Consider the following 72,089-nt stretch of genomic DNA (forward strand, 5'->3'; position numbering starts at 1 on the left):
TTGACAATGCAGGTCAAATTTCCAGTTGTGTAAGCATGCATTTTGATGCTGCAGGAGTTTTTGGAACAAATGGCTTACATAACTCAGATGCAGGATGATTCAAGGATGCCTTGCCAGGATAAATTTTAGAATTAAAACGAAGTGACAGAAAACAGAGCAGAAACAGACGCTTAACACCTTGGACTGCTTGCAGATATACACTGAACTTCTATTATTGTATCTAGTGGATTTTTGTGCAACATGCTAAATGAAATACTATCTGTATTCTGCTTAGTTAAAATATACTACTTGTTAAACAACAAATTGCAAAGCACAGAATGACAGCTACCATTTATGCATCCCCACTTATTACAGGCAGGGCTGCTACTGCCTCTGACAAAGCCTTCCCAATGCCACCCACTACGACACTGTGCTTCCCTTTACTTGCAGCAGGCTCATTTGGACAGTTGGAGCTGAATTTCCTGCACCAACCGTCATCTGTACCTCATGTACTGTTGTGTGCAAAGATTAATCCAGAACAAATCAATCATCCTGCAGATAAGACTAAGGAAAAGCGTATATTTTTGCCCATCTTAAAAAAGCAAATCCAGGAAGTCCCTTCCTGGAGAGGCACTAGAACCGACACAGCTTTGTAAAAGAGCGGCATGTTTGGCACAGATGGGCTGATGTGACTTCATTAGACTTTTTTAAACAGACTTTCTTCTGTGAAAAAAAAAAAAAGTGGTTGCCCAACTGAGACTTCAGTATTACAATACACTTACCTAAAGAAGAAAAAGTTAAGGTTGGAAACATTACATTTAACATTAAATCTAAGTATTTGGCCAAAAGAAGAAAAAAAAAAAAGAAAAAAAAGAAAAAAAGAAAAAAAGAAGTCATTATTACAACTCTGGAGTCAAGCAGTCAGGTTAGGAAATGCCAGAATTTGAGGCAAATACCTACCAATATAAGCAGAATAGTATGTCTATTGTTTCACAGGAGACTCACAACGATGAGTTAAAAACAACACAGCTTTAGAAACATAATTTTAAAATCTCCCACAGTATTTTTCAGCGCTAAAATACAAGCTTCTAAGAATCTTATGGAAAAAAAACTTTGGATATTCTGCACCAAGTTAGTCTCTAGAAATTTCAGGCTAGTCAGCCACTGTATACTAAATTAATAACAGCAAGAGCCAAAGTAAAAACAAAGCAAATACTCATGTCCAGAAAACAAAAATAAAACCCATATGAGATTGTTTTTATTTTTATTTAGAAGTAAAATAAAAGCATGGCACTTCTGTCTAGAAGCCACTGACATGCTGTGGTAAATTCAATTGTGGGAAGATGTTTTTAGCTTCCAGACTCCTTCCCATTTAAGCTTCTTCCTCTTGCTCTGGAGCTTAGTACAAGCTCTTGCACTTCCGAAGACATATCTGTTTAAGGCAGCCGCTGGACTTCAAGCTTATCAGCTGATGGTGCTTCAAAGACATCATCTTCAACGCTTTCTTCTATTGGCTTCATCTTTGCCGAAGTTCTCAGGTAGGGAGATGTCCGGCCTGGGCCTGCCATAGTTCCAAAGAAATTTTTGATTAATTTCACAATTTACACCTTCTATTTATACCCATTTGTGACAAAGAGTACAGAATCTGATGATCCAATACTAATTCCCTCCTAAGGGGATTTTATTTCTGAAAGTTTCTTTATTATTCAGCTACAGGCATCAGGAAATCCTGACATGCACCAGTAATACCTTCAGGGTTCAAATTCTACAGCCAGTTCAGTCACAGATCTCTCCCCAACTTCAGTGCAAATCCTGAGACTGCATGAGAAGCACACTACTGTGGCCTTGACATCTGTTTTCTCATTTGTTAGACTCACCCACGAATTATTCTCCAAAAGGACACTATGACTGGTTACCTTATGAACAGACGGTATGTACATCTGCATACTTGCCTTCACTGGGAAACAACTCTTACATTTACTGGGAAAACCTGAGGTGTGTATGTTATCATAGTCCCAACTGCCTTAAAAACATGATAATGTAAAACTTAAAGAATATACAATATCCCCATAAACAATCATAAAGAGAACAAGACAGATTAGGAGATGAAGGCCATACAACGTTTGACTGACAGAGATGTCATTGCTCTAAGACAATCTGCTAGGAAAGCAGCAACTCGTAAAGCCTGCCAGAGCAGAGCATGCACAAAAGCCATTGCTGGCAAGACATTAAATGGAGCTTTTGTGCAAGTTGCCACTGCAAACTACATCTGTTTTAGTTAACCTTTCAGCTTGAGCGTTTCACCATAGAACTCCTTTAACATTAGTCTAACAGGTTTATTTCCCATCGTTCAAAGAAATGATATCTGAAGCTGCACAGTTCTTTCTCTGTGAAGAGTTAACCACAAAGGTACAAGGTTGTAAACAGTTAGCATATGATGACCAAAAAGAGCAGGGAAATCTCTGAAACACCACTTCAGAAGAGAAGAGCAAGAGGTAGTGGTTCTGTCTGACAGGTCATCTGTATACAACCTGAAAGTTTTCTTGAAAAAAAAATACTGGTAGCCATCACATACTGCTTCAGGACTATTCTTACTACTTCTTTAAATAAAGTTTGTCAGACACACAGTAAGTGCTCTGCTAAGGAAGCCTTCTTATGAAGAAGGACTCCTTTCTGAGGAGATTGGATATTAGGAGGAAATTTTTTGCTAGAGGCTGGTGAGGTACTGGAACAGGTTGCCCAGAGAAGCTGTGGATTCCCCATCCCTGGAAGTGTTCAAGACCAGGCTGGATGGGGCCCTGGCAAACCTGATCTAGTGGGTGGCACCCCTGCCTATGGCAGGGGGGTTGGAACTAGATAATCTTTAAGGTCCCTTCCAACCCAGGCCATTCCATGATTCTATGATTCTGCTGCGTATTTTACACACAGAGAACAAAACACTTGCTACACGCAAGACCAGCAGGTGTTACATTACTGCACTTTTAAGTCACATTCACACAAACATGGTTTGGAATTAGCTGTTTAGAACTTTTTGTGTTAAAGATGTATTAGTATTTTATTCTAGCATTCAAAAAAAAATTAACTTGTGATAAAGGGACACTCACATGCATTTTTAAACACCGGAAATGTTAAGCACTTCTTTCCACACATGAGCTTTTACAACCTCTGTGAGTGATGACTGCTTTTAATCATCAAAATCCAAGGTTTAGATATAAAACAGACTTTGTTGGAAGACATTAACAAATTACACTCAAAGGTGTAATTTCTGAAATTATTTCTGAAAATGTTGGATTACAGTTTCATATTTTTTACATTTTTTTTAATTTCTATATTAGAATACTTTGGTTTTAGAATGTTTTTCTTTTGTTTAAACGTGCTTACTCTTCTGTCCAGAAATCTGAAATAAGAATCCATAACTCTGCTGAACAGGATCTAATATTAGGTCTAACACTGTTAAATTGTTCGGTTCAAAGCCATGCCCTTGTTTCCTCCAAATACAAAAAACTTTTCTATTCATGCCTCCACCCAGCATTGGACAGATGTTTGAGACTCAACCAGGTCTTGAACGTAGGCCTTCCATACACTGCTCTTATATTTTCTTTAGGTCCTAAACTAAGATGCCTATTAAAATGGTATTTCCTCTGAAACCCAATCTTGCTGTTACCCACAAGCTGGGTGTAACATAGCCAGCACACACAGTGAGATAATGCTGATAAAAGCATTACCAAAACAAAGCCTTTCTACATTCCTGCTTAGCTCAGAAGTTCACAAATTCAGATTCATAGCAAATCTCAGTGATCTAAACCAAGTACCATGGAAAAGACCCGTATCATTAGTAAGTATGACTATCAAGCAATAGAATTATTGAATAGAAATTAATATTGAAATGTTTCTTAAAGGACTTAAAGTTCTGATTGCATTGAACTATTTCTGCTTATCTCATATTTTGGGAAAAGAGATACAAAAATTTCATCTACAAATAAACTACACCTGAATGGATAATGTACATAAAGCACACGTACCACAACACACAAATTCCACTTTATACCTTTTTGAGGATGCTTGCTGAGTTAATGTGATGTTATCAACATAAAGCATCATGCTGCAAACGACCCACTCCGTAAGCATTACAGAACTCTTGTTGGTTATTTCCTTAACATAAAAGCAAACAGTTAGTTGGGTTTCTTAGTTAATTCATTTCAAAACGCAGTTTTGTTAGCAATTGTAGTTTGGGGCCTACTAATTCAAAATTTTCACACTTTTACAGCAAAACACTTTGAAAAAAGCCTTTTATCAGTTTCTTTAGAAAATGAGTTAAAGCTGATAAGGTATAGAACAGCTAAATGCATAATGTAAAAGTTTTATTAAAAAATAATAAATGCTTATTATTTCAAGAACATGGAAATTAGGAGAATAAGGTTTGTTTTTATTGTGGCAGACAAATATCATATCTGTATTGGGAAGGTTTTTGTCCACACAACTGATCACCTAACAATGACAAGACAGAAGTCCTCCAGAATTCCTGCACAGGTAAGTTTCTCATTTCTTCTTCTAAAAAAAAATATATATATAGGTGTCGGTTCCATATGCTCTTCACTATATCTTCTGTTTGATTTTGTTTGTTCATAATAAACTAATGCATGACTAAGAGGATCCAGGGGAACACAGCTCTGGGACAGTATGCCTCAGCACATACCTCATACTGCAACTTAAAAGCATACACAAAAGACTGGCTATGCTGCAGTGACAGCACCCAGAAGGTTATTGAAAACAACAGTGGGAAGGTAAATGGCAGCTTTTTTTTTTTTTTTTTTGCTGTGATCCAAGAAAAAGTGCATACATGGCCACAATCTGAATTCAATGCAAATCTTTAGACAGAGCTCACCTTGGTAGAAAAACTGTCATTGGCAATGGCATTACACAGGACAAACAAGTTGGCAAGATATTTTGGCAAAAAGACAGACTAAAGTGTTATAGTTTAGTTAGACAAATCACCTTTTATCAACTACAGAGGTCAGAAATTTCGTATTAATCAAAATGCAAAGAAATAAATGATAGCATTTCTTGAGGTGTCTTACACACTGCTCTAGGGGCAACCTCCCCACCTCTACAAAAGAGAAATACTGGACTCCAGGGGCTGCCACCACACCTAGCAATGGTAATGCTACCAATGGCATGGTGGTACTACCAACTACACCAACCGTTGTCAGAACATAAAAGACATTTAAACCTCCCTCTCCTCTCTCCTGGGGAAAGTACACACCATACACCAGAAAACACGGTACATAAACCAGGAAACGTACAGCAGAGAACAGTGTTTTTAACAAGTATATACTGAGAATAGATGCATCTTAGGGATTAATGTAATTACAGCTGAAAATGTCAAGCATTTAGATTACTTTCTCCCAAAGCTGAAATACTGGTGTTAGTGTTCTGATGCTAGGCCTTGGAGAGAATTTTAATTTTAGCTAATTGCACAAACACAGTTTTACAATTTCTTTCAGGCTTCTGAGTGTGCCAATTTGTACAAGTGCCCTCTATGCAGAGGAGTGGCTTCAGTGCATGGAGCTTTGCCTTGGAACAGGTGAAAAGCCAGTTGAGAGCTTATGGGTAAAGATCGGAGAACAGACCAACATGGGAGACTTCACAGCAAGTATCTGCTACAGGCTGCCTGATCAAGAAGAGCAAGTAGTTGGAAGCCTTCTTTAGACAGCTGGATGAAGCCTCATGATGGCAGGCCTGGGTGCTCATGGGGAGCTCTAACCACCCCCGTAGCTGGTGGTAACAGGGCTGGGTTCAAGCAGTCCAGGAGGTTTCTGGAGGCTGTAGAGGACAATTTCTTCACACGAGCAGTCGATGAGCCGGCTAGGGGAGGTGTTCTGCTGGACCTGTCACTGACGAACAAGGAAGAACTCATCAGGGAGGTGAAGGCTGATGGTAACCTTGGCTGTAGTGTCCAAGGGCTGGTGGAGTTTAAGAAACTGAGAGAAGAGTGCAAGACAAATAGAAGAGTTACAACCCTGGGCTTGAGGACCGTGGACTGTGGCTTGCTCAGGGATCTACTTGGCAGGAACCCCAGGGTCATGGCCCACAAGGGCAGAGAGACCCTAGGACAGCTGGTTGATCTTCAAGGACACCTTCCTCTAAACAGAAGGACAGTCCATTCCAATGTGCAGAAAGTCAAGCAAGCGTGGCAGAAGGCTGGCATAGATGAACAGAGAAGTCCTGAAGAAGCTCAAACACATACACATAGTGAAAGCAGGGATGAGCTGCTTGGGAGGAATACAGAAACACGGCCCACGCATGCAGGGATGGAAATGGGAAAGCCAAAGCTCGGCTGGACTTGGATCTGGTAAAGGGCAACAAGAAGGGCTATTACAAATACACAGGCAACAAAAGGAAGACCAGGGAAACGGTGAGGCTACGGCTCAGTGGGGCACAGGACCTAGGCAGAAAGCAGATGGAAATGTCTGAGGTACTGCATACCTTTTTTGCCTCAGTTTTTACTGGTAAGGTTTGTCCCCGGGCCTCCCAGATCAGTAACTCTAGTGGCAGAGACTGGGAGAGTGATCCTTTACTTACAGGAAAGGTGGACTGAGTTAAGGACCACCGAAGCCAACAGGGCATACACAAGACTGTGGAACCACTAGGGCTGCATCCAAGGGTGCTGAGGGCCGGCTGAAGCAGTTGCAAGACCCTTCTCTGTTGTCTTTGCAAGGTGATGGCAGTCAGGGGAGAGGCAAATGCCATGCTTGTTTACAAGAAGGGCAAGGAGGAGGATCTGGGGAACTACTGTTCCATCAGCCTCACCTTAGTCCCCAGAAAGATTACGGAGCCTATCTTCCTGGAAGCTGTGTGCAAGCACATGAAGGACAGCAGGATTACTGGGAATACCCAGCATGGATTTACCATGGTCAGACTGTGCCTAATCAGCCTGACCATGTTCTGTGGAGAGATGACTGGCCCCTGTGAACAAAGGGAGTGGAGTAAATATTGTTTACCTGGATTGTAGCAAGGCCCTGAACAGCCTGCCATTAAATCCTTCCAGCCAAACTGGTGAGAAATGGACAGGATACATGGACTACAGTGAGTTGGAAACTGGCTGGATTGCTGAGTTCACAGGATGGTGAACAGCAGTACAAAATACAGCTGGCAGCTGGTTACTAGCAGGGTCCCCTGAGGCCTATAATGTTCAGTATATCTTTATTAATGACCTGGAAGATAGGACAAAGTGCACTCTTGCCAAATTCATAGACAACACTCAAGTAATGAAGGAAACTGCTGACAGGCCACAGGGTGGGGCTGCCAGTCAGAATGGGCCTTCGGAGGCTGGAGAAAAGAACTGACAGAAATGACATGAAGTTCCACAGAGTCAAATTCCTGCACCTGGGACACTATAAGCCTATACAGCAGTACAGGCCAGGCAGTGACTGGTTGGAAAACAACTTTTCAGAAACAGACCTGGGAGCCCTGGTGGACACCAAATTGAGTATGAGTCAGCAGTGTGCCCCGGCAGTGAAGAAGGCCATCCATATATTGGACCATATTAGCAAAAGCATAGACAGAAGATCAAAGAAAGTGGTTATTCTCATCTACTTGGTAATTGTGAGGCAAGATCTGGTTTGGGCTCCCCAGTACAAGAAAGACATGGACATATTGGAGTGAGTGCAGTGGAGAACAACCAAGGTGGTCAGGAGCTGGAGCATATGGCATACATGGAGAGGCTGTGAGAACTGAGTGTGTTCAGCCTTATGAACAGAAGACTCACAGAAGATCTTACTGTTGTTTTCGGCTACCTAACAGAAGGCTACAAAGAAGACAGAGCCAGACTCTTCTCAGAGGCATGCATTAAAGAACAAGGGACAACACTCATGAGTTGCAGTAAGGGAGAATTTTTTCACTGTGAGAGCGATAAGGCACTGGAGGGGGTTGCACAGAGAAGGTGTGGAAACTTAAACCTTGGCAATACTCAAAGCTTGACTGGATATGGCCCTCAGCAACCTGCTGTAGCTGATCTTGCTTTGAGCATGGGGTTGGACTAGATGATCTCCAGAGGTCCCTTGCAACCCTCAACTGTACTGTGATTATAAATGTTCTTTCAGGAAACAGAGGATAAATTAATAAAGTAGCACTGGAAATTTCACCAGCCTTTAACAACTACGTCCCAGCTGTCACCCTAGAATTCTAGAAGGGTGAAATATTATCAGGGCTTTTGCTTCCATCTCTCAGGAGATAGAACATTAAGGAGTGAAAACAGACAGGCCCTCCCAGCCTGAAGGAGTCCATGGATGAGAACTGTGAGGAACACAATGGAACACAGTAAATAGTAGAGTGCAAATACTTTAAATCACTTCTTCACCTTAGCAGTGTGTTTAACCACAATAAATAAGTGGCTGTGATTTTTTTTCATCATAGATTTAAATTCTAACTACCAAAGAATAATATTTCCCAAATCAAAATAAATAATTCTATGTGACCCTTTTAAATTGCTAAATTGTTAAATTGTTTAAATTTTAAATTGTTAAACAGCTTATGCCAAAGGAGACAATTGAGCATCTTCTGTTTTTTGTGCTGTTGTTCAAAAGTGGGTTTCAGAGTTCAGACTACTGTTGAAACACAGATTCAGGGAAATTGGAAGTAAACAACAGAAAGCCTAGAAAGTATTGTTTAAAAGGCTTCTATAAAGGAATAAATTCCAAGAGCAAAAGGTCAGATATGGCTTCACTAACTTGATCTGTTCTGTACTACTCCCATCATACAAAGCACAAGGAAGGAAATTCTGACAGGATATTTGGAGATTTTCCAGGGGGCATCAAAAAATTAGTTACACACCATATCTTTCCACACCCTCCCAACGCAAACTACCTTCGGAGGAAATGCAGAGCTCCCAGCTGATGAGAGGAGGAAATGTTTTGCTTTGTTTTTTTAAGTTCTACAAGCTCTAGTCACAGACCAAAGGAGATACTACTGTGACAAGCACTGTGGATTCACGCTGTTTTGCCCCTTTGCTATAAACATTCCATATTATGTCTACATATTCAGATTATATCACAAATTATTACTATATATGCTACTTTTTCTAGTGCCTACTTGAAGTAGTTTCAGTTAGCATAGAAATCCTTAAAGCAAATCTATAAGATTCTGTACACTTAGTTAATTTACAGCAGCAACCCAAAAGCTACACTTTGCTCCTACTGAGGACTATACGAGTTCTACAATCATCTTTAGTTATCAACTAAATTGTGTCCAAAATTGGTATGAACTATTTTGAGCACTCACGTAGAGAGGATGCAGAGGAAGTCCCACGAAGAAACATCTGCAAGCCATCCTCACTGTCGCTGGTACTGGCCATACTGTTTCTCATCTGCATCACAGATAGCTGTGAGCAAAGACTAGGCTGACGATCAATCTTTTTGGAGGCCTAAAATATATATATATTATTTTAAAAGAGGTATCAAGTGAATTTGAAACAAAAATTGAGACTTTTTTTCTCTGTAGTTGACACTCTGGTCTCAGCTGTGACTATTTATGAATCAAGAAAGAGCAGAAGATTCTGTGCAGTGTAAATTGATTTAAATGCAAATATAAGATGCCAGTAATATATTGGAATTAGAAAATCAACAAGCATGAATTATTAAATTTTTCTTCTGTGCTGTACTGGAATTTGCAGGTATTTTCCTACAGGCAGATTTATTTTTATTATATGGTAATCCATTACTCAAGTATGATGCTTGGTAATCACATACAGGCTTCATGACAGCGTGGTCCTCCTTGCTAAGAACTGGTTCCTGATTATACTGAGGACAAATTAAATGCATCATATGTACAATATTCTCCGTCCAATGATTTTAGGGTCTTCTATTTGCTTGCAGGACTTTTTCTGAGATGTCTTTGTACTATCATATTTACTTGAAACAATGCATTTTATCTTATTAAATATTACTGAAAATCAGAAAGATATTGCAGGTTTATGTGAAAGGTGGTAATCAATGGCATATGCATAACGAATAACTCCATTTTACTGAACTTTAACAGTCAGGAATTACCACTCTGTTTCATGTAGAGAGGAACAACTATTTTCCCAAGAGTAGTGAAAATCTCCTTATGTAGAAGTCATAAAGTTCCTTACAATTAAAATGGTATTTTTCCTGTTTTCCAACATACAACAAATAGACACTCTTCTTAGCTACTATCATCTTGATAATGAATAATCTACACTGGATTTGTTTTGGCTGCTCTCCTGTATGTCCCCTGTGTACAGAAAGTCTACTACAAAATTTTCTGTTGAGATTGTTACCAGATTAAAAGTACTAAGGACACCAGAAATATGTACATTTGACAGTGAAGCTTGTGAGAAGTGACATATGCATAGGGTTCTGACAATAAGGAAATTAAGGTGGTTTTACTTGACAGAGTGTTTCTGTCACGCATTATATAGGAAGGGCTTGTGAAGAATTTCATTTGAGGAAGAATAAAAAGGTACTACAAATTTTCCAAATGCTCACTCTTGCTGTTTATAACATATATTTTCCAAAACTGTTGAGATGCGAAAGTTACAATGATTTTGATTTCAAATGACTACTTTCACTAAAAATAAGGACTTGGTACAAACACAAGCGAAAATGAAAATGTAATTAAGAAATATACATAAAACTGTGAAGCCAAATATATATGTATATGACGTTAACATTTTAAATGACTTTTGAGTAAAATATATACTCAGTGCATATAACTCAAAAGTGTTACTAGCTGTAGTTAAATGGACCTTTTCTGTTCATACTGACACATCTGTATATTATAAAGCTATACCTTTATAGTTTACTAGTAGCTCTACTATATTTACCAAATACCTCTATTTAGCATACAGCAGTAAATACAGACAGGGTAAATACAGAACTAGAAACTACTTTCAGCCTTGATCTCATCTAGCTCAACAGGCTCAACAGGTTGGGTATCCATTGGATTTTCCAAGCTCTGCATACCAAAATAAACATTTCAAACAGCAAGGACTGCCATTTGATGACAGCAATACCCGTGGCTGCAACCCAGCAGGATTAAAAGGGAGGAGGCAGGAGCTGTTCCCACAAGGAAACCTGAAAGGAATATGCTGATGACAAATCCTTGCACTACTGTTTTCATAAAATGTGCAGATGTTGTGTTAGTCAAAGCATGAAGGAAATCAAATGGATAGGAAGGACACAGAGAATGGGATAAAAATTACCTAAGCTAAGACAGTATGAGGGAAAAAAAAAAGGATAAAGAGGAAAAGGTAAAATAAGAGACAGAGAAAGAGAAGGGATTTCTTCTGGCAATGAATATACTCAGATATTCAAACTGCATCTGTTTCAGACTTTTTGGAGGATAGCATGAACTCCTTATGAGATGAAGTTGCAGTGTCCCAGCAAATCAATTTTCTAACATATTTAATTCAGCAATTCTCTTCTGCCAGATTTTGGTAGCTGGGCTCTGTTAAAGTCTATCCACCTTCCTGTTGTTGTTTTTAACATTTTGAAGGTATGATAAGGACTTTTTACTTAAAAAAACAAAACAAAACAAAACAAAACAATTTAGACCTTACAACAGTGAGTATTCCATGTGGTATTACCAGAGAATACTGACACTAGTGCTGAAGTTCTACTGTGCAGCACAAGTCAGCAGCATAAGTGTGTTGCAGATGAGTTTGTATGCTATGCACAATAAAAATACCTCAATGTGCCTAGAGTCACCCACATGTAAGAAAATAAAAGAAGGGAATGAAAGAAAGAAGGAAGACAAGAAGAGAGAAAATTAAAATAAAATAAAACAAAACAAAACAAAACAAAACAAAACAAAATAAAATAAAATAAAATAAAATAAAATAAAATAAAATAGAACAGAACAGAACAGAACAGAACAGAACAGGAAGAAAGCAGAAAAGAGGAAAAAGTCAAGAAAAAAAATAAAAGAAGAAGAAAAAAAGAGGGGAAAAAAAAAAGGAATGTAGAAAACAACTGTCCCCCAGGAGATGCCTGCTGAATGCAATTCTTAGCACATAAAGAAGGCATGCTGCTAGGTGTTCCCTCCAGATGCCATAGTTCAGAAATGACTTACTGTCTATACAGTTTTTTTGTTTTGTTTTGTTTTTAATACAGTACATCTTTGTACTCTGTAATTCTTACCCTTTTTTTTTTTTTAAAAAAAAGAAGAAAAGTATTAACCACATATGTTGTAAGATGTACTTCATAGATGGCATATTCCTGCTACATCACTTTTAGTTTATTGCACTAGTAAGACTCACAACCTCAGATGATCAATGAAAACAGTGATCTGAAATAGTTTTGATGATCTAATTGCAAGACAGGGTAATCCTCAGTGTCACTGACCACTGTAATCCCCTATGTCGTTGACCAGAGGGCAGAATAAGCAGTGTTTTACTGCCATAAAATTGTTCTCCGACAATTCTTTTTCTTCCTCTCCTTATAACCAGTAGAAAATTGGGAAAACTTACAATGTCTAATTAACCATAAATACCTTACAAGTGAAGCATACTATGTAATTTGTATGGTAGCAGTGGCAGTCATTCTTTTTGGATCTTTTTCCAGTAAATTCACGACTTTGAAGAATTAACTATTTAATCTCTTTGTATTTATGGGCAATCTGACAAAAAGGATTTTTGCTCTCAGTTAGTGTGAGTTAAGTCAGCAAAGGCAGAATATGAAAATACTGTATTATAAATATCCTAAGCTTTTCATAAATGATGGTGAAAGTTCTTCAAATAAATTACATGAGAACCCTAGCCACTATATAAAGAATAGAAAAATCACTACTAGCAGCTGAGTGGCATACCTTCCAGATCTTGAAAAGCCCTGTAGCTAAGGAAGGAGACAAAATGAAAGTAAAACAAGATAATCAATATATCCATGGCTATGTCCAGACCACTTACCATGACACCTAAAGCATACTCCCTCTACACGCAAAGAACATAATTACAGCTGAAAATGTCACACAGAATGAGTTATTTTCAGACTTCTTAGCAAAGGTATTTATATGGATTTCATGCCTTCTTCCACTGATTATACTGTATCAATTCAACACTGCCTTTTTTTCTCATATTGGCAACACTCAAGCACATGTTGAAATTACTCATTTTGGCAATCAGTGTTACCCAGCAGTCTGTCACAACAAGTGAACTCTTCTAAAATACCCTGAAGCTTCTCTGTACAAAGGTACACATTCATTAGTTAGAAATGATATCCTAGAAGAAGCACCTTTTTAGCTACTGCTCACCACGTCTGCCAGTTGGCAGTAGCCAATCAGCTGAGAATCTGTTATTCATCTTTCTTGCACATTGCTGTGCTAACATCAACCTCAGTATTGATGCTGACAAAAATGTTGCACTGACTCATATTTTGGCACTAAAAGGCAATATGAGTATGAATTCAACAGCTGATAGCAGCAGATAGAAAAAAGGTGCTTTAAGATGATTTAAACTTGAAGTAACAATACGAGGTCTCTTCCAACCTAGAAATTCTGTGATTCTGTGTGATTCTGTGATTTGTGTGAGGCAGGAAAATTCCCAAATGAAACTTCAGTTGCTTACCTTGTCATTTAAGGTTGGGTCATTCAATGAATACAGTTTATTTGTAATATCTTTGCCAATAAGATACTTAAAGATCTCATAAAGAAATGGTTCAGATTCCAGAAAATAAGTCAGCCTTTCTCTGGACCAGCACAGGAACTTGCAATTATCATCTGCGACAATGGTAACCTGAGAAAACACATACTCAGAATTAGCCCTTCTCTTTTGCCTGCAAGTAAGTGTTACCATTTTATTTGTGCCTCTATTTAAAATAATTCTTAAATCCATTACACTTTTTGTTGTCCCTTAGAACATGATATTTACAAATTTAAAACAGCTCACATGTTTATTATCATCATATTTTTAACATATAAGCACGACCAGTTTGATTTGCTGAAAGTCTGGTGGGAAATAATATGAAGGGGAAATCTCTGCTAAGTTCTAAAACTTTAAGTATTTATGTTACAGGAGATTTACATGCAAAGTCAGTCCTGTGTTGATGACACTTCTCACATCCCAACAGGCCTACACATTTCTTGGTTTTAGTTCATATCACTGTGACCAAGCAGGAAGAATTGCTGTAATCCAAAAGTTTCAATGAAAGAGTTTTAAAAAGGAGACTAAAAAAAAAAAAAAAAAAAAAAAAAAAATTTAATCTCTCTTTCTTCCTTGTCAGACCTTTTGATCTTACAAGCACTACCTTCTAGCACGTGAACCAGGGACCTCTTTGCTTAGTTATTGACAATTTTGCTGTTGATAGCTGCAGCCTAGTTTACACCCTCTCTAGGCAGGCTGTAGCATTTATAAACAACTCATCAGATTTGTACAGTTGTGCCAGTGGAGGGCAGTGCCACACAGAAATAAGCCCTGTGATACTGCAGCATGTTTTACAAGATGAAGTCAGTCATCTAGGAAGAAAAGAGGTGCACTGTACTATCACAGACTAACTTTGCCTCCTTAAAACAAATAAAAAATATATAAAGCCTAAGAGAAAATAGAAAGTCTAAGGAAAACTGTCAGATATACTCAGGTTTTAACTTAACTGTCTGATAACAGTAAAGTAAACAGGCAGAGAAATACAAGCTTGGGAGGAACTTGTCAGCATTGCCAGCAGATGGAGTCCCTAAGACGAAATTCACATCCTACTTTGATGGCACTCCCGAGAACATTTATATTGCAGCACGCCGAAATGGCAAACAGCTAGCAAATCTCACGAGTGAAGGATGTGTACTGCACTAGACTGCAATAATTTTTCAGGCAGGCACAGCTTTGAGTTTTTTCCCTTTGGCAGAACTGATTCATATCTAGCCATTTATGAGAGAAATAGATTGTACCAAGTGGTCTGCAGCCCTGCAGGATGCCTTGCTGCCGTGAAATGAATACATCTTGACAAGTATCTCCCTCTGGCATTAAGCCTAGTATTTGACTGGAACATGTTACATCAGTCACTGACTTTACATTCCGCATTACTCTTCTCCCTCCCTTTCTGCCATGGTATCAGCGGGGATGTATCCAGTCCAGCCACAGTCCAGTAATTACTACATAGACACTGTTAAAGAATATAAAGTAAGAGGCAGCAAAACAGTGATTTCAATAGTATGTGAAAAAAAACACCTTCTCTAGTAATAGTATTTTTTACTACAAGCTATAAGATATTCATTAATGTACTAGCATAATTAAACCACTAAAGATATATATCCTTACTGCTCCCATATGAATATTTTAATTCTAAGCAGTATGATCACCTTCAGTTAATGCTGCTTTAACAATTTTCAAGATGATAGAAGCATTTAACACCTTTAGATAAATACCAATTTCAAACTATTAGTTCCTGCATTTTACAAATCCTTCATTTTAGTAACACCAAACTTTACTGTAATTAATTTTCTTTTTCTGGTTTTTGAACTAGTGAAGGGACTGCTTGCATCATCTTTTTCTCCAGTAAAGCTCTCTCTTAAATAATTTCTCCTGAATGATATTTTAATACAAAATAAACTTGCGAACAGTAAAAAGGGAGAACAGAATATCAAAGGACAAACTATTCAGTAAACACCATCATAATACTGTTTTGCAGCATTTCATTCAAAAAAGTTTTTCTTGATACGGGCCATCACTAAACACCAGTACTAGAAAGGCAGCATATGACTTAAACCAAAGTGTACCTGGAATTTCTCACCCCGGTTCATCTGAGTTGATCGAAATTCAGGTGAATCTATAAAGGCACAGGGGTAAATATTATGCAGAAAATGCCCTCGATAAGAGACCTTCATTCTGGAAATAAAAATGTACAAAATATCACTTTAAAATCACAGAGGTCAATTTATTTGATATCATTTGAATATGATTATTGACAATGGTAATGCGGAAAGTAACAGGCTAAAATATATATTTATTCTGGAGTTTCAGCCAAAGAACCAACCTGTTTTCTGCCTGAATCTCCTCTGATTCCAATTCTGGTTGCCTGATGCGGTATGTAGCCTCAAAACACTGATTTTCAAAAGGGAAAAGGTCTGAAGGGTAATGACTCCACAGTCACACCAGAATCAGGCTTCCTTTAGATAGCTAGCTTCACAGTGATGAGCAGCTAATGACTTCAGAGTCAAAGAAAACCATGAAACCTGATGTCACTGTTGCCATCTACAAAGACTGTTTAAAATATTGGCCAGAACTTAGCAAGACCTTCAAGATTACAGCCTGGCCACGGGGATTTTTACCTTCTCATCTGGGTTTGTGAGCCAGGTCTGGGCAGTGCACTTGACCCAATTTCAATAGGCCTCTTGGTTTACAGTCAATTGGAGGGTTAGTCTTCCCCTCCCTCATGAACAATATTCTTTAATGTTAAACCCAGAGAATGCACTGAGGATAAGATTAAGGATAACGAAAATATCCAAAACCGGAACAAACTTCTTGCTTGTTCTGGAAGACACTTTCTGTGGTATTGTATGAATATAATTTCCATTAAAATCAATATGGCTGTACACACACATTGATGCACAATGTATTTTCAGTAGGACACATCACTGTCATTTGAAAATAGTGTCAGAAAATAGCCTATGGCTAGAGGCTATGTGGCTATAGACCATAGCATGCAAGAAACAGTAACATTTACAAAACTAGCAAGCAACCAAACAACTTTTTAATGAATTTAACCACCACACAATACGTAAGACCATTCCCAAGCTTTATAGCACCTACTTCCCCTTCAGCAGGATGCTCAGCCTATCATCAACTGATGTTTTATCCTCTGCAGCATAAGCTTGACCTGTCTTTAAAGTCTGAATGTTGCAAAATTGCCCAGTTAATCTCTGGAACAGCTCTGGAGGCACATGGAGTGGTTCGAACATTCTCTTGTAGAGGCTACTGAGCTCCTTCTCTATCTTGATCTAGAATGCAAACACAAATAAACATAAATACAGAGACAGACTGGTTAAAAAAGACTGCATGCATGCTTTAGCTGTTAAATCTGAGTAGTATCTTTGTCTTTCATATGTTTAAACAAGAAAAGAAGAAGCCAATGTGTGACATCTATCCACAATGATGCCTTTGGCAGGGTGGCCAAAGCCTTAGCTAGAACCAGCCAGGCTGGCAATGTGGTGCTTTACTATGCTGTTCTCCGCAAGTGGCATGGTAAATCAGACACAAGGAGTCTTTTGAGACTTCTTTACATCTAACAGGGAATAGAACTTGGATGAGAATTACACAGAAAAAAAAATGAGGTTGCCTGCATTTTTCACACCATATCCACAACACATTCTGGCCATCTCTCAGACTCTCCTGGGAGCCTCTCATCCCTTAGCTTCTTGGCTGACTTGCAGTAGAAAAGCAGGACTATGAGTCCTGAAAAACAAACCCATCATATTGAAACCACGTGCGATGAGGGAGGAAAAAAGCAATGCCAGCTGAACATCCCACATCTAGGAGCCCACCCAAACTCAGGCAGCGGCAATGAGGGAAAGGAAGCTGGCTGAAATCCCAAGCCTGGAGATCTTTCCTGAATGAAGGCAGCAGGGAATGAGACAGAGTCCTTGCCTCCCCTAAAGCAGAGGCAGCTTGAACAAACAAATTAGAAGAATGAGCAACAGATCATGAAAAAATAATGTATACATAGAAAAGAAAAATGGAAAAGCAACAAAGAAAAAAGGTAGAAAAAGAAGAAAATGAGTCACCACTTCAACAAATGAGAATATTCCAAGTTTATGCATTTTTCTATTTATTTATTTTTTAATATTAGAAAAAGGGAAAGATAGAATAAAGCAGCACAGGAGTCCAGGAGTCACTTTTCAGCTGATGGTAGCCAACAGTGCCAACTGAGAAGCTTCTGAGCACCCTGTGGTTGGAGGTGGAAGGGGTCCAAAATGATTGTGGGAGGCCCTGGTTTGACTGAGGCCCATGAGAGCTTCCAACTGTCAAGTATATACTATTTCCTCCCCAGAAGACTATTTTAGGGTTAAAATAATAGTCTTTAACCCCTACAAAACCTACGTATTTCATACCAAAAATCCTCCCTGCGCTGCTCTTCAAAGAATGACGTATGAGTGCTGAATAGCGAATCAAGCATAACAGAGGTTTTTGGAAAATTCATTAAGGTTTATATGTTTTTTATTTAAATCTAGAACAAACTGAGCTGAAGCAGAAACTTTCCAGACTTATGGAACCATATTTGAAGCTTATCACCCACAAGCTCAATCACTGGATGCCATCCATCCCACAGATGGGCCACTGAACTCCATGGGAATCACTTTGGAACTGACAATCAAGAAGAGATGGTGGGTTAATCCCTGAGAAACAGGATACAGCTACTTATTAAATTTCTTCACAGGAAGAGATAAGGCTGCTTATGTGACCTTGACATTATAATTTCATAACCTTTCAGGATGGTCTTTGCAGCCTTTATTTTTCTATAAAAGCTCAACAAGAGCATCCCAAACCTGCAGTCTTCACTTTTCACCCAAACATCCTCAAAATATGGAAAGTGGAAGCAAGTTTATAAACTGCAGAGATTTCTATGTGGCCTTGAAAAACAGACACCAATACCTATTTCCAAGGACTTAATACAAAAAATTCTTCTGAGAGCTCCTGAGAACTTTCTTTTGCTTATACATAGCTGAACTTACTGTTAACTTTGTGTACATTTGCCACCCACAACAATGTTAAAATATTCTATTTTTGTTTAACTTTTTTGATCTGTCTATACATATACTTCCATCAACTGTGACTTACTGTCTCCTCAAAACATTTAAATGGATCATTCTATTACATTGCTTTGGCAGGATTTTGTTACATGTCTCCCTTCTCCTATAATATCATCTCTGCCACAGGACTGAGAAGAGGAGGGCTGGAATGCAAATGTTCAGACAAGATGATCAATAAAGTCACAGAATAATTGAGCGTGGAAGGGACCTCTGGAGGTCATCGTGTCCAAGCCTCTGCTCAAGCAGGGCCACGAAGAGTAACATTGCCCAGTATCTCGTGCAGACAGATTCCGAACATTGCCAAGGATGGAGACCCCACCACTTTTCTGGGCAACCTGTGCCAGTGCTCCATCATTTGCACAGTAAAAAGTGTTTCCTTATGTTCAGGTTTCAGTATGTGCCTGTTGCCTGTTGTTCCATCACTGGGCACCACTGAAAAGAGCCTGGCATTGTCATCTTTGCATGTCTGCAACCTCCCTTTAGGTATTTATACACATTGACATGATCCCACTTGAACTTCCTCTTCTCCAGGCTGAACAGTCCCAGCTCTCTCAGCCTCTCCTCATAGGAGAGATGCTCTGGTCCCTTCATGATCGTGGCCCTTTGTGGGCTCCCTCCACTATGTCTATGTCTCTTGTGTTGGGGATTGCCCTGAATTGTTTGATTTCAAAATATGTTCCATACACATATGAAGTTGAGCAATTTGTTTGGTCCATAGCTTCTTCAGGAACTCACTCATTTTTAGGACCCATACCAATTTAACTTGTACCTCTTTCTATCCATGAGCACTGTAAGTCGAAGAGAGAGAAATTCCTTTCCCTGATAAACATACAGGTAGCTCCCAAGACTCCTGAATTCAAAACAATAAGGACATGAGGAGATAACTTGGCCCTAGAGTGCTAATTCACTCCCCTAACTAGCACATAATTCAGATTTCATGATCTCCCTTGTGTGTTTAATACTTAGGAAAGAAAACAGCCGCAACTACTTTCCTAAAGACCGATCAGGTTGGACACTGTAGATACACTTTGGATAGCCCTCCTTGTAACAGACTATTCACCCTCTGCAAGCACAGTTGACTCTTTCTCCAGTCATGCCTGTGGGTCATATTCCAAATGAGCCATATGGGTAGGTGTAATGTTTTGTTCAGCAATGGTTGAAATATTTTGGGATCCTGCCAAAGCTCCGAGTCAGAGCTCTGTAGAGACACTGATTAGACTCTTTCAGCTTCCACTCAGACTGGAAAAGCCAAATCTGTAAAGCTACAAGGAGTCAAAACTGCAGAAATAATCTTTTGGTCAGAAAAGAAATTCACTGTTACTTAGCATGCCATGTTTAATAAAATAAATATTTAACTGAAAATATCAATTATTCATTTTGTAATATGGCTAACTTGTAATTATCTTCCATTCTTTTATTTCCTTAAAAATGTGATTTGTGAGGATGACTAAATAAAATTGATTTTGTGATGGGCAATATAATAGATGCAGACAGAAAATCTAATTCAAAATCTGTTTCTAACTTCTTTTTTTTTTTTTTTTTTTTTTTTGCATCCTCTAGCTTTTTATAGAAAAACACTAAAAAAACAGCCTGAAAGTTCGTAGTAAACAGAATCTGTATGAGAGCTAAAAAGACATATGTGACTACCAGGCATCATTTCTTCCAGTAATCTTGCTGTTCATAGCCTGTAAAAAGGCAATTTATACATTGCTTGGGATATTACCCTGCTTCCATGTACTTTCCACTATTTAAATTCACACAATTTACTAAGAATTTAGAGCCTAGTTTTCAGAGATGCTGAGGACCCAGACCACTCTTACAGTGGCAGGAATAAAAATATTTCGAAAACCAGACTCTGGACTCCAGTTCTCCTTTGTGGTACAATTTAGATTAGCATGAAGTGAATTTTTTTCCTCATACTGCTAGAAAGCCGCAATGAAATGCATCTCACCTAACTGTGAGTATATAAAGGTAGGTTAGTAGTTGGCAATGGTTGTGCATGCTTGTTCTCTAGTCACTGGAGACAGATGGCAATATCACACCTTCAACAGGTACTAGGTAGGTGGCTTGAATGACACCGGACAAACTAGTTTAAACCAGATGTATAACCCTGGGACTGGTACTGTTTAATATCCTTATCAACAACATAGACAGTGGGCTTCAGTGTACCCTCAGCAAGTTTGCATATGACACCAAGCTGAGTGGTATGGTTGATGTGACAGAAGGAAGGGATGCCATCCAGACAGACCTGGACAAGCTGAAGCAGTGGGCCCATGTGAACCTAATAAGGCTCAACAAGTCCAAGTGCAAGGTGCTGTACTTGGATTGGGGCAATCCCAGACATGAGCACTGAATGGGAAAAGAACTCATTGAGAGTCTTGCAGAGAAAGACTTGGGGGTTCTGGTGGACAAAAAGCTTGCCATGAGCCAGCAGTGCATGCTTGCAGCCCAGAAGGCCAACTGCATCCTGGGCTGCATCAACAGAGGAGTGGCCAGCAAGCTGAGAGACATGATTGTCCCCTTCTGCTCAGCCCTTCTGAGGCCCCACTTGGAGTCCTGTGTCCAGGTCTGGGGCCCCCAGCACAAGAAGGATGTGAGTCTGTTAGAGCAGGTCCGGGGGAGGAAAGCAAAGATGATCAGAGGGCCGGAGCACCTCTCCTATGGAAGAAGGGCTGAGAGAGCTGGAGATGTTCAGCCTGGAGAAGACTCTGGGGTGACCTTACTGCAGTTTTTCAATACTTGAAGGAGGCTTATAAAAAAGATGGAGAGCAATTTTTTGTTCAGTCAACGGCAGGACAAAGGGGAATAATTTTAAACTAAAAGAGGTGAGATTTAGATTAGAGGTTAGGAGGAAATTCTTCACTCCGAGGGTGGTGAGGCCTCTCTGAGTCCACATCCACAACCTCTCTGGCACAGGTTGCCCAGAGAGGTTGTGGATGCCCCATCCCTGGAGGTGTTCAAGGCCAGGTTGGATGAGGCCCTGAGCAACCTGGTCTAGTGTGTGGCATCCCTGCCTATGGCAGGAGGGTTGGAATTAGATGATCTTTGAGGTCCCTTCCAACCTGAGCCATTCTATGACTCTCTCAAAGCGAGACAAGATGACTCCAGTTCTTCATTCCTCTTTCATAAGGTAAACTTATTGTCTCAGAAGTAGAATCCACAACACATTATTTGTACTCTTTGAAAGTGCTCTTAATTGTTAGACTCAAGTGTAATCTGCTTCCTCTCAGAGGCCTTTCATTTCTGGAAGTGCTTATGTCCTGAACTATGTAATATTTCAGTGTCAGTATGTGACAGAGACTACATAAGAACGCAGCTGATGCCTGTGTAGAGCACTTCCCAGTTACGAGTAGTTGATATTCCTCCTACATTTTAACATTTTTGTTGCCTGAACATTTCTGTCTTTAGATAGCAGTTTAATATTGAATAAGATTGAGGGAAAGAGAGATTTAGTAAAGGCATCAGTGGTGGTGGTTTCAAGATTTTAATTTGTTCTCTGTCCAGGATTATAGAGAATGTCAAGATGTAGTCATTCTTAAAGTCAACAGAACTGACATTTGTTTTAAGAATGCTCTTCCTGTAGTAATTCCAGTCCCAGCAGAAAGAGCAGCTAGAAAGTTTTCATAGGGAAGACCGTTTCTTCAAGCTCCCCACTTATGTTCCCTGGATCTGGTTGAGATCTGGAGTATGCAACTGTATAGGCATCTATCTCAACTAAGTGTTGCAAGCTTCACCACTACAAGAAGTATTTTGAAAGATGAGTGTACACATCTACAAAGATCAGGGTTAAATGATTTCCTACGATATACATATATAGACATGCCAGAAGGGTTTTACGTGTCCAAACAAGAAAGAGCAAACTTAAAATTCCACCATGTCACTTTCTTTGGTCATGGAATTGGTGGAAAACCACATTTGGATCATGGTGGAATGTGTAGAGTTTGCATATACATGCAGGAAACCATTTTAAATACAGCTGATTTCAACTACTTACTATCTGTCACTTGTTAACACAACTTTAAAAACTCTCACTGTCCAAGACAGAATTTAATCTTTAGCCTCTTTTCAAATGGTGTGGTTGCCTAAGTCTGCAAGTACCTGTGGACTGTCAAAGTTTGTTCTGCAGCTGTTTTTAGCCATACTGGTAAAGATTTCAGCCTTTCTACCATCTCTCATTTTTTGTCATTTTCTTTAATTCTTCTACTGACAACTTGTTCTATTTATTGAAATCCTTAACTTGCACAGCATTTTTTGAAGATGTACACAAAAGTCTATCTGTCTGTTTCTCCCAATGTTCTCTGCCAAGAATAATGGTTTATTCTGTATAAGAACAGATGTGGTCTTGCACCACATTTGTACGGTATACAGTCTGAGTTCTGAGCACCTTCATTCTGTTTTAGTTCCACAGCTAGTGGGAAAGGTGTACAGAAATGGAGAGGAAAGTTACAGCCACGACCTACAGTCCTTTCTCTTTTAGTGTTACTTTGTGTGGTGCACTGGACAGCATGGTGATGGCTGAGTAGCAGAAATACAGTGCAGTTTCATCATCTATCTTGATGATGACATATAAATGGAATGAAAATTGTTCTAAATACAAACAAAAGAGGACCTCACTCTTTAACTGGGAAGATTATTCTCCGAGATAGAAAAATTTAAATGACTATGCACACTCGTTTATGTGTGGGAGGGTGGGGAAAACGAGAAAAAGACTGAAACACATACAGAACCCAAGCCGGTCTCTGCAAAGAAATCCCATAACCCTTTCCTTACTACCAAAACTACAGACAAAACCAGTAACTTCTAAAGTCAAATCACTTTTCAAGAATATGGATTTCAGGAAAATATTTATGTACTGAATCTGACTGAGCTAAGAGCATACTCATGGTCTGCATCCTTACTGAAGTAGCTGGCTTAGTTCAAAATAACCCCTGTGGAATTTATTGATAGGTTTGTACAGCAAGCATGGTAGGAACGTCCTTTTTCTTGCATCTTACCAGAGTGCTCATGCAATTTCGCTGTTATACATACCGGTCTTCTCTTATACACTAGGTATATGAAATGTAAAAGGTTGACAACCAAAAATACAGAATTCCAGATCATTATGTCCAAGGCACAACGGTACAGGGTAGCCCAAATGATGAACAATGCACATCCTGCAAAAATTAAAAAAGGAAGTTAACTTTCACTGACCAATAAACACATTCTTATAAAGCCATCAAGATTTTGTCCACTGCGTGCAATTACACTCAGAAGCAATATATTCTACAAGCTTTATTACACTTAGGCTCTGTGGATCAATGCATGCAAAGGTAGCAGGAGCTAATCACTGCAATGCTACCAACAGGCACTAGGAACAGACTGACAGCCGACTGCAGTCCTGTTGCACAGGACTACAACACCGGAGCAACACGAATTCAGGTCAGGACTGGGGAAAGCAGGAAGGCGCTGCCCATGATGGTCTGTTACTAAAATGCTGTAGAAATGGTAGCTCACAAAACTTGATTACTTGTATTGCATTAATTAGACAAACAGCAGCATAGAAACAAATACTTGTTGTCCATATCAGTGACAATCATATCTACCTAGTGAGCAGTAGTTGCACAAAAACCTCCTGAAGTTATACATGGATATTTTTGACAATTTAAAGGAAGCGTGTCATGAGTGCATTTTGACAAAGTCACAGCAGGAACCAGAATTCTCTTCAAAGAGAAAATTTCAAATGCTTACTCTTTTTTAGTTACTTTACTTTGAATAGTGACAACTGCTTTACAAGATAAATTATGCTGTATGATTAGGGATACTATTTTTAGCCTACAAAGACAGTACTTATCAGATGATAGGTTATGCATCAGTGAGTCCCTCTCAGATAAATGTAAACCAACTGGCCAAATTCAGCCATGTCCAATAAAGGTGCCTGTAGATGTCACAGATACATTTTCCATTTCCTCTTTTCTCCCTGAAGACAATGCTGAATATGAGCTCAATATTCTGTCTTTGTCTGACAGGTGAGGCAGCACGTACATATGGATCAGAAAAATCAACATGTGATCACTCTTGATCTGCTGCTAATTTAGCCTAAGATGAATAGGAGGACACTAGACCTGGAGGTACTGAAGAGGAGTAACACTGTGTGGTTATCAATGCAAAAGACACAGATCCATCAGAACCAGACCTCCTGATGCCCACAGAGTACATTTGCTTCCAGCTTCCACCTCAGTTTGACGAATTCTGATTCCCTATTTGCTCAAAATGCAAGGTGACCTACAGTCCAAATTGGCATGCTCAGATTGTGCAGAAGTCCCATTGTTTTTAAATGAGAGCTACACAGACAAAAGGTTTTACAATACTGAGACCCTTGGTCATTACTGCAGTCTGTTTTGACAAACTATCCTATAATTGCTATAAAAAGGGAAAAATGAACGGGTAAACTCTACCATCAAAGTTTTATCATAAAATAGATTCCTGCTATTATACAAAGCATTCTCATGTAGAAAATACTCAAGCATGCTCACCTACCTATGGTGAGCAGGCCCCGCAGGAAAATCATATGAAAATTCAGAGTAGTTGGAATAACAAGTCCAACCGCAAAGCAAATATTTGCCACATGGAAAACAAGATGATGAATCTCTTTCCAGTTTTCACATGCAGTCTCATTGAAAGGCACAAGGGTGGCATTTTTTAGGTCTGGAATAAAACCCAGTGGAGTAACAGTGAGTGGGCTAATCGCTGTAGTGTTCATCTTGAAGACCCCTGCAAGGAGACAGAGAGAAGAAAAAGAAGACCACGCGTTAAACCAAAATGTATTAGACACAGGCATGGATTTATTTTTTTTTCTCTCTTTCTATAACTTATTTTTCATTATCATTCAGGCAAAAATCTTCAAATGCTTCAAGAGGGCAAGCTAGACCTAGTTCAGTAATACTTTACTATCTCTTTTTCGCCTAAATGTTAGGCTTGAAGCATTCTATATTTCAAAATTTGGACTGTATGCAAACAGCAAACAACAACGTTTGAATGCTAGCTACTATAACTTTGGTTGCTCAGTAAAACATCCAGAGTATTCCTCCTAATTCTACACAAATAACAACCATATTTTGGTTTCCCACTTATTGAATGAGCCTGTGGTCTTAGGCTAAGTAAGTAAGTAAGTAAGAGAACTTAACAACCTACTTAAGAACTGAAAGTAAAAAAAAAAAAAAAAAAGAAAGGCTTTTGTAGCGTAAGCCTCCGTTAGGACACACAAAGCTGTTCTTCTAAATAAGGAGTGGAAGGTCCTCAAGGAGGAACAATGCTGTCTGGTTCATTAAAAAAGCCAACCACACAAGCGAAAAGGAAGCAAACAAAAAACCACCACCACCCAGCAAATCTCTTTTGAGAACGGTAAATAAATATTACTCTTTCTCCTCCCAGTTGATCAGATGCTACCAAATCAGAAGTGGAGACAGCCAGAGTGCTAAGTTTTGATGAAGTTGCTAGTTTTTCAGGGAAAGCACTTGGTCTACCTAGCATAAGCAAGCTTGCAAAACCTCTGGTTGTTTGTGGAAATCCTGGAGAAAATGAGAGTTAAAAAACTCTGATTCCCAATCTGAAAATACATAGGCTTTGTTTTAATAGCAATGATTATTACAGCGTATTTTCTTTTTGCACCAATTAAAAGACGATTTCTGTGGGCAAACATCTTCCCCGAAGAAAGCAAAAAACACCCTATTAAACTGCAAAGAGAACGGGGGAGGATTCAGGACACTACCTTTAATATCTTAGAAGCCAGTCCCCGTAAGGAACTCGGTGTTACAAGTAGTCCAGGGGGTCTTCTGAACATGGACCAGTTTCCAGCTGGAATAATACTACCACCTCTAGATAAGCTGCTTCCAGCAAAGTACGTGTGATCCCCTGCTGCTGCAGCAGGAGAGCTGATACGGAGCCGTGCTTGACTCTCACTAAGGAAACACATGCCTGTATCACTGAGCAGATAGACTCTATAAAGCCTAACATGGTGGGATTTGTGTTCAAATAAATTCTGTAGAGACGGTGCCTGTCCCCACCTCGTGTGCTTGCTAACTGCCACGTAACTCAGCTGCTGAGCAGACTTGCAGGACACGGTCAATGCACCCCATGCTTCCTGCCAATGGGAACACACTCAGCATCTTTCTGACACTTGCAAGTGCTTGTGTTGCCTGAGCTCCATCCGCTCTTTTTATTATTTCTCCCCAATCAACTTGTGTACAGGACTCATGCAAGCTGGACAATTCCTGAAATTAACCAGAAATTAACCATGAAATTAACTGCTTGAAATCCCTTTTGAAAGCAGCGGGAAGAAAGAAATCAGGGAGATTTCTGATCAGGCTGAAAGAACTCAGCCCTCTTGCAGCTCCTCTCAGAAGCCCAGAGCCTGTCACAGATAAGGCACACGACAGAGTACACAGAGACATTTTGCAGGATCAAACACTAGCAAGGACATAGTGTACAGTCCCTGGAGTGAAATGGTTTTCAAAGAAAAATAATATCTAATTTTTAACCAAAAAAAACGTAATTTTATTATTTCTGTTCTTAAGAGCTTGTTTTCCTCCTTTGATTCCTACGTTAGTCATTCAAAAAGGCGTAAACAAATTTAACACCAAATTGCTACCCATACCCTGGATGCCCAAGCAAATTCACAGTGCAGTTATTAAACACACACCATCCACACCTGCTCCTACCCCTCTTCAGCTCCTGCACATGAAGTTTAGCAACAGGTCATGAGAGCGGCTCTGCTGTCGGACCCCAACCGTTCACACTGCCAGTGCGAGAGTGCGCCAGGAGGAATTTCAGCTGCATCTGATTACGAATCCACAAAGCTTTCCAGATGCTCGCTTTTTTCCCAGCCAAATTTTGTAGTGCGTCCATGAGAACAGAGGCTACCTTACTCTTCTATGACCTGGCCATAAAGCGTCACACATTTGAAGACTGGAAACCCAACCAGACCTGCCAACTGTATGGCACGTGGCAATCGCTCTTCTCCCAGTCCAGCCAACCCGAAACTCCCCGTAAAGCACAGGTGCTGATCCTGCTGGCCAAGAATTGGCATAAGGAAAGGTATTTCTCCAACACATGTTGACCTATCACTTAGCAGCTTTGACAATATAGCATCCATAGTCGCAACAACAGGATGGTCGGTACTCTCCAAAATCTGTGCCACCTGCTTAGTTGCCCAAATTATAACCTAGGAAGCTAAATCTACACACATCCAATTTTTATAAGCTTTAATACCTTCAAGTCTTCATATAATTACATTTGATGTTAACTTACTACTTAGAGACATCGCAGCACCCCTGCCACACTGGGGAATGTCGGAAAGCTGCAGAACTTCGAGGTGGAATTTTAAAGCTGGCAGAAATAGACTTATCCTATCTGCAGGACGACACGAGGACAGACTGTGACACTGGCTCTTATGGAGGAATTTCAATTAGTGAGCTTGTTTGAGAATCAACAGAAATCCAGCACACGCAGTTACAAGGTCTACCCTAAAATGCTATCCACAGATAACACCAGGAAATCAAATACCCAACTCTGGAGCTTTTAGATCCAATTCTTTAGCCTTAACTTTTACTGTTGTCAACTAATATTGAAGTATTAGCAAAAAATCTGCTGTTCAACAGGTGAACTGCAGAATACCAAAATTTAATATTGGAAATACAGAATCACACCATTAAAACTTTTCTGTAGGGTTACTTCTGCTAAGAACACAGCGTAGGATTTTAAAGGGGCATATATTTTAACATGTAAGTTCAAAATACAAATAGTACAGTCAAATCATTTGGAAAAATAGCGGAAATAGCATCAAGTGAAATGTAAGCTTTATGGACCATATGACAAATAATTAAAGGAATACCTTAAATATTCTGTAAATTTTCCTCCATATGGATTTAGATTTACTAAAGTAAGAGTTTGAAAATTCAGCTGACTCAAGCAATCTGGTTGTCCAGAAAAAAAAAAAATAAATAAAAAAATATTGAAAACATGCAGTGACTGCGTAGTATTAAATTAGTATTAAATCCACAGAAGTTAGTACAGTTAGCAAGAAAGCCTATTAACAACTTCTTGTGTGTATGTTAAGGTGTGTAAGACATTGTGCTTTTAGGTCTAAAAATCCAAATTCTCAGAACATAAAAGAACACCTCAGGTGGGTTTACTCTAGGATTTTCCTTTGCTCAGGACATCTTCACATGAGACCAAACTTTTGAAAGCCGTTCCCAGAAGTATTTAGTCCCCGGACGGTCACACACACAGATGCCTTCAAAATAAGGGTGGTTTGTGGATACGTGCACAACGTTCACAAATCGTAGACGTAACAGAAAAGATTTAAGCACTGTGTTGCACTATGAGAACAGGCTTGCCAAGCTGATATGGGACAGTGTAGAGCATCCAACTCTTATTGTCACTCACTTTCTTGAGAGTATTTGTATCCCACAACTTTACTGATCAGCATTATTCAAGTCAGCTTCTTAGAGCTTTGTGCAAGTATGTTTGTACACGTTTACAGTCATTGCAAGCTCATTTACGTAGATGGGCTTTGTGAGTCTAAAGAAATAGCCAAGCTCAACATTTTTTTTATCATACCTGCAGCTCTTTAACTACTTTTCTATGGTCTCCTAGCACAAAAACTGCATAGAGAGTCTTGACAATCAATAATGATTTCTGTGCCTTGTGAGCTGAAGACAACTATAAGTGCTAGCACAATTAAGTTAATTACAGGGTAAGTTACCAGTTTCCTTTTTATAATGAAGTGGATGGGAAAGTGATATAAGAAAAGATGGCTTTCAGTACGCTCTTTGGGGCGAGTTCATTTCTATTAAACGTGTCGGCGATAACACAAATTTGTCACCCTCATGTTACCCAAAATTTAGCAGTGTTTTTGTCCTGCTTAGTTAACAAAAATATCCATCCAGTGACAACCACTCTTGCGTAGGCTCCAGGTGGTAACACCGGGACGCGGGATGGAGCTGGGAACGTGTTGGCTGCGTTTGCTCGCGCCCTGCTTGGGTTGCGCCGCGCACAAAGAGCCCGCCGAGGGCTGCGACCGCAGCTGTCGCCCTGCAGCCCTGCTTCTTATAACCCATGCCTACGAAGCCGGGTTTTAACCCACCATTAAAAATTGGAATAGTAAAAAAAAATAAATCACACAAGCCGTCCCTTTCACCCCAAAAAGGGACATCTCCAAGGTGGTGTCCACAGTGAACGCGCCACCACACCAGCACAGCTTGGAAGACGAAGAATATATATATAATATAAATATATTTGTTTTGTTTTTTATTTATAAGCACTACAAGAGGGCTTTTTGGTGTCAATTTCAGTACTACCAAGCCACCGAGCGACCCGACCCGAGGGGGACACGCGGTGCCCGGGGCAGGCGGGCGCGGAGCCGCTCCCCAACCCGACCCCGGACCCGGACCCGGACCCGGTGCCGGTGCCGGTGCCCGCTGCCCGCTGCCCGGCCCCTTACCTGTCCCCGTGCCCCCTGCCGGGCGCCCTCGGCAAAGTCTCGCGGCCGGTTCGGGACGGGCCAGACGGGGCGGCCAGAGGGGGGTCTCTCCCCGCAGCCCCCGGCGGCAGGCGCCGTCCCGGCCGATCCGATCCGATCCGATCCGATCCGATCCGATCCGATCCGATCCGGTCCCGTCCCGTCCCGGCCCCCGGCCCCCGGCCCCGCGGCGGCCCCGTCCCGGCGCTGTGACTAAAATAGGCAGCGGCCGCCGCCGGGCTGCGGGCGGCGCCAGGCGCGGGGCCGGCAGCGAGCGGCCGCAGCGCGCAGGCGCCTCCCGGCGGGCCCGGGGGGCTGCGGGGTCCCCCCGCCGAGGGGCTCCCGGCTGCGGGCACGGGGGGCGCTGGGGGACGGGCGGAAGGGACGGGGCGGGAGGGAGGCGGTGGGGCCGGCCGGCGGCGGGGCGGATAAAATTAGCAGCGCCCCGTTCCCCCCGAAACGCGCGGCCGGCGGCGATTCCCCTACATGGCGAGCCCGGGGCCAGCTTGGCACCTGCCGCGGCCGCCTGGTCGCCGGCGGCTGTGGGCAGGCAGCGGGACAGGGCACGGCACGCTCCGTCTGTCGGCGGGTGGACGGCGAGACTGTCCCACCGCACCGCCGCTACGGCAGGGCAGGGTCTTCGTTTGCAGGGTGTTGGCCATGGGCATCCCAAGCCCGTCCCCATGGGGACCTGACAAAATGACCAAAATGAGGGGCTGCAGTGCCTTCCGATGCCTCCCAAAACAGCCCGTCAGAGAGCTGCTCTACAAACCTACAGCGACACATAAGCATTTTCTGTCACGTTACTGGGTGATACGCGTTGGAGATGCATTTTGCTGCGCTGGTTGTGCCTTTTATAGCATCTTCAGGCTTCTCCCACTTCCCAACAGGGTTTGGGGGGGGGCACGGTGATGAGCAGTGGCTGTTCGGGGATATCCATAAAGTGGATCTCTATACGGGTATCTACATAGTTACATACAGATCTCTATATGACTGTCAGTATGGTTATAGAGATAGCATAGATAACATTCTTTGAGCAGAATGAGCTCTTCCAAGTTTATTCTCAAGCCAAGGTCTCACATGCCGTAGGAGAATGTGGTTTAAATCTCTTCAATGTTCAACTGTTAAACCAGTGTGAAGGCATAAAGAGTTGTTTTAACCTCCTGTCTATGTCAATAAAGCACATCTTCATCAAAGTCTGCAAATATAAATTAACCTGACAGAGGCCAGACATAAAAACTATGTGCTCCCCATGTATGAGGGGTTGCCTTCACACAGCCAGATCGATTTTTAGGTGTGTGTTGGATTGATGCATTGAGTTAGTAGAGACGGGTCTAAGCGCTGGCATTACAGCTGCTCAGTGATGCAAACTTTCCCTCTGTTGTGCTTCTCTCTTTTGCTGTTAGCTTGATAGCTTATGTACTTTCTCCAGTTGTTTAGTTACCTTCCCCAGTAATGGCCCACAGCAGACAATGTCAAATGGGGGTTGCAAGTTACGCTGTTTTGTGCCTTATCTCCACTGCTCTGCTTTGTGATCTGCGACAGTGTAAGTGAACCTTGGGGCTTGGCTGTTTCTTACACATTGTAAGGAGACCAAGATGTGCTTATACACAGGGCAATGCAGCTCGGCAGAGGTCCTGCGTGAGGCCAGGAGCAGAGGTGGGAGCCGAAATTCCCACTTCTGTGCCTGGGCTCAGTGCAGCGAGGTTTTTTACTACACAGGCTGTTGAGTAGCTTCTTCGAAGATCGCAAGAGCTCTGCCTCTTCTGAATGAGCGCCTCCGATTCCACGGCCTTTTTTAGGCAAAGTTTTTTCACTAAAGAGAACAAATGCTTTGTATACCTAGCTGCTGTAGCTCTGGATCCCAGATGTGCCAAGCCGACACAGCTATTTTGAGACAATGGCAAGATCTATGAAACGTTTCCATTTATAGTTTCAGGAAACGTCCCCAGCATCTGCAAACCCAGAGATCTCTGCTCTAAACTAATTTTTTAAGTCACAGAATCACAGAAGGGCTGAGGTGGGCAGGGACTTCTGGAGGTCATCTGCTCCAACCCCCCCCCTGCTCAAGCAGGGACACCCAGAGCTGCTTGCCCAGGCCCACGTGGTGGTTGTTGAGGATCTCCAAGGGGGAAACCCCACAGCCTCTGTGGGCAACCCGTGCCTGTGCTCCATCACCGCACAGCACAGAAGTGCTGCCTGGTGTTTAGATGGAAAAAATTCCCCCTACAGAGCATGCAGGGGGGCTCACTCAGGAAATAATTAATCCTGTATGTGTATGTTTGACAACCGTCTGAAGGGGGGTGAAATACGCTGGCCGTGTGTGGTGGCTGGAGGAAGCCTGGATGTGTAGTTCAGAACTACCACATTTCAGTGAGACAAATCCCATTACAGATGCTGAAATTACATGCCATGTGACTGAAATATTGCACACATTTTCACAGAAAAATTATTGATTTGGGTTTTCTCTGAAAGCATCCTTGAGAATTACATTTTATTACAGGGAAGTTTATATTGAAGGGGTTTTGAATGATAAATACTCTCTCAACTCTTCAATATTCTGGAGGGCTTCTTATATAATATATAGGAGGAGCAAACACATTCTGGCACATCTTTACCCCATCCCCTCTGACAGTCACTTTCTGATGCATCACAGCATAGTCTGGCCGTGGTTCCCATGGCACGCCTGCAGCGAGGGTGTCTCCTCTTTCCACAACAAGGGCTTTCTTTCTGTGAGCCGTGGGCTTTCGAGTGTCTGACTGACAGTACAGTAATCGATAGCTGCAAACCTGTCAGCCAGGATCCAAGTGTCTTCTAAAACCATCTGTCAAAGTATCCAAGTTTTAGCAGATGCACAGGTTGTCGTCGACATTTATCCAAAGGGTACACGGTCATGAGGTACAAAGGCAGAGTGAAACTGTTTGCTCTCGAGGTTATCCAAACTATGCACTGTAAACAATTTATTTAGTCACGTTTAGCAGTTATCCCTGTTCCTCAATTATGTGTGATGTGGACAGTTTAATTTGTATTTAAGTTGCTCAGGGAACAATTTCAGTGAATGTAGACAAGCCTATGGTCTGCTCAGAAGTGCATTTTCTCAGCCTGATAACTGCAGAGCCTGCTATGCTACACTTTGGCTGCCTGAATCACACGATGACCAAAAAAATAAAAGGAGACCTGCTATAAAAACTTATCATGTATCACAGTGCACCTGTCACTGCTCAGGGCAGCGGGGAAGGGCAGGGGGTCCATCCCAAAGGGATCTCCCTGGTTCTGGAAATAGAGGGATACTGGGAGTACTGGGACTACTAGGTCCGAGCACATCGTGTGTCCAGGAGGCAAGCTGCTACTGCTATTTACCACAAGGCATGTGTGAAGCAATGCAGCAGTTCCCGAGCTGGGCACCCAGTCCTGAGGGACATGACAATGCAGAGGTGTCTGTGCAAATCCTCAGGTACAGCCGTCTTTGCCACAGATCACAGCAGAGGTGTGTGGGAATGTGTTATACTGTCTGGCTGCCCGAATAAACCAAAGGAATTGCAAACATTGGCGGGGCATAACTGCGAGCATACTTTTTGGTGTTGGTACAATTTCAATTAATGTTTTGTTGCAATATTAGTCCTTTTTAGCTGTGCCAGTGGCTGGTTTTGAGAAATGAAGGCTAGGCTTGAATTTCCATCACTTTGTATCTATGCATCATTAAAAACTGGTTTTCTAGGATCTTTTTAATTATCATTATTGGTAAGTATTTACAATTTTATTTCAAGACAAAAAAAATTAGATGAGAAGTGCTTAACATGTCCAGAAGGATTGACAGAAATCAAAAAAAAAAGTAAAAAGAAAAAGGAAAGAAAAATATTTAAAAAGTTAACAAGTACTCAAGGAAGAAGGAAAAAGAGGAAGTGAGGGGAGACAGAAGATGAGTCTACTGCTTTATTTAAACAAATGACAGAGAAAGTATGTAGGATTTGAGAATGAAAATACTCCACGCTCTGAGGGGGAAGAAAAAGTTAATAGATTAGCTCAGAAGAACTGAGAATGGGCATGAGATAGCTTTTTTAAGGTTACATTTATCTTTACAAAAAGATATGATGAGAGCAAGAGTGGGGACAAAATGCATAATCACTGATACTTGGGAAGAAAGTAAGCTAAAATAAATACTAGGAACGAAAGATCAAAAGCACAAAGCAAACCTGGAATGCACAGGTTTGGTCCAACTGCACAGAAACACGTTGCTGTAGCTCAAATATCAGGCAGGAGCATTTGATGCCCTTGTTCAGACTAGCAGTCCTAAACAGGAGTCTTCGAAATGCATCCTGTTTTGAGCATAAACCTCAAAAGATAATAAACACCCAATTTCTTGACTGAGTTAGCTGCTTCCTCTGCTATTTCAGTCAGCATTGAGCAGCTGCTGAGGAGGGTCTGGTCTGCATTTACTGAACTCCTCGGCTGCAGGTCCAGATGCTGGACCTCAGTTCTGCGTCTTGTAAATGACTACCAAAAAGTGTGCCATGGTATGTCACACTGCAGCTTCTTCTTGCTACTGTTTGAATGATCTTCAAGAGTAAAGGCAAACACAGAATTATAAAAGAAAACACTCTAATTTCAATGAATAAATAAGACCAGTCTTCTGATTAATGTTTATTATATTTTTTGTTCTGTAAGGAAAAAAAGCAACAAACAGAACCCTATTACATAGGGTTAAAAACAGGGATACATACTGCAGTAAACAAACATAATATATATATATATATATGGTTATTGCTTTTGCATGTAATATTAGCTTAAATATGCAGACCACCGTATAAAGCAGTTTCAGAACTAAAATTGCAATGTCTATGGTAAAAGTAGTAATAATTTATAACAAAAAAATATAAAAAAACGTTTTATATTCCATATCTTATTTTAAAATATCCATATATATTGTGTGGTTTTTTTTTGCTACTAATAATTATTCATTAATTCTTTAACACATGAACATATATATTTAAAGGATACTGCATGTTTTGAAAAGCCATAACCAAACAAAAAAAAATGTAGACCTAGTAAAATTCAGAGGATGGAGCAGTATGACTGGTGTTTAAGAAGTCCCCATTCACTTCACTTGGGAGAGCCGCTTAAAAAGTCATCTGAGAGAGCCCTACCTTTCTATCAAGGAAAACAGGACACTTTTGCTTCATATTCAAAATAAGTATTCAAAATATTTTTTATTTCTAAGCTAAATCTTGTAGTAAAATAGAGCATCTGCTACTGCTGCATTCACTAAAAATTGTAGAGATTTTAACATGAAGGTAACAAACCAAGCACAGCACAGATTTCCAGCACAACAGCTATGTCGCACTAACTGCTGATACCCATACTCATGTACCCTAGCAGACATGGACTGGACCACCTCACTTTTTTTAGGGGATGTTATTTCATGTTTACCGCGGTGTACAAGAATGCACACAAGCAGATACAGGGATTACCTGATGGGTTTTCATCCCATCTCACAGTGTACCTGCCAGCACCCCACCACGCAACCATGTCCTACAGCTGGGCCCCGCCATCCCAAACCCGCAGCTTGGTATCTAGATATTCCCATGTGCATCCTGTGGTTCACTAAAACCCTCAGGTGGGAAATGCTCAGCATGTGTGATGTCCATCTCAGCCCTGCAAGCCCAGGCACCAGGCTCCATCCACTTGGGGTCACAAAGCCCAAAACCCTTCCCAAAGGCAGGTGCCCGCACACATCCCTTCACAGAGTGGCCTGCTCCAACGCCCCCATATAAAACGCGGTTGCTGGAGAAGATGGTGGGGCTGCCCACTCCTATACAGCCAAGTCAGAGCACTGAGCCATGAAATGGGACTGCTGGCCTTCTCAGCCTAAAGGGCCTTCACACCTTACTCCTGGATTTAGAAAAGTTCAAACCCACCTCAAAGGGAGAGTGCAGGGAGAAGGTATGACAGGAAAGAAAAAGGCTCAACAAGAGACATTCAGCCACGTCCCAAGAAGCAGGGCCCCGATACACGTAGCAGTTGTTAAAGCGGACAGACATCTTCAAAATGAGATTCTCCCCCTCTAGACATCTTCAAAATGAGAGCCTCCCCTGTCCTGCCCCTTTCCCAGCTTTTACTGCTGACTGTGACACCACAAGGTATGTCATATCCCTTTGGTCCCTTTAGGTCAGCTGCCCTGGTGATGTCCCTTCCCCACCTCTTGCCCACCCCAGCCTGCTGGCTCTGGGGGTTTGGAGGCAGCCCTGGTGCTGTGCCAGCACTGCTCAGCAATAGACACAACACCGGTGTGATAACAGCGCTGTTCTAGCTCAAGTGCAGAGCACAGCACTATATGGGTTGCTGCAGGGCAAGGTAACTCCATCCCAGCCAGACCCAGGACAAATAGTTATTTACCACCATTATTTTATTGCAGTTGTTTATTCCTTTGACACCAGTGAATTCTTAGTCTTTTCTGCAAAGACAAAGAAGTAACAGTGCTATCCCCACAACACACCAACAGCGTGGTGGAAGAGACAACTGAATAAAACTGTTTGGGAATCCACAGCAGGACAACTGCTGTAAAATCCCGCTCTGACAGGCTTTTGGGAACATCCCACCTTCTCCCCAGTCCATGACAATGTTTAACAATGTTTGTGGCTTGCAGAATGATGACTTGGGTCAAACCCCTCTGCTGGTAGAACCACCTGCAAAGCTGCTCAGCAGAAGGGCTCTGCCAGCCCTGGCTTTGGAGGTGGCTCCAAATCTTGCACACCATCCCCGTGCCAGCGTTCCCTGCAGTTCCAGCTGCTCACAGAGCCTCCAGCAGTGGCCGGGTGCCTCACATGATGTGCTCCTGACGCTGCTCCTACACACTGGTGCTTACAGAGCTCCACCTACACCGCTTGATTCACCACGAGGAGGTGGCATTATTTCCAGGCTAAGTTCAATTAACTCCCTTGACTCACACAGAGCACGCGGTGCAGACTGCAAATGTTAGAGCAGTACAGTGAGAGAGCAAACAGTCCTTCAGCACGTCTGTATGTATGAATTTCTGGCATTAATAATCTGGATTATTACAAACTATTTGCTCACTGTACTCTTAACACACGATGTGCTCAAACCCGTAATCCAGATTATTAATACCAGAGCATTCAAGCACTACTCAGTTGTCTTTCTCCTTTTTAACCAATTCTGACAACTTCAACAGAAGGCACGCTGCAGCTCGTACTGCCTCTGCCTTCTGCCCCAGGAGATTAAGTGGAAACTGCAGAGCCACAAAAATCTACCAGACGGAAAAATTAATGTGATTTGGACAAAGAGTGAAAAAAATGAAATGGCTGCTTTCCCTTGGAAAACCTGAACCTATTATATTTTTATGCATATTAATGTAAGCACAATAAGTATTTTCAAGAGAGATTAATAAATCAGCTTTATAAAGTATTTACTTTGTTGTATTGTAAAAAAAAATCTGTGATGCTGTAACACTTTGGGGCAGAAGAATATGCACTCAAATATTAAGAGGAATGGAGAGGAAGAAAAAAAATTAATCTGTTAATGTGAATTCAGCAAATATATATTTATTTCCATTTCTTCTGTTTAAATAGTTTTATCTAAATAGCTTATGGATTCATTTAATTTTTAACAGATGGTTTGCAAGACCTGTTTATGTGAGCAGTACAACACTGTATTTTATTTTTTTTCATGTATCTTGAGCCCAAATATGTATTATATTTATCATTTAAAATATTTAAACACCATAAACACCATAGAGTGCTTTTTTTTTTTTTTTTTTTTTTTTTTTCTTTCTAGAAATTATCATCAACATATTATTTAATTACTGCAAGCATCTGCCTTTTTTTGAGGTGTGGTAAAACTATACATCATCCAAGCATGTATCCAGTTTTCCCAGCATTATCCTAGCAGATGTCATATAGATGTGTATAGTTTGACACAATTATTTCCATTCCATTACTGAGTTCCCTTTGAACCCTCTGCCACATCTGCTGGTTTGTTGCAGGGCAATTAATTCTCGAAAATGTAGGACTGGGATGGACCTCCTCAGCCACCACGTCCAGCCTCCATTAGTACAGGCAACCACATCAAATAATCTTTTTCATTAAGCATTTACAATTTGCCTTGCATAGCACTATTAGTTAAAACAGTACATAAGGATACATCCTCTCTGGTATTTTGGAGTTCTGAGTGGACTTATATGTTCGAGCAAAAACATTTCTGAGGTTCTGTTACCTGTACTTACGCTACTGCTTGTTCATCAAGTAGTACCTAACAAAAGAACTGCTGGGTCAGTCCTATGCTTATTTAAGGCATTTATCAGACATGCATTGCTCTGCCAAAGGAGTGCAGGCAACCAGCCACTGGGGCGCCCCCAGGTAGGGAGGACTCACTTTGAAGATCTCACAATATATTGCTGTATCCAATAAATTGATTTGCCATGATCCAAATTTTATAAAAGCCTCTCATGGATAACTTTTTTTGGCTCCTTGGACTGTCCTGGGCCATGTATTTTTTTGGCTTGTGCAGTAATATGAAATTTGAACCCTTCTGCAGGCTGAAAGGGCAATTCAAGCACAACGTTCACAATCCTAAAAACTCTGGAGGATGAACTGCTGCAGACAAATGAGCAAACAGCCATGTGCAGCAGATTCTGACACTCTTACCTATAAAAACATTCACATCTGGACATAACCCCATAGGAGATTATGGAACTGTTAAAAACATAAAATGTTTTTGGGAGATCTGCTGATCAGAAAAGGATTCACGATAGTGTCTTCAATTCGCAAGGCAGCACTGATGCAATTATCCTTTCACTTAAACCGATTACTAGGGAGCCTGATCACCTCTCTGACAGCTACTCCTGAGTAATAACATGAACATAACTGGGATGATGTTTGAGTCGAAACTTCATCTTGCTCCAGATGTTTACAAACCTACAAGTGGGTTCATATGACATCATAAAAGATTGTATTATTTCACAGACATCATTTGAGTACTTCTCTACTGAGGTAAATTAGATAGATCTCCCAAAATACTGTTTTATGAATCACATACCAGCGTGTATTCTCTATAGTACATTTTAGGAGCACTGTCAAAATAAAAAACAGGGATGGAGAGGGCTTGGTGTCTCACTTCCCGTCCTTTGTGTGCACATATTTTATTGTAGATATGTGCCCTGAATTCTACAGCTGAAATGTTCTGCCAGTCGTGACTCAAACAGATGCTGAAAAACTGGAGATGATTTTAAAAAAGTGACTCAAAGCCCAAAAAGCAGAGTATCAAAAGCTAAACAAGATTACTTAAGAGTATGTTCAGATATTGACTCAGTCATGTCCTAGTAGAGATTTCTGACAGTAACTGATTCAACCAGAGAAAAGCATCACAAAGAGCAAACTGTGGCTGGAAAGAATGCTGAAACTAAGGCACACACTAGTCATGAGGAAGGCAAAAATTACCTAAGGATGTAATGAAGCACCCATCACTGCAGAACAGGTCCCTCTCTATGCAGTAAGCTATAGCTTAAATGGAATACATACACTTGATACAGAACTTGGGCGGGCACGATTCCTTGGTCTTATTTTGAAGGTGACAGTGATCATAGCATTTTGTTAAATACTGGCCCTATTTAAGTTAAGGCAAGCTTTCCAATGGACATATACAGGACAAGTCCATATATTCAAGAATACTGAGAAGAGCATTAGTTAGTGCTTTATACTCTGCCTTAGTCCTGAATACCAATTTTTATGTTTCTAGACTATAACCTTTATATGCTTGTAGGCTGATAACACATAAAATGGCAAGTATAAACTTCATCTTGGTCCAACACATTTTATAGCAAAAGAACGTTATAAATTCTTGCCATTTTATCAGGAGAGGTTGGGGGGGGTGTCCATTTTTGAATCACCTGTTAAAAAGGACCGTAAAAGCTCCTCAGCGTGTGGAACGGTCACCAGCAAGAGCTCGGCTGGTTGAAGCAGAGGCTGGATGTGCAGCACAGAGCACGGGTGGCCGCATCCATGGGAAGGGATGTGCTCTTCATCCACTGTAGGCGGTGAGCTCCGCCGACAGGTAGGCCACGATACTAATCACAGTGCTGAAGTGATGTGAGAATACCGCTCCTGAGTAACACCAAAGGGTCACACAGCCTGCTGTCCTGTCTCTTCTCTGCCACCTAAGGAAAAGTGTCAGACTGGGGTGCACAGCTCTGACCCCTAACACCGTCTCCCAAATTCTGGTACTTTGTGCCTTAGGTATTTCCTGAGCCAGTCTTCAATAACTGTCAATGAATTCTCCTTTCACATTTTACCAATTCTCTCTTGACCAAGACAAAGTCAGGGACTTCACACAATTGGTAACAACCATGGAATACATAATGTGGAAGGGCTATTAGCAGGATTTAGGGATTACCACGTTACATGCTGTACTAATGTCTGGCAGATTACTAACATCTCTGAGAAAGGGATATAAAAATGAAAGCAAAGCTTAGGAAACACTGTTCTACATCGAAGGCCATTCAAACAGGGCTGTTTCAGATCACTTCTAATAGTGTTGTTAAATGTCCACTGCCTGATTACCTTTCAAGAATGAGGTTTTAGCATTGTTTTACGCCCTCCAGCACCAGCACTCAAGATTTGAACTCATATTTGCACCTGCACACACACAAGCACGCGGCAGCTGTCCTACCAAACAGTCCAGCAATTTTGGATTTTAAATATTAAAAATGTGATCTATCTCAAGATCTATCAAGCAGCAATATGGTCTCATAAAATAGTAATGCTTCTTATTTTCTGATTACTGGCATGCATCTGGAAGGTGAGTTAGAAAAGACATTCAAACACTTCTCCCCAAAGGCACAGTGACCTCAAGGTTCAAAACCAGCTTTCTCCCACTAAAGCTTGAGCTGGTGCTCCCTTATGTTATTAAAACACCACAGATTTTCAGAGAGAACACATTTTAAATGAAGAATTTCATAGGCACAGAGAAGTGACTCTGGAAGCTTAACAAGAATGCTTCAGCTAAAGATGGTATTTGTAGCTGCAGCTGTTTCTTAATTAATTTTTACCTGACAAACCTGGCTAAAAAAGGATATTGTAAAACAAACTCCAATGGTTTGGCAGTTGATTGATTAACAATATTTATTGTACATGTTATGAATGGCACTTACACCTTGGAAGTCCAGGTTCTGTAGCATTACATTCTGTTAGAAACACTGCACAATCATTTCCCTAGCATGTATTTGCAGCAATTATAACTGCGATACTTCTCCAGTGCCAGCAATTACACTGACGTTTGTTTTCACACAATGTCCTTTTAGGACAGCCTGAGAGAAAGCAATCACTCGTGGGACAGGACTTGTTGTTGTCTCTTGTTTGTTTGCTTTAGGAACCTTGCTGTGCATTTCAAAATTACTTCTTCAAAAAGAAGAACAATACAATTAGTCTCTTCCTGTAATATTCTTCATGTTAATTGAGACAAGGTTCACATGGCATAAGTTGAATGTTACAAGCAGGTTGCTGTGCTTTGAAGACAGCTTACTTGTTTGCATTAAGGTAGAACTGTGTATTTCATTAATGGAAAATATTTTTGAGAAAGTATAATCACAGATACTGTGTTGTTTTGTCTTTGTTTTTAACACAGCACAGAGGCCGCCACAATTACAATAAAACTTCAGCCTATTGTGATTTGTTTTCCTCCCAAAGTAACAAGGTCAACAGAAGAACCAACAGAAACTAAACATATTGCACAAGTAGTCAGAATGCACAAGCCAACCAGCTGGCTCTACAGGGGGAATCCAAGCTACTTCAGCTAAAGTAAATGGCACTTCTCAGTCAGTTTTGGCGTCGCTACGTCTCATTCTGCTTCATCCTCCCACTCCACCACGTCCCCTCTTTGTGCTTGGGGTACTTTGGGAATGATTAGGGGAGCAGGTTCCTCCCCGCTATTGCTTCCTGGAGGAGTTGCAGTTTGGGACCACTGGCCGCAGCCGCCTGGGGGACCTCCTCTGCAGGCGGCGTGGGGGTGGCACCGGGGGCGTCTCGGGGAGCGAAACGTGGTAGAAGTTTGGCAAGCGAATGTCGTACCTAAACCCCTTTCCCACATGCACCCTGTCGTTCAGAGCATACAGTTTTTCGGCAATGTCGCTCCCGATTAAAATTGAGAAGAGGCGTGAGATGAAACGGTGCTTAGCAAACAGCAAGTACAGCTTCTTTCTCCTCCAGGCCACATACCGACAATCTGTCTCTGCTGTAAGCGTTACCTACAGAACAGAAAATTAAAATTAGCTAATTCTGATGTTTCGTTGCATCTCCTGCAGCTAAAGCCAGTTTAATCCAGCTAGCGAGCTGTGTGAGGTTGCAAATGGCAAGCCAAAGGGATGACTGGGAGGGGATGCCCCCAGTGAGGCCTCGCTGGCTGTGGTGTGGAGGATGATCAAGCCTCACTGTACTGCGGGCACAAGGCTCCCTGCCGGCATGCTCTGAATTTCACCTCCCGTGGGTGTGGGTAAAGCATCTCCTGCGGACGTGCGTGGTTTCTTAGGTATTTTAGCTATCTTTGCACAGCAAACAAGAGTCTACCTCTCGGATTAGCTTGTAGGAAAAGCTCGTTTGTCGTAACAACGAGATGCAAACAGAAAGAGGATGCAAACAGCATGACCAGTCCAATGGGTAGAGGACATCCCTCCCCAAAACAGCGGAGTGCCAGATATTTGATTTCAAAAACAGCACCCACAAGCAAAGAAAGTTATTTCCAGATTTTTTTTTTTCTAGTACTCAAAAAAAACCCTCCACTTTTACCTGGAAAATTCCCTCTTCTGTGGGCCTCAGTGAATCCCATTCAGGAGAATCCAGAAATTGAAGAGGAAAAATATAATGCAGAAACTCCCCATCAACTGTCACTCTGATCCTACCGAGATAAGACGTGTTAATTTGTTAGTACTGTGTGTACAGCAGCAACGACTGCAACAAGAATGTGTCATTACTACTAGGGGAGGAGTTTAAATAGGAGTTTGATAGCATGAAGAAACAACCGCTGGCCAACACTAGCTGGATCAGACTAGTGGGGTGAGAATACAAGGCAATCGCGCAGCTGAAATTCAAACCTTTTCAGGTCACGTTATCCTCTCTGGGGCAGGTTGGTGCAGCAACATGCAAGCTTGGTCATGAAAAGGCTAGTGTGTGCTTGCGAGGTGAGAGATCAATGCGCAGAGCACCGGTTGCCTCCTCCACTTGAAAGCCACAGGATATACTCCCAGGTACAGCAAACATGCGTTTTGGAGGGAACAAAGGCAGGGAGTGTGGTGGAGTAGTTCCCCATGCCATGTGTTATACAGAGCTCTGTGTTGAAGAGGAATTAAATTGCCACATAATAACTGTCTCTGGAGCCAGGAGCCAGGATGGACATACGGCATCTCTGTGTGGCCTGCTGCAGATGCCAAAGAAAAATTTTCTTTGAACTTTTTTCTAAGACCATATTAAAGTTTGAGGGCCACAAGCAGGAAATGTTTGTTTGAATCTCAAAGCAAGCTGTAGGTGTCCCCTTTTTACATCTGCTCTACACCAAGATCAGCATTTCTTGCAAAAGCACAAGCAGCAGCCCTACACTGCATGCAGGAGCCTAACAGGAATTCCCCGCATGGTGACTGAGCAGCTGGGCATGTAGAAGGCTGAACACCTCCCCTTCACTATGACCATGACCAAAAGCATGTCTAGAAGTGCCTTCTAGACAGCTCCCAAGAATGCTCCAAACTCGGGTTCCAGCAAAGCTAACTACTTAGGATCCATGTTGTTCACTGCCAGTCGTACTAAATCAGCTGAGCTTCAAGCTGCTTGCAGATTCCTTCTGTTTATTCAAGCAGGCTGCCAAAATGCACCTACAAAGTGTCCCATCAAGCCCAGACCACAGCCATCAGTGCTGGGTATCTCATATGGTGCTGGGTATCCCGTCTACCCTCGTGGTGGCCCTGAACCACTCTGCATGCAGTATGTCAGCGAGTATTTCCCCTCAGGAAGGCATCAGCAAGGTCGCTAGGAGGGTCCCTGGTAAGCAGGGATAGAAGCAGGTGGATTTACTGCCTCAGGGTCTAATGAAGGGTCGCAGCACACAGTAACTGTAGAGTTATGCATGTCTGGATGGGGCCCAACTAGGTCCCACTGCCCTGGCAGGGTGCTATCAGACCTCCTCTCCCTTGCTCTCTCCCTTCTCCCAGCCCCCGGAAAGAAGCCAAGAACAATCTAATAACAAAGTCAATACACTCTATTAAACTGTGTTTACCTCAGTATATTCAGTTTCATAACTACATTTTAGTCCTGCTTCAGATGATATTAGCAGAAAAAAAACAAACAAAGGAAGATGCTTTGTTCATCGGCTAGGTGATAGATGACAAAACGTAGCCTGAAGACTATATTTGGTTCCTTTACCTGCCTAACATGTTAAGTGCTATGATACTGTGCTCTGACTAAGGATGACTTTAGATGCTTTTCTTTAAGCTATTACAGATTGTATGCTTAGTGTTTCTATGTTAGTGCTGCCCTAGACGAGTGTATTTAGCCCATTAATATTTATATTACTTGCATTAATATTTAATCTACTGTACTGGAAAATGAACAAACAACACACAAATGAAGCATTTTTGCTTTCATTTTCAAGAAGGGGTGGGGAAGACATTTGCAGTAAGTAGGTCCAAACAAACTGATACCAACCTGCCTGATACAAGCAAGGAGAGTTTATCAATAGGTGTTTTGCCTTGCATAGCGTAACAGTGCTCCTTCTCCAGGGTAACCACTTCTGCATCACAGCACAAGACAATCTTCCTATAAACAGTTAAGGAAATTCCTAGAGGCTGGAAGAGAGCACTGTAGAGTTCCTGGAATTCTTTGTCAAAGGAAACACTCCGAACTTGATAGGTAACATAAATGAACTGTACGAAGCATATAGCAAACAGTATAAAATTCCAGGAGAATATATCAGCAGCACAGACATCCAGCCAAGCCCAAACAGAAGAGCAGAGAAAGCCCAATCCAAGCAAACTGAAGACATAGAGAAGCCCAAAGAATCCACTTCCACCCATGAAGCCAACAACAAAGAGAATACTAGCTAGGTGGTAGATAGATCCCTCTGCCTCTTGCTTCCAGGTGGCGCATGTAGGGTGTGCATATATCAAGCTCTCCCAAAAACTTGCATTTTCTCCCATGGCTGGACTAATTTTTCGATTCAGCTGAATCTCTGAAATTGTTATTTATGTGATACAGCCAGAGGGGTCCTTTGCTTTTCCATTCTTGCGAACTCTGCTCAATGATCACATAGTGCCAGGGTCTCTTTTGGTAGTAAAGTTGCACTTAGGATCTCCAGCAACTAGGAAGCTAATGTTCTCAGAAGGCAATGTTGTTTCTCATCAGTTCATGCGTTGTCTTGACTTTGGACGTGTCATCTGTAGTTTTATCTGATCTGGACAAGTGAAGAAAAGATGAATTACTTATAAAATGATTTCCATCAATTAAACTTGATCAAAGCTTTTATTGTCTAAAACCGCAGACTGCATTACAATCATTCAATTTCCCCTGTAACCCTATGATTCCAGGATCAAACCTTAATAATCACTCTAGTAGTGAAGATCATGTTTTTGTACACACGAAGCCTGCAGAAGCTGTCAAATTGCCACTGAATCCATGTAACCCTGTACATAACATCCAGGGCATCCCGGGACAAGTCTGTCTGCAGCCTAACTGCTGAGAAAGTGGTTGCATTTTCTGGTCCTGAACCTGCTGCCTGCAAGCCCCATCTAATGCCCTACCTCCTTTGGGAAAAAGAGACGATGAACTTTTGTCCCTTGCTCACTTCCTTCATGTCATTCTGGATCTCTGTCAAACCATTCCCTTCCCCTCTTTGCCTTTCTGTTATTGTTCATGAGCTCAGCAAAGCTGTCCCTGGAGATGGCAAGCTACATCCCCAAACATCCCAGTAAGAGAAACCCAAGCATCATGGGGGATGCTCTTTTCTACTCCAAGGATGGACAGCAAAAAGCTGTCATGTATAAGGAAGACTATGAAATTTAAAGGCAGCTTTACACAGATTGTGCTATTGGAATGTGAAGCAAGTCATCCAGCAAAATACTTCTCACAAGGCATTTATAGAGCTGTTTTACAACAGTCCAAAGTTCTACTTTATGTAATTTCATGCTAAGGGCTACAATTTTATTGTTCAACACTGCAAAATGTTTAAAATGCTACTTTTTACCACATTACAATGTATTCTTTTACAATGAATACATTACAATGTATTCAATGTTTAATAAAACCTAAGATACACAACTGAAAAACATGAAAAAAAGAAAAAACACAAAAGCAAAACGAATAAATAAAATCAAACCCATCTTTCTTTGTCTCTCTTTTAAAGCAAAAATAAATATTTCACTGTAAAATTAGAAGCAGTAGAAAGTGCAAAGCCAGCACCTAAACTTTTCAGTAATGTAACCAGAGCTGAAACCCACCAAGGTCTTCACTGTCTGTTTCTTTTCCTGGAAGAACCGCAGGGAAGCTAGCATAATCTTGCTATCTAAATTATTGGATTTTCTAGAATATCAAAGGCAGCTACTTTTTTTTTTTCCAAGAGCCACTGACATCAACATGTAAAAGAAGTACTACTGCTGCAGTGAAGCATCCAGTATTGTTCAGCAAGGCTTTCAGTGCTTTTCTTTTTTTCTTTTACAGTGAACAGATCTAAGAAATTCATAGAGCAAAGCCGTATCAGGAGTCGGACTCGATGATCCTTGTGGGTCCCTTCCAACCTGGTTATTCTACGATATTACATTTCCTAGCTGCTACAGCTTTACTTCTTCTAAGTTTATTCAAAATTCAACACTAACTCCATAATTCACAAACATTAATGCTGGGAAAAGACACAAAATCCCAAACAACCAGGAAGCAGTTTAGAAGAGAAAGTTAGGAGGAGACCTCTCCTGCTTTGGGAGTAGGACAGGGTGTCCCTGATCCATCAAAATGTCACAGCTAGAGAGAAAGGGACCTTTCCAAGCCCAAGGTGCTCTATATCCTACTTTGGTGGAAGAAGCAGATTCCCAGGAACGAGGTACTTTGTAGCTATAAGCTTTGGTGCTTGTCTCTTTACCCAAACACCCTTCTCCGCCAACACAATCAATACAGGATTCCCCCTGGGTGCAGGATTTAGCCCTTGGAGGATGGGAGTTCAGAACCAACTGGCCTCAAAGCAGGTACCTAGGCGTGGTAAGAGTGCTGGGAATTTTAGGTAGCACTTCTGTGACCAGGGGGTAAGATTTCTGAATGAAAAGTAAGTGCAGAACACGCAGTGGCAGGCCTCCAATTCTGAATCCACTCGGCCTTTCCATTGCACCAGTTTTTGTTCTTTTGAAATACCATCACTGGTAACAGTGATTTCAGGTTACTGTTAATACTTCTCTATTGCCAACATTTTGCTTCAACCAGTTGTCATCAAGATCCTACTTTCTACACAAAATTCAGTGTTTCGAATGGGATTGTGACTGAGATATTGCATGGGAGCTGTGTGCATGACACAAAGATAAACACCGTGGGTATGTACTGCAGTCTACCTTCCATTTCCAACATCTTTTTTCATGAAAAGTTGTATGACATTGCAATAATTTCACAAAATTTATGTCCAATTTCCAATCCACTCACAGCATTCGCAGCCTGCCGGCACTACAGCTCAGAGCACTGCTGTAAAACATCTGCTTGTGACAAGATGGGTCAAAAAGAAATCCAGGAGAACAGCGTACCACTGGGACACAGACAGGGGGTCGCTATACACAAAACCAAAGCCCCCCCCAAAACGTCCTGTATTTATAACTGTTTATTTTATTAGCAGTTTATAAGCTGTCCCAGCTATGTGGCAACCACTTTCAGAATAACACAAACATGGTAGCTGCAGGCTGCTGGAGACAGAGAAGCCTGGATAAGATCTCCCAGCCCAGAAAGAAGCCATACCCCGTGAGCACAGGTGGGATTGCTGAAAGGTTTCTGGGTGTTTTACCCCACCACAAGTCCTTCCTTCTCAAATGTGGAGAAAAATCAGCCCTGACTGGAGACGGGCGCAACATTCAGCAGCAAGGACTTGCAACAACCAACAGCTTCAAGGACTAAGCTGTCCTCAGACAGAGATAAAATTAAGGGGTTTGCTACAGCTTCAAGGCAGTAAATGGAGCGTCTCAAGTATATTCTCTAAGATAAGTGCTAGCCAGCAACTGAAAACTTTGTATGAACAGAATATTAAAATAGACAAAGCAGAATGAATTTATGTTGGAATTTGCAGGCACATTGTATGATCTCCTGAAATGGGCATTTCCCCCACTCACTGCAGCATTCCCACAGAGAAACACCAGTTATGTAAATTGCAATTTACTTGAGAACCACACACTTCACCCTGTATTTGCCATCGACGACTCAAAGTCAATTCTGAGAAGCTCTGAGTGTTAGTTACTGTGTGTTGAGTCACAACCATTTCTGAAACAAAAACCAAGCAGACCCAAACCACCTGAGGCCACAAGCAAGTCTTCTCTTTGGTCTCTTTAATTAAGTCGAAAGTGAAGCTGTCCGGAGCTGGAACACCCTGCTCCTTTGCTGCCTTACCCTCCGTACTCGGGCAGGAAGCCCTCAGGATGCACACTGTATGAGCTGGCCAGAGGTGGAGCCGCACGTGCTGACCCTGCAACCAGCCCGGCTGATCCACATTGCTGGCTACAGCCTCGCCACCAAAAGGGAAGATGTTCCAGCATACACGCTTCTATGTTTACATACATAAAAGGGAGATATGCTGCGTTTAGCAGGCTTTGTCTCACCTATTTTAGCCATCGACAGCACAGACTGGCTCTGCAGTCACAGCACCTGCCCCAGCCATACAGACAGGAGCTGGGGTCACTCCGAGCTGGGGCAGGAGCATCCATGGCCCCGGCTTCAAGAGGGCCGAGCCCTGAGCATGCCAGCCGGGCTGAAACATCTCATCCCGTCTGGCCATCTTTTATGCGTATGAAGAGAAGCTGCTCTTTAATTTTAGCAAGTGCTTCCTCCAACATAGCGCAGTAGCTCTGTTCAGCAGCTCTATTAACATATCGCTTTCTTCCAGTTCCATTAGGCTTCTGGAAACCACTCTCTGCTCCGCTACTGCCACGCATTTCTCTTGATGGTTGTTTAAGTAGCACGCTTCCCCTGGCTATTTTCCTTCAGCAGTTGCTCACCTAGGGTTAGGTGCCCAAAGGGACTGAGATGACCAAACTTTGCATCGCACTGCAGTGTCTAACTTGTACAGTGCACTGAGGAGCCAGGCACCTAAAGACAGGCATGGCTGTGCACCCACAGGCAAGTATGGGCAGACAAACACACTGCTTTCAGTGATAAACAGCCCCTGAAGCATGCATATAGCAATTAGGACAGCAACTAACACCGCAAGCTCACATCTCAGCTTACCTTACGCTTTGTGGGTGTCTCTATCCTAGAGAAAGCAGCAACTATAATACTGGAAAACACTGTTTTCCCAAGAAAATGCAGCCTCCGCAACGCAGAGAAGGCTACAGTAACTTCATCACAACTGGTAACATCTATTTGGGAGGTAGAAAGGGGAGGAAGAAGGATGAGGAAGAAAAGGACTACCTGATCTGAAAGACAAAGGTACCAAGATAACCAGTCACTATAAAACTAGATATATTCAGATGACAAAAATATGCAAGTACAGGTAGCAAACTTCATCATTGAAATGACTTTGAAAATTCCCTTTTCTTATGAAAAGAATTTATGAAATTAAAGAAATCAGGATTCTGACTGACACCTCAAATAAATCTGGATGTGCTGTTAGTAAAAAAAGGAACTGATTTACTCTAATTCCATTTTTCATTCTACTGAAAGTCAGACCAGATGATTGCAATGATGTGGAAACGATGATTGCAAAGCTGTGTAGCTGGTCTTGCTAGTGAAATCTTGAAGCCTACCTTATATACCAACTACATAACTACCTTAGACAATCGAAAGCACTGAGCACAGGTAGGTCTCTGAAATTATTCCTCATGTAGACCTTCTAGCAGAAACTTTCATCCATGAGGAGCCAGAATCCCTCCCTGTAGCTATGTTTCTTCAAGAACGGGACCTTTTACCACTAAATGCTTTAACATGATACATGCACCTGGCATCCAAGCCCCAAGATCCTCCTTTCCAGGTGAGCACCCTCATCACGGCACAAAATGCGCCTGCAGCATAGTTCTCCCTGTCTCAGTCCCTTTTCTGCACACCACCACAGCTCCAGCAGGACAGGCAGGGAGTGCACCACCCGTGTGAGCTGCTCTACATCCCTCAGGGCTCCCCATGGGAGCAGGGATGATGGATTTTGCACTCCCTTGAGCTGAGGAAGGCATCCTGTGTCGCATCCCTGCCTGGCCTGCCGGACCCAAACAAGCAACTGGGGCACTTCCAAGCATTTCAGTGCCTTCTGAGAAACAAGCACCAGCCACGTGGGGCTTTTTTGGGCCCAAACCCTGCTCTAGCCTGGCAGAATTTAGGTTCCCACAGGCATAGCTGTCAACCAAAAGTGACCATCATCCGGCTGCCACCTCGCTATGGCACCCAGGGGCTCAGGTGGATGCTTGAGGCCGGCGGCTGCGGGCCCCCGGCACCTTGGCCTGGTCGCTGTGGGGCTGAGCAAGAAGGAGCTCTCCCTCAGCAGCCCTTCGGTGGGGCTCGGGGTTCATTCAGCTGCTTCGGCTGGGCTGGCAAGGCCTGCTTCTGCTTACAGTTGGCTCAAATAAATCCTCACTAGTCCTTTATAGAAGTGGAAAAAAGCTGGGGGGGGGGGGGGGGGCGAGGAGGGAGGGCAGCGAGAGAGAAAGAAAACCCACAGCAACACAGAGTAGTTTAAAGTTCATTAGGAGCACTGCACACAGTGAAGCCACTATTATTTAGTCTTTAAATATTTAAAGGCCAGCCTACTATACACAGATTACAGTACTTGAACGATCGCTCGTTTATCACTGTAAAATACACAATGCAATCCTCTGTGGCTGCTGAGCCAGTACCAAGGATGCTATCTATTTTTTGCTCCAGACGGTATCTGACGTGGAAGAAATGACACATTTTCTTCCAATCTGAATCAGAACTGATGAAAAGTAAGCACATGTGGTATTCATGACAAATAATTTCCCCTCCTTTCTCTCTCTCTCTTTTTTTTTTTTTTTTTCCTAAGTTCTTCAACTCCTAGGAAACATGAATATGGAAGGGCAGTTGGAAAAAATTTTACATTTTAACTATAGATTGCTGGCACTTGCATAGGTTTGTGCAAGACTTGTCTGCTGTTGAGCAGCACTGGACAAGCAATAATTCAGTGGTTCTCTTTTATTGCGTTTTATAATGAATACACCCAAGTGAAGCACAAGTTTAAGATTTTCTATGGTTCAACTTTTAAATTAATAATAGAGGAAGCAACCACAACGCGTATTTCACAAGTGCTTTAAAACTGTGCTAATGAACTGCAGTTGAACCCTGCAGACCTCAGCATGACTGAGTTTGTGCAGCAGTGCCCTTGGCCGGGAATGCATTCCCCTGTAACCAGCCACGTGGCATGGACCTCATTTCCCAAAAAAGAAATAAACACAGGGGCTCGCTCCATCACACTACACCTGGGCGTAAAACCGGGTTACGGAGTAGTGCCATCAACCACGCATTGAAACGGATACACAGCCTGCTAAGTCATGAAACTGTACATAAAACAGAGTGAAATGGTCCAAGGTAGCAGAGCTGCTGAAATTATTTATCCCTACTGGAGGGCTTAGGGTCACGAGTGACCAGTCCAGTTTGTGCTTTACTGGGGCAAGCATCACGTGGCTTTACAAGCAAAGCAGCGCCGCAAAACAGCAGCGTACCCAGAGGTCTGGCTTAGCATCACTTCCATCGCTCTTCTACCTAGGTGAGTCCGAATGCTCTCAGTCTCACAGAGCAACCTCACCACAAGCTGAGGCTGTGCCCCCCACACAAGAGCAGTCTGTGTTCAAGCAGCAGAGGTGTCCCCAATTACATGCACTACGTGATCACCCAGCAGCACTGATCTGAGTTCACTTTTGCAAGGCTGTGTAACGCGCTCCTAGGGTAAAATAAAATCTCATCTCTGAAGAGCCTGCACACTTCATGCAATGATTAAATGCAGTTTCATCTAATAAGAGTTTTCCTGAATCCTTAGGAAACTTTGCTCTCAACTTTAATCATAAAACACTTTCCTGCAACAAAATCTGCCTTCAAAATTAACCGGTATCATACTTCATTCTGTTTTAACACCTATTCTCCTTATTACAGCATACTTGCTATTTTGCAAGCTAGACATTTTCTTAAAAACACGCACTTGGAATTTATCGAGTTTGTTAACTGGCTCTGTGCAGAACTTTGTGCAAAGCCCGAACAGCAACAGTTCTGCAGACACGGAGACCATTTCTTACCTCGCTGTGGTCAGTGCAGACATTTTTACTCGTGCATACACAATCATTTTGCTATTAATCAACAGAGCAGCACGCAGCCTGATTTCTGGAAGCCAGATTTCATCAATGACATCTTTGTAACACTACCAGGTGGTCCATGATTGAATACTACACAAGATCAGCTACATCAAATGTTTGCCCATAAAGTGATTGACAGCCTAAACGCACGCAAAGCTTTACGGAGCAGCTGAAGAAACCGTGGTAAAACATGATGGTTTGGGAAAAATATGTTTGGAAAAAAATATTATAGGTTGGGGGGAAAAAAAGTGTTTTGTAGGTTTTGTAGCTGTTTCTTTGCGAAGAAACTACTGCAAATACAAAACAGACCTTAATTTCAGGGCTCATCTCTTCTTGCCATTTGGTGACGGGGAGCGAGCAGCAGCAAGTAGCTGCAGGCAAGGAGGCAAAGCAAAAGCTGAAGAAGTCTCCGGCCCCCGAGCTGGTTTAGTGGAAGTCCGGACAGTTCCCGAGCTGTCCGCTGCCCGAGCCGGCTGCAGCCGCACCCCGAGGAAACCAGAAACCACGCTTTGTAAGGAATACCCCCCAAACCCGGTATACGACGAGGAGCCTTATTCCGGGCAGACCCCTCGGGAGACGACGAGCTCTGCACACCGCCCTCCCAAAGCGGGGACGGGGACGGGGACCGGGGACGCGACCCCCGGCGGCAGCGCCGCGGCTGCCGCCCGCCCCGACGGCTCGCCCGAGGGCAGCGCCCGCTGCGCCCGGTGCCCGCTGCCCGGTGCCCGCTGCCCGGCCCCTTACCTGTCCCCGTGCCCCCTGCCGGGCGCCCTCGGCAAAGTCTCGCGGCCGGTTCGGGACGGGCCAGACGGGGCGGTCAGAGGGGGGTCTCTCCCCGCAGCCCCCGGCGGCAGGCGCCGTCCCGGCCGATCCGATCCGATCCGATCCGATCCGATCCGGTCCCGTCCCGGCCCCCGGCCCCCGGCCCCGCGGCGGCCCCGTCCCGGCGCTGTGACTAAAATAGGCAGCGGCCGCCGCCGGGCTGCGGGCGGCGCCAGGCGCGGGGCCGGCAGCGAGCGGCCGCAGCGCGCAGGCGCCTCCCGGCGGGCCCGGGGGGCTGCGGGGTCCCCCCGCCGAGGGGCACCCCGCTGCGGCTCCGGGGTTCCCCCGCGGGGGGCTCCGAGGGGCTCCGGGAGCCGCTGGTGGCGGTCTCCCCACGGGGAGGGGAGGGCAGGCTGTGCATCTGTTTGTCCACAATCTGCAGTTATTTCTCTTAAAAACAAACCCGTGTCTCACCGAGAACACGGCTACGCGTGTCGGTGCGGTGTCAGGACGTAACCCCCCCCGGTGCTCCGGCCATAAATTCGTTCTGGCGATCGCCTTGTGGCTCGGGGAGATAGAGCTTGTTGATTGAATGAGACCGACTTACCCAGTCGGTAATGCACATAACATCACAGCCCGTCCATCGCATGTGCCGCTCCCGGTGTTGCAGAAGCTGTCCGTCAATAGCTGCAGCTGGAGCAGTGCGTGTGTTTTAATAAGAAGCCTGGAGGACCCGGTGCGCTTGCTGGTGGCCAGCTCTGAGGTCCCCGGTAGCTCGGAGCAGTGCTCCGACATGAACCTCTCCAGGACTAAAGGGACGGAGCAACCTGTTATGCTCCAGACAGAAGGCTTAGGGTCCTCCTTAACGCCTTGGTGAACTTGCTTTCCCAGGAAAGCTTTGTATTTACGATTTCTGGATCTGTGTTTTCCATGGAAGAAGATGCATCAGCTTTTGGGACAAGTAATTCTCCTGAAACTTGAGAAAACAAACAGCCAGAACAGTTTAACCCAATGCTATCCCAAGTTTCATATATTCAAAACTTCATTATCTGGTTGCAGCACTTATTTTTATATTCTCTATTGCTCTCTATTACTTCAGAGAGAAAAATCTTTTTATAAATCTGATCAAGTACATATGAAGGTTCTTGTAGTTAATTAAACATGTAAAGTTTTTTTTTTTGCAGTGACACTCCAAATAATTACCTTTCAGACGTGCTCTGCATAGGGTGTTTTACAACTTGTCTAATTTTAGCTCTATCTTTTGAGAGATGTCTTTACTGGCAAAACTAAGGCAATGCTGATTCACATTTTCTTCTCTTTTTGCTTTTTGTACTTAGGCGGAGCTGACAGTGCCCAACCACTTCTTACTCAGATTCATCCCCGATTTCCTTAGGCATAAATTAGCCCACTATGTTTACTCTGCATTGGGACAGAGAAATATAAATAAAATAAAAGAAGAATTGCTAAAGTTTTGTATTTGATCTATTTATCTGTCAAGATTACATGATTCTAATAAATCAATATTAGATCATTTAAAATAGGTTCCCCCTGATCTTCATCATAAAAGATGGAAGAAAGTGAGTACATTTTGATGGCATGTCCCTGAGACACTTTCTGAGTTGAACTTAGTTACAAGCCACAGTCAAGTCATCGTAATTCTCCACAACATACAGGTCACTGAGGAACAGTTCTGATAGCATATTTTTTATTTTAATTCAATAAAATCTACATCAAATATTCTCTAGCATCGTGAGACTGAGACTACAAATGACCTTCTAAATCTGCATTATGAATGTATTTAGTGCTGCACTTTACAGGAGTATATATTCGAAGCATGTCATAAAAAGGCGAAATGGTCAAAACTAAGACCCCGATCCACTGAGAGAAGCAGCCTAGCTTTGAAATCCTTTTTAATAAGCCTTAGAAAAGCCTTAGTGTAGAGAATGACTTAGGTAAAGATTCTTAAGTTGAAGGCAATTCTGTTAGCCTTAATTTTTAGCTTGCCACGTGGCAACTACACAGAGTGTAGTCTCATTTCTAAAAATGGTTGGCATTCCTCTTTCAAAATCAGGCCTGGGTGAGAGATTGAAGTGAGACAACACTAAAATGACTAAACCACTGCATGTTGAGGGGAGGCAAGTGCTGGCTTGCATGTTTTGAATCAGCCACTTGAGCGATCAGACCACTCCAATATATTTAAAATGATCCGTGGTATCTATATAAAACAACTATTTGTAAAAGGTCAAATGACATAACAGATGCAAACCCAGATTTTAATGACAAAGACATAATGACAAGATATAAAGGTCAGACTTAAAGGTGAGCTCACGAAAGAGCCAGCGGCGAGGCTCAGAAATCCGGCACCAGACCTGAAGAGCTGCAGGAGTCTTCGTGGCCCTGGGCCTGGGAAGGGGACAGTGCTCTGCCACGGTGCCTGGCCACACAACCAGCAATGGCCAGCTGAGAGCGAGCAGCACAAAAGCAGGGTTTGCTCCGGCCGAGCAGGGCAGGAAGCTGCATGCACACCTTGGCCAGCATCTCTGGGCTTGACCCAACGCTCAGCTGCAAAACTGGGCAGCATGAGCTTCTGGCTGGGTGTAAATAACCCTCTTATGCACACTGCTTGATTTATGGGGACACCTTATATGAACCTATCTCGGGGCATGATCCATCCCACAAGAAGTCTGACAGCTCCATAAAACCTTCAGATTGCTTTGCTGCCTGCCCCTCAACAGCCCGCTCTCCGAACACTGCTCACAGCTACCGCTGCCATCCTGGCAGGGTGACCCAGGAGTGCCTCAGGACTGCGGGCAGCTGACCTTCCCTGGGTGTGCAGGTGATAGCCCCCAGACAGAGGAAGAAGAAAGCTCCTGTATTGTCACATTGTCTAGGAAACAGCCCCTTCCATTTCCTCAGAAACTGCTTGAGGAGGGACTTGCAGCATCAGATGGTTGCCTTCTCCCTCGTCTCTGAAGTGAAGTGATGGCGTTTCTTACCATCATGCTGTACTCTAGAAGTTATCAATAATTATGCTTAAAGGGGAGATTTTTTATGCTTTCTTAGACTTTTAAAATGCTTAATAAATCTCTACTGCATTTTTTTTTCTTTACCTGCATTGTCCTTGGTCAATAAAAATAACTTATGGAGCAGGGGGATATGGTAGCAGGTGACATGATGAATTATCTCTTTAGGAAGTTATGTACTTTTTCTCTATGGATGTGATATTGTACTTTCCAGGTAGTCACAAGAGGGCAATATGTAGGAGCTCTTAGTCATTTTGGAATGAGAATTAAAATCTTTATGTACTTTGAAAAGGTTTTAGCAGACTTTTTTATAGCCGAATTCTTCTACAGATCCCCTGTGCTCTTTTTTTTTTTTTTTTTTTTTTTTTTTTTTTTTTGTGGGTACAGCTGAAGCAAGAAGAAACAGCATTTCATTTGGGTGGTAAACTAGTTTTTAATACCGCCTTTTACAAGCAAGACATCAGCCAAGTCATGTCATAATACAATATAATCCTGTAGTTCGTATCATATGCATCCTGCAAGGACTGAGCAAAATTCAAATTGGAAACATTTTTCAAAATGTCATTCAATTAACAGCATTGCCCATCAGGTACAGATAATATAGTTTTAATTTAAGCAAAGGGCTTTTTCAGCCAAATAACATGCTAAATAGAACATTGAAGTTTTTATCTTTTCTCTTTTAAAGACTTACAGATAATAGAATTAGAATCAAGTGTCCCCAGCTGCAGTTAAGGTGGTGAGCCTCTTCTGCATCCAGGTTTTCATAAACAAGAGTGTGAGGAATATAATTGCCTGACTTAGTGACTTCACACCCTTGGGACAGATGACCATGGAGAAGAAAGGGGACTTCTCCTGGAAACTGGTTCTTCTCAAGCTGAGCTCTTTTCAGACACCAGCACCTAGAAGAGGTGGAAGAAGTGTTTAACACAGGATTTAGCTGTACTAACATGCAAATCCCAGTTTGTGGCTGCTGTGAGTGTTTAAATTCACTCAGTGAGTTCTTTCTTGGCTTTAGGTTTGTAGAGGGATCCTCTCTATGGGCTGGGGCAGAGACAAGGAAAGGGTCAGAGCCTGACTTACCCATCCTCAGAGATCTGAGCACTGCGAATATATCAGCTGTTGTGAATGTAGAAACCAGACATTTCTACAAGAAACAAGATGTCTTTGGACCAAGAAGAGGAGTGCCAAAACCACGCAGGTTGAAAGCCCAGCACTTAGGGCACTCACATGGGAGAGGAAAGAGCCACATTTTTGATCTTGTTCTCAAGACTGTTTCCATACTGCAGCTAAATACAGTTTAATGCCAAGCACAGAAACAATTCTGAGAGTTAGCACTGAAGCTGGACCATGTGCTATAACCACTCCACCAGGGAGTTTCTGCCTTGCTCAGATACACCCCGTGGATGCTGAGCATCTCCAGGTATTCAGAAGCTGGGAAGTACAGCAAGGCAAATGCTTGCATTGCAAAAAGAGATTTTGATTTCAGTTGTTCCTGACCTCCAGCTTCTTGGATGGGTGCTTTCACCACGAGGCTGGTACGAGAGGAGGGATGTGGCTGACCTGTGGCTCTGTCACACGGGGTGCCTCATGGGGCTGGTGGCTGTGTCACTGCAGAGCTGTAGGGCGCTCCATCCCTGCAGTAAGGTGTCTGCTTAAGTGAGAATATAAAGTTAAAAAGAAGGAGTGTAAATCCAAAGACTCCTCAAAACATTATGTAACCATGATAGACATCAACTGTGAAAAAATTTAAAGGGTGTATTATAGTCAGGCAAATAAAGCAGATGCTTTCCATCACAAATGTTTAAAGACTTCAGGCAAGGAGATAGTTTCTGTTATCGGTATCTGATCCTCTCTCTTGCTGAAGTTCTGAGTTGTCATCAGCCTCCTACTAGATGTTGTCAGAAAAAGGAAGGAAACCCACAATTTCCAGCCTAAGTTTTCATGTCAAATATCTCAGTAGTTATATAATGCTTTTAATAGTTCTTAGATTTGCACTCCTAACTTTTAGCCCTATGTATTCTCACTGTTCATTTTGCTTTTTCACCTCCTTCCAGCTCTCTTAATCTCCTCCCAGAAGCCTGCTCTCTCAGTCCCCACCAATCAAGCTATTTTCACAAGCATTTTTATTAAGAACAGATAAAGATCTTTTAAATAGATTATTATTGCTGCTCAGGGAGATCCAGATGACCGGTGTACCCACCAGTGCAAGAATTCTGCCCTGCTGGGGAAGTCCATATTGTTGTTACAACAAGTTTGGACTGACTCAAAGCTACACCAATTCCAGCTGACACACACTCGCTATCATTTAATGCATTTCACCTACTGTAGCTCTCATTCTCAGTGTTCAGAAGATGTATCTACATCTTATTACATTAATTGCAGTTGGAAACTATGGATAATGTATGTCATCAAGCACTAGCAGTGTACAGAACCAAGGCAAGCCTTAGTGGACAGACTTACCATAAAGCATTAAGTAGCTTAAAAAATACTGCTCAAATATTTTATTAAAAAAGTCTCTTTTTCAAAACAAACTTCAAGGGGTAAAAATCACAAAACACATGAAAATCCTGCAATATATATATATATATATATATATATATATATATACACACATATATACTAATAAATAAAAATCATCGCAAATACCTGTCCTTACCTATTGTACTTTTTTAGTTCTCGACTTATCTAACAAGTTTGTTATCAGCAATACTATAGTGTGGGGCTGATTTTCACCATCCATATCATATTTCTGGTTTGAGTTGGGGTTAGCAATGCAAAAAGGACTTCAGTCCTGTAAATGCAGGTTCCCAGTATCACCGACTATATACACCACAATTGCTCTTCTTGCGTTTTGCTTTAGGCACAAAGCTTTGCAAAGAGCTGCAGATAGCAAGGATGTTGTTATATTTAATTCAAAGGTATAAAAATAGGAAATGGATTCCTTTGAGTGTTCACTTTATTATGTTGCTAATGAATTATAAAATGTATATCATCAAAATAAATATTCTTGAAATTGCTTCCTAATGAATCACTTAGACAATGTGCCTATTCAGTTGTGTCAATGATTAATTATATTCTTGCCTCCTTCCTGGAATACAAATGCTTTTATTAAAGCAATCCAAAGACAGTAAGACAACAGACTCATTCTTATGGTCATTCATTCATTTGTGGATTGATGGAGTATTCCTTTCAACGTTTTTAGAGTGTATCTGAACAGCTGCAAGTGGCAATGACATAAATGAAAGTTCATGTCACCTTAAGCAGAATGAGATAGAAGACATTCTATTCATCCAGTTTTAGCTTATCAGTGCACAGTCATTAAATACTAATATTATCTGAAGCACTGTGATAAATGCAGAGCGAACCGTGCCAGCTACAGGCGTCATCAGATGGGAGCCTTTTTACAACATTCTGATGCATGGAGGTGAATTATTCCAGAATATTAAACATTTCATTAGTTTTCTGCTTTGAGATATGGCTTTAAAAGTGGCCAGCCTCACAGCAAAAAAGAAAAAAGAAAAAAAAAAACAAACACACAACAAAACATTACCACTAAATGCAATACTTACAAATCGGTATTTATGAAGTTCAGCAACTGTCACTATTAAATAGCCTCAGAAATCTTTGTTTAGGTGTCATCATTTCTGCAGGTCTGAAAAGCCACTGCTCATTTGCATAATGGCATTCACATCGTTGTTGAAAGCTTAGGATTGATTTAATGAAAGTGGCAATGAGCAGAGAAAAATGTTTTTGCACTGAATTTAAATAAGCAAATCCTGAGTTTAGGTATTCCTTCCTGGTTTCCTAGCACAAGACACACAGAAAATGTTGACTGCCACCTGTCCTTGGCACCAAGGGGCTTCACTTTAGTGAAGACAGTTAATGGTGTCTGCTCATGTACCCAACTATTCAGGTGTCAGTAAGCAGATTACTTGAATCTACTAACTCAACGTGCATTTACACGGAAAGAAAGAAGCACTGGAAAATTGGTTTAGTATGATTTGTCTTGCATAATGGGAAGCAGCCTGTTTGCAATGATGAGGAATGAGGAGGAGTAAAAGTAAGTAGGGAACTACCACACCTGGCTGTCACATGCAATGCCTTCAGAATGTGCGGTTTAGGTGAAATCAATGAAAGTTAAAAGAAAGGCCAAAATGTGATTCATCAACTGTGAAGATCATCCAGACATAAAGGATTTATCCTTTATATACTCTCTGTATTAAAAGTATTTGATTCAAGGGAAAGTTTAGTAAAAGATATTTGGAGATACCTTGCACATAGTCTGTAGGAAAACAGTCACTACCTACAGAAGAGGACAGAAAGAGTTTTTAAAGTTTGAATATTTTGTAAATGTTCTGGATGACAAAGAAAAGGCAAGGAGTGCCCAAAGCAAAGCTGACTGAATTTGATAGTGCTCTTTTTCTTCAAAGTGAAACGTGATATGTGCAAAAACAAACACTTTAAAAAACAGAACAGCAAAGAGAACGTTTTACTGTGAGGCAGGGCAGGGGTGGGCAGCTGCAGGCGGTGCCCTGATCTGGTGCCAGCTCCCTGCGAGGAGCAGATCTTGTGCGAGCTGCTCACACACTTTCTGCAGAATTCAGTTCCCCCTGTGCTTGCTAAGAAGCCTGTGGCTGGCCAGGCTCACAAGCCTGAGGGAGTAGCTCTATCCTGCTTACTGAAACATGAATTTGCTTGAGCCTTGCTTATTCATTCAGGTGCAGATGGAAAATGATCTAAGCAAAGAAGAGCAAGTGCACTGGCTGTGTGGTGCAGCAGCAGGACAGCTCAGCTGTCTTGTCCTCCAAAGTTTCCGAGCTGGGCTTCCTGAGCACCAGGGAGCTTCTGGCTTCTAGACCCTCTGCACAGGTCGTTCCCTCCTCCCCACCTCCAGATGTTTGCCCAGGCTCAGGACCAGACCAGCTGAGTGCAACAGCCATCAAGGAGGTAATTACTGGGTTAATGAGCTCCGTGGTGACTACGAAACCATATTTCTATGCCATCGAAGTCAGCAGGAGGGTGCAAGTGCAACAGAATGTGAAAGACTTGCAAGTATTGCTACTTCGGGGCTTGCAGGGCTCTTTTCCCCAAACAGGATACATGATGCTGTTCTCACTGAACTGAGGCACCTTTTCTACATGTTACTGTATATTACCAGACAAGCATTGGGGGAAAGAAAATGAATAAAATGGGGGTGCCATTCAGAATACATGTACTCATATAGGGCACACATGTACAAGCATAGAAAAGTAAATGAGCAACAATCAAAATTCATTTTGGAGACTTCACAAATGACTTATTCTGGGAAGTGTCATCCACTACAACATATTCTTTTATCTTGTCCCTTAATGAGAATATTGTCTTTCAATTGAGTTAACTTTCCTTCTTGCTTAATGACTCTGGAAAGGTATCTCAATTACTCCTTTCATAATCTGTTTTCAGGCAAATAAGTCTTCACTTATTTATAGCATCTGAGAATATTTTTTTTCTTTAGTCTTTTCTGGCATTATCCTTACAATTTGCAGTGTATGTTTTGGCTAAACACACTCAGCCAAAAGAATAACACAGAGAAATCTAATTGCAGACAGGCTAAAATCCCACACTAGTTTACTCTCAGAAATTAAGCCGTCCAGAAGTATTTAAGAAAATGATAACTGAGCTGTGCTCTAGAAGACCAGACATTTTGGAAGGTCATTCTACTTGTTATGGTAAATCACCTGCCATAACGCCAATAGGCTATTACACATATGTAGCACTGCACACAGAAAGAATAGACGCTACTAGAAATTTAATGCTTTTGCATTAATTATATACACAGAAAATTATGTCAAGAGTGTCTGAACACGGATAACATAATCAGGTACCACAGTGATGGACTGCATGTAGAGATCAAAGTGTAGTAAATAAATAGTATCTTGTGGGTTTTTTGTTTTGTTTTGTTTTGTTTTGTTTTGTTTAAGAAAGATACCTTTCTAAATAAATATGTGTGAACAGATGTGTAACAGAATATCCTGAGTTGGAAGGGAAACACAAAAAACATTGAATCCACACAGGACCATGCAAAAACCAGACCATGTGTCTGAGAGCATTGTCCAAACGCTTCTTGAACTCCATCAGGCTTGGTGCCGTGACCACTGCCCTGGGGAACCTGTCCCAGTGCCCAACCACCCTCTGGGTGCAGACCCTTTCCCTAATCCCCAGCCTGACCCTCCCCTGTCCCTGCTCCATGCCATTCCCTTGAGGACATAGCTTTAGTTAGTGTGAAGCTAACTCAGTACCATCTGCATTAGCTTGGTCCTAAAGGCATGTGGATGTAATAGAAATCATAACTGGATATTTTAGAGAAGCAATGTGGAAAATATAGGGTTAATATTTTACCTTTTGTTATTATTTGCACTGGATACAAGATATTACACAGAAAAAAAAAAGTGAAAACATCATTTAACATACTGCCTTTTACCACATAGGCTGTGGAGTAAAGAAACCAAAAATAAATAAATAATAATAATAATAAAGCAACACAAAGCAACAGAAGAGTGTTATGTCTGCAGAGCACCAAAATATTTCCCAATCTGCCAATCAGCTTTTATGCTTATCATTAAGAAATGCGGTAGAGAGTCTGCAATATATTAAATATCACAAGATCCAGCTTGAATAGTGTGAGAATCTCATCCTACTGCAAATAGCTGGGAAAAGAAGGGAAGGGAAGGAGAACAAACATATATGAGAAACATACCAAACATAAACATTAGCCTGGGCTTAGGAGTACTACCGGTTTAATGAGGCTTATAGATAGGATATTTTGTCATTTAAATTAAGATTTTTGAGGTCTCAGTTTATATTATAATGTACCTGTCAGCGTTTAAAATGAAGATCAATAAATTGTCGAAAAGCTTCACTGATAACTTAGTCTTAATCTTTATTCTCATTTGCAGTCAAAGCAAGTGAAATGCTGATCTTTACAAGTCCAGCTATTTCTCCAGTGCTTTTTGTAAAAAAAAAATCCAATATGAATATTCATCACTTCTATAGCTTAGGAATGCCCTGTCTGCCACTTGAAGGAAAAGAGAAAGAGAAAAAACGAAAAAGAAAAAAGGAAAAAGAAAAAAAAGGAAAAGAAAGAGAAAAAGAAAGAGAAAGAGAAAAAGAAAGAGAAAAAGAAAAAGAAAAAGAAAAAGAAAAAGAAAAAGAAAAAGAAAAAGAAAAAGAAAAAGAAAAAGAAAAAGAAAAAGAAAAAGAAAAAGAAAAAGAAAAAAGATGCTGTCAGTTTATTTTCTGGACCAAAGTAAATTAATTGTGTGAGCTCTGGAAAACTTCAGAAAATGCTGAGGTCTGTCTGTGGTGCTGTAGCTTGGTGGTCAGCAGGACAGCAGTTCTTCTGACCATCTTGCTAGGCTGCAGTCCTGTGCCTGATGAATGACTGATTCACCTCCTAACATATCCTTTCAGTGTTATGCTTCTTTTTGTCAGATCAGGTTCAAATGAAGGAGTATTCAGAAAAATAAGGGGATCATCTACTAAGCTTCATTAGTTTTCTTCCTGATCTTTTATATTGAGGCAATCATTTAAGTCCTGATTTATGAGTTTCAATATCCCTTCCTCTATCAGTGGAAAACAAGCCAGGAGAGCTCTGAATGTAGTTGCCCAACATTCATCTGAAAACTGCTGCCTTCTTGGCCTCAGCAGTTTTCTCCAGAAATGAGCTCTGGTTTATATGTCAAATGAGAAATATTCATTTTGTTGGTGTTGGATTCCCTGCACTGTCATTTCCCTGAGAAGGTTTTCCTGGCTGGAGTAACGGCAATCCTGTTTGCTAGGGAATAATTGTTATAGCTTTTATAGATGAATATCCCCTTCTCAGTCATTCAGGTCCTTGAAAATGCCAACAGCAATCGAATAGGATAAAACTCCTATGCTGCCTACTCAAATTTCCAGAAGGCTTTCAGCAAGGTCCTTCACCAAAGCTTTTAAGGAAGCAAAGTATCCATGTGGCAAGAGGGAAGGTTCTTGCATGGATAATAATTTATGAAAAGAAAGGAACGAGAGGCCGTGAGCAAGTGGTCTTCATGGTGAAGAGAGATTGTAAGAGGAGTTCTGCAAGAAAATCTGTCCTAGGACTCGTGCTATTCAACACAGTCATATATGACAAAAAGAGGGGTGAGGAGTGAGGCTTGCTGATGATATGAATTTAGTCATTCATTTAGGATAGTAAAGATAATGGTGCAAAGCTGCAGAACAAGCTTGAATGAGCAATAAAACGACAGATGAAATTTGATGTAGACAAATATGAAGGTTGGAGAAAAACAATTCTAATTTCATATATAAAAAGATGGGCTGCAAAAAGGCCAAAAAAACATCAGAAAAGGGCAACAAAGATGATCAAAAGCATGAAACTGCTTCTGCATGAGGAACAAGAGCGGGGATGAAACAGTCTGCAAAAGAAACAGCTGAGCAGAGGGGCTTCACAGACATTTAGGAAATCATGAGAGGCATATTGGAAGAGTGCAGCACTGCAGTCCCTTCACCACTTGACTGTAGTACAATGCAATGCTACTAAAGCATTGGGTTCTTTAGTAAACATGGGACTCCTTTGGCCAAAAAGCCTACATTAAACATGAGACTGGATAGAGTTAGGGGCTATGAAAATATCCCAAGGGACTGTCAAAGTGTCCCAATCATTTTCATCACTCCTACCCAGCTCACCTCATGGCACTATCTATCCTTTAAAAATGGTCAAGTAGAACACATTTATTCGTTAAACAAACAAATAAACAAAACAAAACAAAAACAAACAAACAAACAAACAAAAAACACCATTTCAAACTGCATAAGAAAATAGATAACGCTATGATTTGGAGCAAAGCCAAAGCTTTCTCTAAGTACTAAAAGCAACCTAAGGCTAACCCAGAGCTGGTTACACTAAGTGCTACCACTGTGTTTTAGCTGACGTGTGTTGGCCCAGTACCCTTCCTTTGTGAAGATTGGCTCTGGTCTGATCAACCCATGGCTGTTCATGATGGGTGAGGGATTTTAGAAACCATCCCCGGGGTACAGACAACGTCGCTGATTTGTTTTCCTTCCTCTCTGAGTTTTCTTGTGGAAGGGTACAATAGAATTCTTTGTCTTCAGCAGTTAATTTGCATCTGTTGCCATTTCTCATCAGTTGTTTCTTATCCCACATTCCTGAGAATATCATACGCTGTCCCTGGCATAATGGCTTTCAGTGAGTGTGTCTGATGTCACGAGGGGGATTATTAGCTTCTAAGTTATTACAAGCAAGAGCAGATGAAGTCTTCAAGCAAAAGATCTTATTTCCTTGAAAAATGAAATTAAATCAGAGAAGGAATTAAAAAGTAAGGAATATGAGGTACAGACAGAATTGTTTGTGATTAGCTTGTTGTTGGGTAGTTTTTTGTCAGTATAGACCAGATGCTTTTTACACTATTTGTTAAACAGACCCACCATTCCTCTGTGCAATAATCTTTTAGAAAAGAGCCAAAAAGCCTTCTTGTAGGTCACTACTGTATGAAGCGACACCAGAATAACCATACAGGGCAGCAACCTCAAATAGCAAACTGATGACACCTCTGACTTCTCAGCACCTTCTCAGGCTGGGGTCAACCCTGTGGGTTCACGGAATCACAGACTGGTTTGGGTTGGAAGAGGCCTTAAAGATCCAGTTCCACCCCCTGTCATGGGCAAGGACACCTCCCCCCAGCCCAGGCTGCCCAAAGCCCCATCCAGCCTGGCCTTGAGCACCTCCAGGGATGGGGCATCCCCAGCTTCTCTGGGCAGCCTGTGCCAGGGCCTCACCACCCTCTGAGTGAAAAATTTCTTCCTAATATCTAATCTAAATCTCCCATCTCTTAGCTTAAAACCATTCCCCTTGTCCTATCCCTACACTCCCTGACAGAGTCCCTTCCCAGCTTTCTTGTAGGCCCCCTTTAGGTACTGGAAGGCCACTGTAAGGCCTCCCTGGAGCCATCTCTTCTCCAGGCTGAAAAACCCCAATTCAAGTTCTTCACGCTCTGCCCAGGCATCAAAGCTGTCTGGAAACCCACGGGTGGGCAACCACCTGCCCCCTGCTGACAGATCAGCAGCCACCCACGGGCTTGGCTGACACAGGGCAGTGGGGGAGACAGCAGGTTATTTTCCTTAAGGTCTTCTAAAAATGTGCCTTTATTGTTTTCTGTGTGACATAGAGCTATAAAATGCACACATTTCCTAGCTGAATTACATCTAACAGGGCTCCCTGGTAGACTTCAGGTAGCCTCCATTCTCTAGTTTGTTTATCCATAACTCTATATGTTTGTTTGTGTTGTTTTTTGTTTGTTTGTTTGTTTTTTTTCCTCTTCTTCACACAATTTATGAAATAAATTGCACTTAAAACACTCCGGAGAAGTGTAAATCATTGTAGCTTGCTTGAATTTCATGAAGTTAGGAGAATTTATATCAGGGCAGGATTTTATCTTTTCATCTTCAGCTGTCAGGGACTCATCCAGCTCTCTTTGCTGCAATGCCCCAGGGGTACAAAACTATGTGCTGAAGCAGTATCATGTAGTTTATTAGATAGCTAAGAATTATCTGTTTATTATAACCCACAAAATTCAGTTCAGAATTTATTAGGTTTAAAGATTTTGATTTAAAAAAATGTATTTTCTTATATTGTGGTATTTTGATTGATTGTGATGTGATAGGAAAGTCATTGCATGTCTTCCAGAGAACACATTCTTGTATGATGTGAATGAAAAACTCGGAGGGAGGTAATGTAAATGCTGTCTGAAAGTAACTGCTCTGGTGTGGAAAAAACATGCTTCACGTAATCAGAACTGCAGCCTTTAAGGCATAATTTTTGGGGGATGCAAAATACAAGATCACTCTTCCCTTTCAATATAATGGATTCCTGTCAGGAATTATGAATGACAATTTTTCTATTTTAGGTTTTAGCACACTTCTAAAGAAATGGAATTTTGTGCTTTTGACAGAATGCAATAGCTAATACTTTACTATTCATGAAAATAACACTGACTAAGTTTGGACAAATTTGCAAAAGACATTATCAACAGAGCTGTTAATGTTAGCATTTTTTCTGCTGCTGGCAATCTACAAGCCTTTTTCCATTTCCTTCTGAGTTTGTGTCCATGAGATTCATTGTAACACCACGGTAAACGATCAAGAATATACTAAAAATGGGATGGTGAAGCCTGCCTTGGCCAAAAGGCTCCACGCAATCCTCCAGTTTCTTGAAAACTCCTTCTTGAAGATCAGAGCTTTGTCTGCTGCCTCTGCCTGTGACCACGGGGGAAAGGGAAATCAAAACATGCAGAAGGGAGAGAGGAAGAAGGCGTGTTGCTCTTGCGATAGAGACCCATTGCACAAAATATCTGGAGAGGGGTCAAAGCCAGTTTTCATCCACCAGGCAGAAGCATTTGAAGAGGAGAGTCACAATGGGGCAGAAACTTGCAGACAAATATGAATTTAGGAAAACTGAAATTAAACCGCTGGAAATTCAGCAGAGGACACATGGGTAAGTCTCATGATCCAGCAAAACTGTCACTGCAGCAAAAATAATAAGCAAGAGGTCACTGATTATGAATGGAGGCTAAGAAATATTTCCCCAAGTGCTACTCTGAGATACTGGCAAGAATTTTGTGTGTGACACTGATAAATGATATTGTGCACTAGCTCCTGTTGAAGGTTTTATTTTTTTTTAGCTGCATTGTTACAGGAAAAATCAGAGGAACAGAAGCAGACCTGCTCTTTGAGGAAGCTTTATAAAAGTGAAGGTGGAAACGTACCAAAAACCTCTCACACTCTCACACATGCTTTAGAAAAAGCTTGGAAGTGTTCTGGTAATGCAGGATTGTTCAGTGCATGAAGGACTGTGGAGGGCAACAATAGGAGCAAATAGAACCACACAGTGATGTGTTCATGACAAATTCAGTGAATTGTTGGAAAAGAATCTCACAAAATGTTGGCAAAGACAAATCATTTCATTTTTCAAATTGCTTCTCTTTTGGGATAGAAATCATTTTATTTTATTTTATTTTTTTCCTGGATGAATGAGGCATTTTCTTCAACTTAAAATGAATTTTAGGGCATGTATTTCAGTGAGAGAAAAGAAAAAAAAAAAAAAGACACTGAACTCATTACTTCTAATTTTTTTTCCAGAAAAGTTAAAGCCACATTTTGCACAACTCTAGCAGGGATGGGAAATGGAAATTAAAAGGCACGGACCAATACTGCACTGGCATCAGTGTTCGTATATGTAGTGCAGTCAGTTAAGTTAGAAGAAAGAAGAAAAGTAAAGGGAGGAAATCACATTAGTTAGATGTCAACTGTCAAATGAGCTTACAATTAAGTGCAAGTAGAGCACAAGATGTGTAGGTGTTTAAAGGCATTTCCAGTAACAAGAGCTGGCTTCAGAAGCTTAGCTGTCTTGTTCAGAAAACAAAGAGCTCAGGAAACTTCTTGACAGACCCTGCATAAATGCAAGTAGTGAGATAAGAGTAATGTGCAGGGATTTACATAGCCCTGTGCAAGAAAACATCTCTGAGCATTTCACCTGTTCCTGCTTTTCACAACACTGATTTTCTTAATCTTCCCATGTGCCTGCAAAGCTTCCACGGGCAATGAAGGAACACAAGGACTGAGCATAGAAGTGCAGGTCCTTTGGCTGACAAGTCTGATTGGTGAAGGGACATAACATTCAATGCAAAACTGGGGCTTACTCCTTATAATCTTAAACGTTAAGTGGCTTCAGTTGTGTTCTGTGATGGCCCTTTTATCCAGGAGAGATTACAAGGGCTAAAAAAGGGTTTTCAAAATCAAGCAAAACATTTCCCTCCTTTTCATAACCTCCTCACTTTTCTCACACCGTCTCTCCAACCTCACAATGCCTCGTGGAAACTTGAGAAAGCTCCTGTGTTTTTTCTTTTTCAACAGTAAGTCAAAATAATCAAACAGCTCAGGGAATTCCCTGTGGTTACTTCCATGGATCCACGCAATGTGGCCTGCCTCCTGGGCTTTTCCTACAAAATCTGCAGATTTTTTCCCTAAGTTTCAGCTGTTACAAATGATTGTATATTTTTATTAGCATGTAACGTGTCTATTATTATTATTATTTTTTTAATCCTGCACTCAACCCCAATAACATCTCTGTGGCAGTGAGGGCTGCAGATTATGCACACATTGCATACTCTATCAAATTTCTGCCTCTTTAGCTTCTTTTAATGTCTTTTTGTTTCTACAGAAAGCCCAGTGAGGATGAGCAACAGGGAGCCAGCCTCCAGATTTCCAACTCTGGGCCCTCCCTGTGCAGGGCCGGGGGAGCCGCTCTTTTGGGAAAGCCCATGGGACAAGTCACCATCTCCCCATCCTCCTCCCCAGGGCGCAGACCCTGCTCCTTCATCCCCAGTGACATTTGTATGAAAATTTACCTGATATTTTTGGGTCCAATCTGGATGTTCATTGCCTGAAAGGGAAGACTGGTGCTGATTGTTGTGTTTTGTGTGAGGACTGCAGACAGTTTTTGGTTTCCAGTACTGAAAACCTGTGGTGGAGGGATAGCAGTGTGCTTTTGTTCTGCAGGGTTTTATTTCATTTAGACCTGTGTGGATTTGATTACTTGAAATGAGAACAGGGAAACATAAAACCAGACAAACATATTCTCTATGACAACACAAAGGATGGAATAATGAAGACTGCGTGGCGTTTATAGGAGAAGACCAAACTGTCTCCGGGGTCTGCGCATCTGAAACAATTACAGTGACAAGGATCTGCTGTGGAGGCGAAACCACTGCTGGAGCTGAAGCCCAGCGAGCTGCACGCTTGCCAGCCGGAGGAGCGAGTCATGCAAAGTGCTTTTGTTGGCAGCCCCAAGGAGTGAGAGGAAGGAGGCGATGCACAAGAGGAGGCTGCAGTCTGTAGGGGCAGCTTGCCCTGGTGCAATGAGGGAGGAGGGTGCAGCACGCCCCAGTGAGAGGAGCTGGTGAGAAAGGGCGCTGCTCAGAGCGGTGCTGCCAAGTGCTTGCTAACCAGAGACAGGCATTGCTCACAGAAACACCTGGGGAGAAGGTCTGCCAGAGCCAGGGCAGCTCAGAAAGTGCTTCTGCAAAAGATGACTGCTGGAATTAGCAGCAGATGGTGACGGTGAGGTGAAAGCAGGGATGAAAACCAGAGGGCTGAAGGGGGACCATAAGGCTGGAACCAAACGTTCCTGATGGGTGAGAGCCAGTCATTCATGGAAAACGAGCACGCTGCCTGGAGTCCCCGTTGTGTCCCAGAAATGAGATATAAGTGAAGCACAGCTCTTTGGAGGACCACGTATGTGGGCGCCATATGTCACCCAATGGGAACAGCCAGTCTTCGGAAACTGGCTCGAGGGATCTCTGAATTTCTAACGAGTGATCAGGAACAGAGTAGAGAGAAAATTAAGCAAAGCCCCAAGGAAAGGTCTCTGCATGTGTGTGAGATCCTACAGCATGTTTGTTTTTGCCAAAAGCTTTATAGTAACTCCTGCGTGCTGAAGCTTGATATAATTCAAGGAGTAGACAAGGCAAGACAGCAAGGAGGGTGGAGAATGAAAAATGAGCAGGCATAGAGTAATTAGGAATGATGAGAGCACCTTGTGGAGTTCAGAGGAGGTAAGGAAAACAAGGTATTCCTGCAATGTATAATACAGTGCAGAGAGAAGGGGATGGGAGAATGAGGAGGAGGACGAGGCTGCTGTCAGATACAGGCTCAGAGTCAACAGGAGGATTTATGAACCTGAAGCTGTGAGGCAGGCACTAGGTATTTAAGACTGAACCTGTGATTCTGAAAGCCCTGGCAATTTACTGCTTCTCCCCCATGATGACTTCTGGGCAGGCCAGGAAGCTCCAGAGCTCTCCATTGCATGCAAGCCCTGGCCTGAGCTAGGCTGTGTAACTAAAGAGATGGACTGAACACCTGGCTGTGTTTATTCAGTGGCAGAGTCAGGCTCTACTCGCCTTGTCTCCTGCTGCCCTTACTGTGCGGGTGACAGAGCACAGCCATGGGTTGCCCAGAGAGGCTGTGGGGTCTTCCCCTTTGGAGATCCTCAAAAGCCCCCTGGACTTGGTTGAAGTGGCATTTCCAACAAAATTCATGCTAGAGAGAAGGATGACATGAGCTCCCAAAAGGCTTGCACAGCCTTCTAGGGCTTGAACATGTGAGTGATTAGCTACTCTAGACATCTGTTGCCATTCGGAATAGTGGAGAAAACCCACAAATGAGATGAGTACATTTGGAAAAAAAAAAAAACAGCTTTGAGTGCAGGAGATGTTTATACTTAAAGGGAGAAAAAGGTTGCCCCTGCAATTTGGCAGCACTCAGGCCTTCTGCTGAGGAAGAGCAGGTGGTCCAAGAGACCTCATGCTCCAAACACATTTCCTGAGTTTCTGAAGAAGCTGAGACCACCGTCAAGCATTGGCACTGCTCTGGCACAGGCACAGAGCATGAAACACGCTGCCGGCAGCAGCAGCTCTCCTGCCAGCCCTGGCAGAGGGGCCGTGGTGCTGGCAGCCTTCCTCCCAGGAGTCCTCCTCCCAGG

At 42.1% G+C, this 72,089-nt stretch overlaps 2 protein-coding genes across 2 annotated transcripts; both read right to left on the minus strand.

Annotated features, from left to right (window-relative positions):
- Positions 1-1,200: 1,200 nt before the first annotated feature.
- POPDC1 (popeye domain cAMP effector 1) lies at positions 1,201-30,599 on the minus strand. Its single transcript, XM_084284724.1, has 8 exons — positions 30,209-30,599; positions 25,246-25,479; positions 23,758-23,882; positions 16,733-16,920; positions 15,700-15,808; positions 13,559-13,726; positions 9,259-9,400; positions 1,201-1,540 (listed from the first exon to the last, which is right to left on the minus strand). Exons 2-8 carry the CDS (start codon positions 25,466-25,468, stop codon positions 1,416-1,418), a joined length of 1,080 nt encoding a protein of 359 aa, XP_084140850.1. The 5' UTR covers positions 25,469-25,479; positions 30,209-30,599; the 3' UTR covers positions 1,201-1,415.
- Positions 30,600-34,854: 4,255 nt separating this feature from the next.
- Positions 34,855-53,801, minus strand: POPDC3 (popeye domain cAMP effector 3). Its single transcript, XM_084284858.1, has 4 exons — positions 53,478-53,801; positions 44,920-45,664; positions 43,015-43,123; positions 34,855-42,476 (listed from the first exon to the last, which is right to left on the minus strand). Exons 2-4 carry the CDS (start codon positions 45,408-45,410, stop codon positions 42,159-42,161), a joined length of 918 nt encoding a protein of 305 aa, XP_084140984.1. The 5' UTR covers positions 45,411-45,664; positions 53,478-53,801; the 3' UTR covers positions 34,855-42,158.
- Between the last annotated feature and the right edge of the window lie 18,288 nt (positions 53,802-72,089).

Source organism: Netta rufina, assembly GCF_964035555.1.
Source record: "Netta rufina genome assembly, chromosome: 3".
Taxonomy (NCBI): domain Eukaryota; kingdom Metazoa; phylum Chordata; class Aves; order Anseriformes; family Anatidae; genus Netta; species Netta rufina.

Coding starts and splice junctions, on each gene's coding strand:
- POPDC3 (XM_084284858.1), bottom strand. CDS start 45,410: ATGGGAGAAAATGCAAGTTTTTGGGAGAGCTTGATATATGCACACCCT. Junction 43,124..44,919: donor TCCTTGCTTGTATCAGGCAG/GTTGGTATCAGT, acceptor TTATCTCGGTAG/GATCAGAGTGACAGTTGATG. Junction 42,477..43,014: donor CAGAAGAGGGAATTTTCCAG/GTAAAAGTGGAG, acceptor TCTGTTCTGTAG/GTAACGCTTACAGCAGAGAC.
- POPDC1 (XM_084284724.1), bottom strand. CDS start 25,468: ATGAACACTACAGCGATTAGCCCACTCACTGTTACTCCACTGGGTTTT. Junction 16,921..23,757: donor TAGTGTATAAGAGAAGACCG/GTATGTATAACA, acceptor TTTGCATTCTAG/ATCAAGATAGAGAAGGAGCT. Junction 9,401..13,558: donor ACCCAACCTTAAATGACAAG/GTAAGCAACTGA, acceptor TATATATTTTAG/GCCTCCAAAAAGATTGATCG.